At 43.5% G+C, this 70961-nt stretch overlaps 10 non-coding genes across 10 annotated transcripts; all 10 read right to left on the reverse strand.

The window, feature by feature from the left end:
* Positions 1–3252: 3252 nt before the first annotated feature.
* Positions 3253–3326, reverse strand: TRNAI-AAU (transfer RNA isoleucine (anticodon AAU)). Its single transcript has one exon. It is a non-coding gene; the product is annotated as a tRNA-Ile (tRNA).
* Positions 3327–10585: 7259 nt separating this feature from the next.
* TRNAI-AAU (transfer RNA isoleucine (anticodon AAU)) lies at positions 10586–10659 on the reverse strand. The gene has a single exon. It is a non-coding gene; the product is annotated as a tRNA-Ile (tRNA).
* A 3591-nt stretch (positions 10660–14250) lies between these two features.
* On the reverse strand, positions 14251–14324 carry TRNAI-AAU (transfer RNA isoleucine (anticodon AAU)). Its single transcript has one exon. It is a non-coding gene; the product is annotated as a tRNA-Ile (tRNA).
* Positions 14325–25250: 10926 nt separating this feature from the next.
* Positions 25251–25324, reverse strand: TRNAI-AAU (transfer RNA isoleucine (anticodon AAU)). The gene has a single exon. It is a non-coding gene; the product is annotated as a tRNA-Ile (tRNA).
* Positions 25325–28916: 3592 nt separating this feature from the next.
* Positions 28917–28990, reverse strand: TRNAI-AAU (transfer RNA isoleucine (anticodon AAU)). The gene has a single exon. It is a non-coding gene; the product is annotated as a tRNA-Ile (tRNA).
* A 7260-nt stretch (positions 28991–36250) lies between these two features.
* On the reverse strand, positions 36251–36324 carry TRNAI-AAU (transfer RNA isoleucine (anticodon AAU)). The gene has a single exon. It is a non-coding gene; the product is annotated as a tRNA-Ile (tRNA).
* A 7259-nt stretch (positions 36325–43583) lies between these two features.
* TRNAI-AAU (transfer RNA isoleucine (anticodon AAU)) lies at positions 43584–43657 on the reverse strand. Its single transcript has one exon. It is a non-coding gene; the product is annotated as a tRNA-Ile (tRNA).
* A 3592-nt stretch (positions 43658–47249) lies between these two features.
* Positions 47250–47323, reverse strand: TRNAI-AAU (transfer RNA isoleucine (anticodon AAU)). The gene has a single exon. It is a non-coding gene; the product is annotated as a tRNA-Ile (tRNA).
* Positions 47324–54577: 7254 nt separating this feature from the next.
* TRNAI-AAU (transfer RNA isoleucine (anticodon AAU)) lies at positions 54578–54651 on the reverse strand. The gene has a single exon. It is a non-coding gene; the product is annotated as a tRNA-Ile (tRNA).
* A 9124-nt stretch (positions 54652–63775) lies between these two features.
* On the reverse strand, positions 63776–63849 carry TRNAI-AAU (transfer RNA isoleucine (anticodon AAU)). The gene has a single exon. It is a non-coding gene; the product is annotated as a tRNA-Ile (tRNA).
* Positions 63850–70961: the final 7112 nt, after the last annotated feature.

Genomic DNA, 70961 nt, shown 5'->3' on the forward strand with positions numbered 1-70961 from the left:
GTTGGAGGTAAGAGAGTTTTTTTTAGGTCTGGCCGTTCCTTCTGCTTCAAATTACTTGAGCTCATGTCAACAAAGTAACAACAAAACATAGCCAACGGTTCGTTGCTCAAGCCTTCCGTACTGCGCCTTCCCATGTCTCTCCTGCCGACCACAATGCAGGAAATCTGAGTTTGCATTTGCACGAAGAGACGTACAACACAAGAAGGCGCGCTTTTGTGCGCCGGGCACCACCCGGCCTGTGCATTCCTCACTGTCGTGAGATCAGTTTACTCAGCAGAGCATGACGCTGCAATTGGTTAGTAGGGCAGGCCTAACCAGAATAGTATATTTGGGGTCATGTATTTGATTGCATTTTTAAAACAGTAACAGAACTTAACTGCAATGTTTAAATAGGTCTAGACATATTTAAACAGTGTCAATTTAATAGCAGAATTGTGGACAATTCAGAGGGGAGGCACATATGTTTTTTTTTCCCATTGGGTGGATGCGGCATTAAAGAGTTTGAAGACCACTGGTCTAAGTGGACACTAATATACCTGGATGCTCCTGAATCCTCGCAACAGATGCCAGCAAACCAGGCTGGAGAGCTACTGTGTTGGACTGATCCTGTCGATTCAAGTGGTCTTTCCTAGAGAGTTGGAGGTCATGGAAATAGATGGAGTTGATGGTAATCTACAGGGCTTTGAAGTTTTCCCATCATCATCTGTCTCAAACAAATGTGCTAGTAAAGACAGAGAATAAGGTAGCTGTCTTTTACATTAACCAACAGTGAAGCATGCATTCAAAATCCTTCAATGCAATCGCAGAACAATTGGGTTATTGGGCAGAGATCAACCTGTTGCACACGTCGGCAGTACACATCAAGGGCACCGACAATGTGATGGCAGACAGCTGGAGGTTTCCAAATTTGCTGGAGTTGACGTTATCCAGGTCGTTGTTTTGAGAGATATGCCGAGAGTTTGTGAAACCCTTTCTGGATCTCTTTTCAAACAAGGACAATGCTCATCTTTGTCGATTCTGATCCAGGCTTCCGGAACAAGGAGCCTAGATAGTGGACGTATTGGTGATAAAGTGGCTGAGAAGTCTCCTTTATACATTCCCCCACTTTTTATTGATCCAGATGGTTCTCTTCAAGTCTCAGCAGGGGGGAGGGAACCTTATTCTTGTGGGCCCTTATTGGCCAGAGATGTCATGGTTTCCTCTTCTGAACCCCTGGCTCTTCTACCTCCTTGGGTACTGCTCAAGTGTGTCTCTCTCAGAACGTCGTCCCTGACCTTCTTGCTCCAACTCACTCTATCGCTTTGGAGGTTGAGAAGTCTGGACTGCTAGCAAAGGGTCTTTCCTCTTCCTTAGTGGAGTTAATTCAGCACTCCAGCAGGCCTTCTACTTCGAAGTCTTACTCAAAGAACTGGAAGTCTTTTGAGACGTGATGTTCTGCTCATGATCTTTTGGCACCTACCTGTAGTTTGTCTGCTATTTTGCATTTTCTTCTGAATGGGTTTCACTTGAATCTCTTTCCACTCTGAAAGCTCATTGCTTTGGGATAAAGGTTTTTAGGGACTTTTCTGTACCTTCGTCGATGTTACAATCTTTGGTGTCTAGACTGTTCTGATCTTTTGTCAATTGTAAGACCAGTTGAAAAATCCCTTTTCTCCAACTCAGAATCTTCCTACTCTTTTATAGGCTTTGCAATTTTATCTCTTTGAGGATCTGGATACTGTAGACATAAAGATTGTTTCCTATAAAGTTATTTTCCTATTTCCTATCACCTTGCTGAGAACAATTATGGAGCTGGGAGCCTTAAAATGCTGTCCTCTCTTCATTTGATACTTTGGAAGATATGGTAACTTTAAGGCCTAGCCTTACCTTTGCTGCAAAGGTTAAGTCTATTTTTGATAGATCTTAGGAAATAATTCTTCCTTCTTTCATTCCCTCTCCTTCCTCTCCGTAGGAACATTTGCTGAATACACTTGATGTTTAAAGAGCTCTTTTCTTTCATGTCACCAGGCCTCTGCAGTTCAGGAAAACCGACTCCTTGTTTGTGACTTTTGGACAGCCTGGAAAAGACAAGAAGGTGACTTTTATGACTCTGAGTAGGTGGATTAAGTTGTCAATTTTTCTGGCTTTGCAAGGCTTTTTAGAATATCTTCCAGTTCAGGGATGGTCTACGAGAGGAATGGCCACCTCCTGGGTTGAATTCCAGTGAGTAACAATCTAGGAAATTCCTAGGGTGGCTACTTGGTCCTCAGAGCATACATTTGTCAAGCATTATGGCTTAATAATTTTTCTGTTTTGCATTTGAGTACCAATGTTTTGAACTCTGCATTACCCTTAGTCCATCTTGTCTTTGTCACAAACATTACATCCTGCCCACCTTCCCATCAGTCCTTTGTCAAGGGCTTGGCACCCAGGTTGGGTGCATGGGGCTAGCATTTAAGGATCCTCCTGTTCTTTCTTCCTGTTGGAAGGTGACATCACCTTACTTTGTAATGACTGTCACAAGGACGCAATGGTCTAAGGCTAATGAAGATTACCAATAAGTAACCAACGCATCACCACTCTTTCTGAATGTGCGTGGCTCATTCCGCAGCACTAGTTCTTTGTATGATTCCTGGATTTTCAGAAGCCCTTTGATGGCAGCACCCCCACACTGAAAATTGTTTCAGCACCACTGTACAAGGGTCAGTTGTCATGCTCATCTGCGGTGTAAATTTGCATTGAAGTAGTCTAACTCCCCAGGCCTTGTCTTTTGCTCAATTTGCCTTTGTGAGTTTTCTCTCAATCACTGTCGACTTCCTTTGATCTTTCTTTCTTCTTTCACTTCAACTTCGCCTTCAGTGTATCTTTCGGCCCTCTTAAGAGACACACCCCCTTGTAGCCACTTCTATACTTCTGTCACCTAATTATTTTCCTATCCTTTCCCCTGTAACGTTGCTGATCCTAGCTATAGCATCACTATCCAGAATCTGTTCACCTGAGTTATGTTCCTCTTATCCCCACGCATCTAATAATCAGCTCTTGGTCTCCCTCCACCTCTCACGAGACATAGTCTGAGGCAGTGTCTCCATCTTGGAGAGACAATCCCTTGCACTTGTGTTGTTCTACTGGCGCTGCCGGCTTGAGCTTTGGTCAGCAGTGGCAAAAGAAGGACTAATGGAAAGTGAACGTATACTGGAGCAACAGAGTGTATGGATTTATAAGAGCTTGATTAAATGAGAAAAAAAGAGTTTAGTTGAGAGAAAAAATGCAACCTGGCCCGTACGGGGATCGAACCCGCGACCTTGGCATTATTAGCACCACGCTCTAACCAACTGAACTAACCGGCCATGAGTACTAAAGATATCCTTTTTCCATGTAATGCAGATAGATAGAAGAGTTGGTCACACTATCGCAATTCCTTCATATTTTTCTCCTTCCGCCCCCTGTCTGGATTACAATAACAAGAGCTGTGGAGTGCTGCACGCCAGCCTCAGTGCCTCTTCTTTCACTCAATCTCACTGTGTGCTGTGATATCTTTGTAACATCGCTTGTTGCCGGAAAAAAAGGAAAGGATGGATAGTATTTTTATTCTTTTACAACCAAACCCAAAATGCATCGGCTTGCTTGCTCATTAAGTTTACAAGGCCAGCTGCTTTTGAGATATTATAATTATAGTGGTTATTCGGCGTTGGAGGTAAGAGAGTTTTTTTTAGGTCTGGCCGTTCCTTCTGCTTTAAATTACTTGAGCTCATGTCAACAAAGTAACAACAAAACATAGCCAACGGTTCGTTGCTCAAGCCTTCCCTACTGCGCCTTCCCATGTCTCTCCTGCCGACCACAGTGCAGGAAATCTGAGTTTGCATTTGCGCGAAGAGACGTACAACACAAGAAGGCGCGCTTTTGTGCGCCGGGCACCACCCGGCCTGTGCATTCCTCACTGTCGTGAGATCAGTTTACTCAGCAGAGCATGACGCTGCAATTGGTTAGTAGGGCAGGCCTGACCAGAATAGTATATTTGGGGTCATGTATTTGATTGCATTTTTAAAACAGTAACAGAACTTAACTGCAATGTTTAAATAGGTCTAGACATATTTAAACAGTGTCAATTTAATAGAAGAATGGTGGACAATTCAGAGAGGAGGCACCAATGTTTTTTTTTCCCATTGGGTGGATGCGGCATTAAAGAGTTTGAAGACCACTGGTCTAAGTGGACACTAATACACCTGGATTCTCCTGAATTCCTCGCAACAGATGCCAGCAAACCTGACTGGAGAGCTACTGTGTTGGACTGATCCTGTCGATTCAAGTGGTCTTTCCTAGAGAGTCGGAGGTCATGGAAATAGATGGAGTTGATGGTAATCTTCAGGGCTTTGAAGTTTTCCCATCATCATCTGTCTCAAAAAAATGTGCTAGTAAAGACAGAGAATAAGGTAGCTGTCTTTTACATTAACCAACAGTGAAGCATGCATTCAAAATCCCTCAATGCAATAGCAGAACAATTGGGTTATTGGGCAGAGATCAAACTGTTGCACACGTCGGCAGTACACATCAAGGGCACCGACAATGTGATGGCAGACAGCTGGAGGTTTCCAAATTTGCTGGAGTTGACGTTATCCAGGTCGTTGTTTTGAGAGATATGCAGAGAGTTTGTGAAACCCTTTCTGGATCTCTTTTCAAACAAGGACAATGCTCATCTTTGTCGATTCTGATCCAGGCTTCCGGAACAAGGAGCCTAGGTAGTGGACGTATTGGTGATAAAGTGGCTGAGAAGTCTCCTTTATACATTCCCCCACTTTTTATTGATCCAGATGGTTCTCTTCAAGCCTCAGCAGGGGGGAGGGAACATTATTCTTGTGGGCCCTTATTGGCCAGAGATGTCATGGTTTCCTCTTCTGAACCCCTGGCTCTTCTACCTCCTTGGGTACTGCTCAAGTGTGTCTCTCTCAGAACGTCGTCCCTGACCTTCTTGCTCCAACTCACTCTATCGCTTTGGAGGTTGAGAAGTCTGGACTGCTAGCAAAGAGTCTTTCCTCTTCCTTAGTGGAGTTAATTCAGCACTCCAGCAGGCCTTCTACTTCGAAGTCTTACTCAAAGAACTGGAAGTCTTTTGAGACGTGATGTTCTGCTCATGATCTTTTGGCACCTACCTGTAGTTTGTCTGCTATTTTGCATTTTCTTCTGAATGGGTTTCACTTGAATCTCTTTCCACTCTGAAAGCTCATTGCTTTGCGATAAAGGTTTTTAGGGACTTTTCTGTACCTTCGTCGATGTTACAGTCTTTGGTGTCTAGACTGTTCTGATCTTTTGTCAATTGTAAGACCAGTTGAAAAATCCCTTTTCTCCAACTCAGAATCTTCCTACTCTTTTATAGGCTTTGCAATTTTATCTCTTTGAGGATCTGGATACTGTAGACATAAAGATTGTTTCCTATAAAGTTATTTTCCTATTTCCTATCACCTTGCTGAGAACAATTGGGGAGCTGGGAGCCTTAAAATGCTGTCCTCTCTTCATTTGATACTTTGGAAGATGGGGTAACTTTAAGGCCTAGCCTTACCTTTGCTGCAAAGGTTAAGTCTATTTTTGATAGATCTTAGGAAATAATTCTTCCTTCTTTCATTCCCTCTCCTTCCTCTCCGGAGGAACATTTGCTGAATACACTTGATGTTTAAAGAGCTCTTTTCATTCATGTCACCAGGCCTCTGCAGTTCAGGAAAACCGACTCCTTGTTTGTGACTTTTGGACAGGCTGGAAAAGACAAGAAGGTGACTTTTATGACTCTGAGTAGGTGGATTAAGTTGTCAATTTTTCTGGCTTTGCAAGGCTTTTTAGAATATCTTCCAGTTCAGGGATGGTCTACGAGAGGAATGGCCACCTCCTGGGTTGAATTCCAGTGAGTAACAATCTAGGAAATTCCTAGGGTGGCTACTTGGTCCTCAGAGCATACATTTGTCAAGCATTATGGCTTAATAATTTTTCTGTTTTGCATTTGTGTACCAATGTTTTGAACTCTGCATTACCCTTAGTCCATCTTGTCTTTGTCACAAACATTACATCCTGCCCACCTTCCCATCAGTCCTTTGGCAAGGGCTTGGCACCCAGGTTGGGTGCATGGGGCTAGCATTTAAGGATCCTCCTGTTCTTTCTTCCTGTTGGATGGTGACATCACCTTACGTTGTAATGACTGTCACAAGGACGCAATGGACTAAGGCTAATGAAGATTACCAATAAGTAACCAACGCATCACCATTCTTTCTGAATGTGCGTGGCTCATTCCGCAGGACTTGTTCTTTGTATGATTCCTGGATTTTCAGAAGCCCTTTGATGGCAGCACCCCCACACTGAAAATTGTTTCAGCACCACTGTACAAGGGTCAGTTGTCATGCTCATCTGCGGCGTAAAGTTGCATTGAAGTAGTCTAACTCCCCAGGCCTTGTCTTTTGCTCAATTTGCCTTTGTGAGTTTTCTCTCAATCACTGTCGACTTCCTTTGATCTTTCTTTCTTCTTTTACTTCACCTTCGCCTTCAGTGTATCTTTCGGCCCTCTTAAGAGACACACCCCCTTGTAGCCACTTCTATACTTCTGTCACCTAATTATTTTCTTATCCTTTCCCCTGTAACGTTGCTGATCCTAGCTATAGCATCACTATCCAGAATCTGTTCACCTGAGTTATGTTCCTCTTATCCCCACGCATCTAATAATCAGCTCTTGGTCTCCCTCCACCTCTCACGAGACATAGTCTGAGGCAGTGTCTCCATCTTGGAGAGACAATCCCTTGCACTTGTGTTGTTCTACTGGCGCTGCCGGCTTGAGCTTTGGTCAGCAGTGGCAAAAGAAGGACTAATGGAAAGTGAACGTATACTGGAGCAACAGAGTGTATGGATTTATAAGAGCTTGATTAAATGAGAAAAAAAGAGTTTAGTTGAGAGAAAAAATGCAACCTGGCCCGTACGGGGATCGAACCCGCCACCTGGGCATTATTAGCACCACGCTCTAACCAACTGAACTAATCGGCCATGAGTACTAGAGATATCCTTTTTCCATGTAATGCAGATAGATAGAAGAGTTGGTTCACTATCGCAATTCCTTCATATTTTTCTCCTTCCGCCCCCTGTCTGGATTACAATAACAAGAGCTGTGGAGTGCTGCACGCCAGCCTCAGTGCCTCTTCTTTCACTCAATCTCACTGTGTGCTGTGATATCTTTGTAACATCGCTTGTTGCCGGAAAAAAAGAAAAGGATGGATAGTATTTTTATTCTTTTACAACCAAACCCAAAATGCATCGGCTTGCTTGCTCATTAAGTTTACAAGGCCAGCTGCTTTTGAGATATTATAATTATAGTGGTTATTCGGCGTTGGAGGTAAGAGAGTTTTTTTTAGGTCTGGCCGTTCCTTCTGCTTTAAATTACTTGAGCTCATGTCAACAAAGTAACAACAAAACATAGCCAACGGTTCGTTGCTCAAGCCTTCCCTACTGCGCCTTCCCATGTCTCTCCTGCCGACCACAGTGCAGGAAATCTGAGTTTGCATTTGCACGAAGAGACGTACAACACAAGAAGGCGCGCTTTTGTGCGCCGGGCACCACCCGGCCTGTGCATTCCTCACTGTCGTGAGATCAGTTTACTCAGCAGAGCATGACGCTGCAATTGGTTAGTAGGGCAGGCCTAACCAGAATAGTATATTTGGGGTCATGTATTTGATTGCATTTTTAAAACAGTAACAGAACTTAACTGCAATGTTTAAATAGGTCTAGACATATTTAAACAGTGTCAATTTAATAGCAGAATTGTGGACAATTCAGAGGGGAGGCACATATGTTTTTTTTTCCCATTGGGTGGATGCGGCATTAAAGAGTTTGAAGACCACTGGTCTAAGTGGACACTAATATACCTGGATGCTCCTGAATCCTCGCAACAGATGCCAGCAAACCAGGCTGGAGAGCTACTGTGTTGGACTGATCCTGTCGATTCAAGTGGTCTTTCCTAGAGAGTCGGAGGTCATGGAAATAGATGGAGTTGATGGTAATCTACAGGGCTTTGAAGTTTTCCCATCATCATCTGTCTCAAAAAAATGTGCTAGTAAAGACAGAGAATAAGGTAGCTGTCTTTTACATTAACCAACAGTGAAGCATGCATTCAAAATCCTTCAATGCAATCGCAGAATAATTGGGTTATTGGGCAGAGATCAACCTGTTGCACACGTCGGCAGTACACATCAAGGGCACCGACAATGTGATGGCAGACAGCTGGAGGTTTCCAAATTTGCTGGAGTTGACGTTATCCAGGTCGTTGTTTTGAGAGATATGCCGAGAGTTTGTGAAACCCTTTCTGGATCTCTTTTCAAACAAGGACAATGCTCATCTTTGTCGATTCTGATCCAGGCTTCCGGAACAAGGAGCCTAGATAGTGGACGTATTGGTGATAAAGTGGCTGAGAAGTCTCCTTTATACATTCCCCCACTTTTTATTGATCCAGATGGTTCTCTTCAAGTCTCAGCAGGGGGGAGGGAACCTTATTCTTGTGGGCCCTTATTGGCCAGAGATGTCATGGTTTCCTCTTCTGAACCCCTGGCTCTTCTACCTCCTTGGGTACTGCTCAAGTGTGTCTCTCTCAGAACGTCGTCCCTGACCTTCTTGCTCCAACTCACTCTATCGCTTTGGAGGTTGAGAAGTCTGGACTGCTAGCAAAGGGTCTTTCCTCTTCCTTAGTGGAGTTAATTCAGCACTCCAGCAGGCCTTCTACTTCGAAGTCTTACTCAAAGAACTGGAAGTCTTTTGAGACGTGATGTTCTGCTCATGATCTTTTGGCACCTACCTGTAGTTTGTCTGCTATTTTGCATTTTCTTCTGAATGGGTTTCACTTGAATCTCTTTCCACTCTGAAAGCTCATTGCTTTGGGATAAAGGTTTTTAGGGACTTTTCTGTACCTTCGTCGATGTTACAATCTTTGGTGTCTAGACTGTTCTGATCTTTTGTCAATTGTAAGACCAGTTGAAAAATCCCTTTTCTCCAACTCAGAATCTTCCTACTCTTTTATAGGCTTTGCAATTTTATCTCTTTGAGGATCTGGATACTGTAGACATAAAGATTGTTTCCTATAAAGTTATTTTCCTATTTCCTATCACCTTGCTGAGAACAATTATGGAGCTGGGAGCCTTAAAATGCTGTCCTCTCTTCATTTGATACTTTGGAAGATATGGTAACTTTAAGGCCTAGCCTTACCTTTGCTGCAAAGGTTAAGTCTATTTTTGATAGATCTTAGGAAATAATTCTTCCTTCTTTCATTCCCTCTCCTTCCTCTCCGTAGGAACATTTGCTGAATACACTTGATGTTTAAAGAGCTCTTTTCTTTCATGTCACTAGGCCTCTGCAGTTCAGGAAAACCGACTCCTTGTTTGTGACTTTTGGACAGCCTGGAAAAGACAAGAAGGTGACTTTTATGACTCTGAGTAGGTGGATTAAGTTGTCAATTTTTCTGGCTTTGCAAGGCTTTTTAGAATATCTTCCAGTTCAGGGATGGTCTACGAGAGGAATGGCCACCTCCTGGGTTGAATTCCAGTGAGTAACAATCTAGGAAATTCCTAGGGTGGCTACTTGGTCCTCAGAGCATACATTTGTCAAGCATTATGGCTTAATAATTTTTCTGTTTTGCATTTGAGTACCAATGTTTTGAACTCTGCATTACCCTTAGTCCATCTTGTCTTTGTCACAAACATTACATCCTGCCCACCTTCCCATCAGTCCTTTGGCAAGGGCTTGGCACCCAGGTTGGGTGCATGGGGCTAGCATTTAAGGATCCTCCTGTTCTTTCTTCCTGTTGGAAGGTGACATCACCTTACTTTGTAATGACTGTCACAAGGACGCAATGGTCTAAGGCTAATGAAGATTACCAATAAGTAACCAACGCATCACCACTCTTTCTGAATGTGCGTGGCTCATTCCGCAGCACTAGTTCTTTGTATGATTCCTGGATTTTCAGAAGCCCTTTGATGGCAGCACCCCCACACTGAAAATTGTTTCAGCACCACTGTACAAGGGTCAGTTGTCATGCTCATCTGCGGTGTAAATTTGCATTGAAGTAGTCTAACTCCCCAGGCCTTGTCTTTTGCTCAATTTGCCTTTGTGAGTTTTCTCTCAATCACTGTCGACTTCCTTTGATCTTTCTTTCTTCTTTCACTTCAACTTCGCCTTCAGTGTATCTTTCGGCCCTCTTAAGAGACACACCCCCTTGTAGCCACTTCTATACTTCTGTCACCTAATTATTTTCCTATCCTTTCCCCTGTAACGTTGCTGATCCTAGCTATAGCATCACTATCCAGAATCTGTTCACCTGAGTTATGTTCCTCTTATCCCCACGCATCTAATAATCAGCTCTTGGTCTCCCTCCACCTCTCATGAGACATAGTCTGAGGCAGTGTCTCCATCTTGGAGAGACAATCCCTTGCACTTGTGTTGTTCTACTGGCGCTGCCGGCTTGAGCTTTGGTCAGCAGTGGCAAAAGAAGGACTAATGGAAAGTGAACGTATACTGGAGCAACAGAGTGTATGGATTTATAAGAGCTTGAGTAAATGAGAAAAAAAGAGTTTAGTTGAGAGAAAATAATGCAACCTGGCCCATACGGGGATCGAACCCGCGACCTTGGCATTATTAGCACCGCGCTCTAACCAACTGAGCTAACCAGCCATGAGTACTAAAGATATCCGTTTTCCATGTAATGCAGATAGATAGGAGAGGTGGTCTCACTATCGCAATTCCTTCATACTTTTCTCCTTCCGCCCCCTGTCTGGATTACAATAACAAGAGCTGTGGAGTGCTGCACGCCAGCCTCAGTGCCTCTTCTTTCACTCAATCTCACTGTGTGCTGTGATATCTTTGTAACATCGCTTGTTGCCGGAAAAAAAGGAAAGGATGGATAGTATTTTTATTCTTTTACAACAAAACCCAAAATGCATCGGCTTGCTTTGTCATTAAGTTTACAAGGCCAGCTGCTTTTGAGATATTATAATTATAGTGGTTATTCGGCGTTGGAGGTAAGAGAGTTTTTTTTAGGTCTGGCCGTTCCTTCTGCTTCAAATTACTTGAGCTCATGTCACAAAGTAACAACAAAACATAGCCAACGGTTCGTTGCTCAAGCCTTCCGTACTGCGCCTTCCCATGTCTCTCCTGCCGACCACAGTGCAGGAAATCTGAGTTTGCATTTGCGCGAAGAGACGTACAACACAAGAAGGCGCGCTTTTGTGCGCCGGGCACCACCCGGCCTGTGCATTCCTCACTGTCGTGAGATCAGTTTACTCAGCAGAGCATGACGCTGCAATTGGTTAGTAGGGCAGGCCTAACCAGAATAGTATATTTGGGGTCATGTATTTGATTGCATTTTTAAAACAGTAACAGAACTTAACTGCAATGTTTAAATAGGTCTAGACATATTTAAACAGTGTCAATTTAATAGCAGAATTGTGGACAATTCAGAGGGGAGGCACCAATGTTTTTTTTTCCCATTGGGTGGATGCGGCATTAAAGAGTTTGAAGACCACTGGTCTAAGTGGACACTAATATACCTGGATGCTCCTGAATCCTCGCAACAGATGCCAGCAAACCAGGCTGGAGAGCTACTGTGTTGGACTGATCCTGTCGATTCAAGTGGTCTTTCCTAGAGAGTCGGAGGTCATGGAAATAGATGGAGTTGATGGTAATCTACAGGGCTTTGAAGTTTTCCCATCATCATCTGTCTCAAAAAAATGTGCTAGTAAAGACAGAGAATAAGGTAGCTGTCTTTTACATTAACCAACAGTGAAGCATGCATTCAAAATCCTTCAATGCAATCGCAGAACAATTGGGTTATTGGGCAGAGATCAACCTGTTTCACACGTCGGCAGTACACATCAAGGGCACCGACAATGTGATGGCAGACAGCTGGAGGTTTCCAAATTTGCTGGAGTTGACGTTATCCAGGTCGTTGTTTTGAGAGATATGCCGAGAGTTTGTGAAACCCTTTCTGGATCTCTTTTCAAACAAGGACAATGCTCATCTTTGTCGATTCTGATCCAGGCTTCCGGAACAAGGAGCCTAGATAGTGGACGTATTGGTGATAAAGTGGCTGAGAAGTCTCCTTTATACATTCCCCCACTTTTTATTGATCCAGATGGTTCTCTTCAAGTCTCAGCAGGGGGGAGGGAACCTTATTCTTGTGGGCCCTTATTGGCCAGAGATGTCATGGTTTCCTCTTCTGAACCCCTGGCTCTTCTACCTCCTTGGGTACTGCTCAAGTGTGTCTCTCTCAGAACGTCGTCCCTGACCTTCTTGCTCCAACTCACTCTATCACTTTGGAGGTTGAGAAGTCTGGACTGCTAGCAAAGGGTCTTTCCTCTTCCTTAGTGGAGTTAATTCAGCACTCCAGCAGGCCTTCTACTTCGAAGTCTTACTCAAAGAACTGGAAGTCTTTTGAGACGTGATGTTCAGCTCATGATCTTTTGGCACCTACCTGTAGTTTGTCTGCTATTTTGCATTTTCTTCTGAATGGGTTTCACTTGAATCTCTTTCCACTCTGAAAGCTCATTGCTTTGCGATAAAGGTTTTTAGGGACTTTTCTGTACCTTCGTCGATGTTACAGTCTTTGGTGTCTAGACTGTTCTGATCTTTTGTCAATTGTAAGACCAGTTGAAAATTCCCTTTTCTCCAACTCAGAATCTTCTTACTCTTTTATAGGCTTTGCAATTTTATCTATTTGAGGATCTGGATACTGTAGACATAAAGATTGTTTCCTATAAAGTTATTTTCCTATTTCCTATCACCTTGCTGAGAACAATTGGGGAGCTGGGAGCCTTAAAATGCTGTCCTCTCTTCATTTGATACTTTGGAAGATATTTTAACTTTAAGGCCTAGCCTTACCTTTGCTGCAAAGGTTAAGTCTATTTTTGATAGATCTTAGGAAATAATTCTTCCTTCTTTCATTCCCTCTCCTTCCTCTCCGGAGGAACATTTTCTGAATACACTTGATGTTTAAAGAGCTCTTTTCATTTATGTCACCAGGCCTCTGCAGTTCAGGAAAACCGACTCCTTGTTTGTGACTTTTGGACAGCCTGGAAAAGACAAGAAGGTGACTTTTATGACTCTGAGTAGGTGGATTAAGTTGTCAATTTTTCTGGCTTTGCAAGGCTTTTTAGAATATCTTCCAGTTCAGGGATGGTCTACGAGAGGAATGGCCACCTCCTGGGTTGAATTCCAGTGAGTAACAATCTAGGAAATTCCTAGGGTGGCTACTTGGTCCTCAGAGCATACATTTGTCAAGCATTATGGCTTAATAATTTTTCTGTTTTGCATTTGAGTACCAATGTTTTGAACTCTGCATTACCCTTAGTCCATCTTGTCTTTGTCACAAACATTACATCCTGCCCACCTTCCCATCAGTCCTTTGGCAAGGGCTTGGCACCCAGGTTGGGTGCATGGGGCTAGCATTTAAGGATCCTCCTGTTCTTTCTTCCTGTTGGAAGGTGACATCACCTTACTTTGTAATGACTGTCACAAGGACGCAATGGACTAAGGCTAATGAAGATTACCAATAAGTAACCAACGCATCACCACTCTTTCTGAATGTGCGTGGCTCATTCCGCAGCACTAGTTCTTTGTATGATTCCTGGATTTTCAGAAGCCCTTTGATGGCAGCACCCCCACACTGAAAATAGTTTCAGCACCACTGTACAAGGGTCAGTTGTCATGCTCATCTGCGGCGTAAATTTGCATTGAAGTAGTCTAACTCCCCAGGCCTTGTCTTTTGCTCAATTTGCCTTTGTGAGTTTTCTCTCAATCACTGTCGACTTCCTTTGATCTTTCTTTCTTCTTTTACTTCACCTTCGCCTTCAGTGTATCTTTCGGCCCTCTTAAGAGACACACCCCCTTGTAGCCACTTCTATACTTCTGTCACCTAATTATTTTCCTATCCTTTCCCCTGTAACATTGCTGATCCTAGCTATAGCATCACTATCCAGAATCTGTTCACCTGAGTTATGTTCCTCTTATCCCCACGCATCTAATAATCAGCTCTTGGTCTCCCTCCACCTCTCACGAGACATAGTCTGAGGCAGTGTCTCCATCTTGGAGAGACAATCCCTTGCACTTGTGTTGTTCTACTGGCGCTGCCGGCTTGAGCTTTGGTCAGCAGTGGCAAAAGAAGGACTAATGGAAAGTGAACGTATACTGGAGCAACAGAGTGTATGGATTTATAAGAGCTTGATTAAATGAGAAAAAAAGAGTTTAGTTGAGAGAAAAAATGCAACCTGGCCCGTACGGGGATCGAACCCGCGACCTTGGCATTATTAGCACCACGCTCTAACCAACTGAACTAACCGGCCATGAGTACTAAAGATATCCTTTTTCCATGTAATGCAGATAGATAGAAGAGTTGGTCACACTATCGCAATTCCTTCATATTTTTCTCCTTCAGCCCCCTGTCTGGATTACAATAACAAGAGCTGTGGAGTGCTGCACGCCAGCCTCAGTGCCTCTTCTTTCACTCAATCTCACTGTGTGCTGTGATATCTTTGTAACATCGCTTGTTGCCGGAAAAAAAGGAAAGGATGGATAGTATTTTTATTCTTTTACAACCAAACCCAAAATGCATCGGCTTGCTTGCTCATTAAGTTTACAAGGCCAGCTGCTTTTGAGATATTATAATTATAGTGGTTATTCGGCGTTGGAGGTAAGAGAGTTTTTTTTAGGTCTGGCCGTTCCTTCTGCTTTAAATTACTTGAGCTCATGTCAACAAAGTAACAACAAAACATAGCCAACGGTTCGTTGCTCAAGCCTTCCCTACTGCGCCTTCCCATGTCTCTCCTGCCGACCACAGTGCAGGAAATCTGAGTTTGCATTTGCGCGAAGAGACGTACAACACAAGAAGGCGCGCTTTTGTGCGCCGGGCACCACCCGGCCTGTGCATTCCTCACTGTCGTGAGATCAGTTTACTCAGCAGAGCATGACGCTGCAATTGGTTAGTAGGGCAGGCCTGACCAGAATAGTATATTTGGGGTCATGTATTTGATTGCATTTTTAAAACAGTAACAGAACTTAACTGCAATGTTTAAATAGGTCTAGACATATTTAAACAGTGTCAATTTAATAGAAGAATTGTGGACAATTCAGAGAGGAGGCACCAATGTTTTTTTTTCCCATTGGGTGGATGCGGCATTAAAGAGTTTGAAGACCACTGGTCTAAGTGGACACTAATACACCTGGATTCTCCTGAATTCCTCGCAACAGATGCCAGCAAACCTGACTGGAGAGCTACTGTGTTGGACTGATCCTGTCGATTCAAGTGGTCTTTCCTAGAGAGTCGGAGGTCATGGAAATAGATGGAGTTGATGGTAATCTTCAGGGCTTTGAAGTTTTCCCATCATCATCTGTCTCAAAAAAATGTGCTAGTAAAGACAGAGAATAAGGTAGCTGTCTTTTACATTAACCAACAGTGAAGCATGCATTCAAAATCCCTCAATGCAATAGCAGAACAATTGGGTTATTGGGCAGAGATCAAACTGTTGCACACGTCGGCAGTACACATCAAGGGCACCGACAATGTGATGGCAGACAGCTGGAGGTTTCCAAATTTGCTGGAGTTGACGTTATCCAGGTCGTTGTTTTGAGAGATATGCAGAGAGTTTGTGAAACCCTTTCTGGATCTCTTTTCAAACAAGGACAATGCTCATCTTTGTCGATTCTGATCCAGGCTTCCGGAACAAGGAGCCTAGGTAGTGGACGTATTGGTGATAAAGTGGCTGAGAAGTCTCCTTTATACATTCCCCCACTTTTTATTGATCCAGATGGTTCTCTTCAAGCCTCAGCAGGGGGGAGGGAACATTATTCTTGTGGGCCCTTATTGGCCAGAGATGTCATGGTTTCCTCTTCTGAACCCCTGGCTCTTCTACCTCCTTGGGTACTGCTCAAGTGTGTCTCTCTCAGAACGTCGTCCCTGACCTTCTTGCTCCAACTCACTCTATCGCTTTGGAGGTTGAGAAGTCTGGACTGCTAGCAAAGAGTCTTTCCTCTTCCTAGTGGAGTTAATTCAGCACTCCAGCAGGCCTTCTACTTCGAAGTCTTACTCAAAGAACTGGAAGTCTTTTGAGACGTGATGTTCTGCTCATGATCTTTTGGCACCTACCTGTAGTTTGTCTGCTATTTTGCATTTTCTTCTGAATGGGTTTCACTTGAATCTCTTTCCACTCTGAAAGCTCATTGCTTTGCGATAAAGGTTTTTAGGGACTTTTCTGTACCTTCGTCGATGTTACAGTCTTTGGTGTCTAGACTGTTCTGATCTTTTGTCAATTGTAAGACCAGTTGAAAAATCCCTTTTCTCCAACTCAGAATCTTCCTACTCTTTTATAGGCTTTGCAATTTTATCTCTTTGAGGATCTGGATACTGTAGACATAAAGATTGTTTCCTATAAAGTTATTTTCCTATTTCCTATCACCTTGCTGAGAACAATTGGGGAGCTGGGAGCCTTAAAATGCTGTCCTCTCTTCATTTGATACTTTGGAAGATGGGGTAACTTTAAGGCCTAGCCTTACCTTTGCTGCAAAGGTTAAGTCTATTTTTGATAGATCTTAGGAAATAATTCTTCCTTCTTTCATTCCCTCTCCTTCCTCTCCGGAGGAACATTTGCTGAATACACTTGATGTTTAAAGAGCTCTTTTCATTCATGTCACCAGGCCTCTGCAGTTCAGGAAAACCGCCTCCTTGTTTGTGACTTTTGGACAGGCTGGAAAAGACAAGAAGGTGACTTTTATGACTCTGAGTAGGTGGATTAAGTTGTCAATTTTTCTGGCTTTGCAAGGCTTTTTAGAATATCTTCCAGTTCAGGGATGGTCTACGAGAGGAATGGCCACCTCCTGGGTTGAATTCCAGTGAGTAACAATCTAGGAAATTCCTAGGGTGGCTACTTGGTCCTCAGAGCATACATTTGTCAAGCATTATGGCTTAATAATTTTTCTGTTTTGCATTTGAGTACCAATGTTTTGAACTCTGCATTACCCTTAGTCCATCTTGTCTTTGTCACAAACATTACATCCTGCCCACCTTCCCATCAGTCCTTTGGCAAGGGCTTGGCACCCAGGTTGGGTGCATGGGGCTAGCATTTAAGGATCCTCCTGTTCTTTCTTCCTGTTGGATGGTGACATCACCTTACGTTGTAATGACTGTCACAAGGACGCAATGGACTAAGGCTAATGAAGATTACCAATAAGTAACCAACGCATCACCATTCTTTCTGAATGTGCGTGGCTCATTCCGCAGGACTTGTTCTTTGTATGATTCCTGGATTTTCAGAAGCCCTTTGATGGCAGCACCCCCACACTGAAAATTGTTTCAGCACCACTGTACAAGGGTCAGTTGTCATGCTCATCTGCGGCGTAAAGTTGCATTGAAGTAGTCTAACTCCCCAGGCCTTGTCTTTTGCTCAATTTGCCTTTGTGAGTTTTCTCTCAATCACTGTCGACTTCCTTTGATCTTTCTTTCTTCTTTTACTTCACCTTCGCCTTCAGTGTATCTTTCGGCCCTCTTAAGAGACACACCCCCTTGTAGCCACTTCTATACTTCTGTCACCTAATTATTTTCTTATCCTTTCCCCTGTAACGTTGCTGATCCTAGCTATAGCATCACTATCCAGAATCTGTTCACCTGAGTTATGTTCCTCTTATCCCCACGCATCTAATAATCAGCTCTTGGTCTCCCTCCACCTCTCACGAGACATAGTCTGAGGCAGTGTCTCCATCTTGGAGAGACAATCCCTTGCACTTGTGTTGTTCTACTGGCGCTGCCGGCTTGAGCTTTGGTCAGCAGTGGCAAAAGAAGGACTAATGGAAAGTGAACGTATACTGGAGCAACAGAGTGTATGGATTTATAAGAGCTTGATTAAATGAGAAAAAAAGAGTTTAGTTGAGAGAAAAAATGCAACCTGGCCCGTACGGGGATCGAACCCGCCACCTTGGCATTATTAGCACCACGCTCTAACCAACTGAACTAATCGGCCATGAGTACTAGAGATATCCTTTTTCCATGTAATGCAGATAGATAGAAGAGTTGGTTCACTATCGCAATTCCTTCATATTTTTCTCCTTCCGCCCCCTGTCTGGATTACAATAACAAGAGCTGTGGAGTGCTGCACGCCAGCCTCAGTGCCTCTTCTTTCACTCAATCTCACTGTGTGCTGTGATATCTTTGTAACATCGCTTGTTGCCGGAAAAAAAGAAAAGGATGGATAGTATTTTTATTCTTTTACAACCAAACCCAAAATGCATCGGCTTGCTTGCTCATTAAGTTTACAAGGCCAGCTGCTTTTGAGATATTATAATTATAGTGGTTATTCGGCGTTGGAGGTAAGAGAGTTTTTTTTAGGTCTGGCCGTTCCTTCTGCTTTAAATTACTTGAGCTCATGTCAACAAAGTAACAACAAAACATAGCCAACGGTTCGTTGCTCAAGCCTTCCCTACTGCGCCTTCCCATGTCTCTCCTGCCGACCACAGTGCAGGAAATCTGAGTTTGCATTTGCGCGAAGAGACGTACAACACAAGAAGGCGCGCTTTTGTGCACCGGGCACCACCCGGCCTGTGCATTCCTCACTGTCGTGAGATCAGTTTACTCAGCAGAGCATGACGCTGCAATTGGTTAGTAGGGCAGGCCTGACCAGAATAGTATATTTGGGGTCATGTATTTGATTGCATTTTTAAAACAGTAACAGAACTTAACTGCAATGTTTAAATAGGTCTAGACATATTTAAACAGTGTCAATTTAATAGAAGAATTGTGGACAATTCAGAGGGGAGGCACCAATGTTTTTTTTTCCCATTGGGTGGATGCGGCATTAAAGAGTTTGAAGACCACTGGTCTAAGTGGACAGTAATACACCTGGATTCTCCTGAATTCCTCGCAACAGATGCCAGCAAACCTGACTGGAGAGCTACTGTGTTGGACTGATCCTGTCGATTCAAGTGGTCTTTCCTAGAGAGTCGGAGGTCATGGAAATAGATGGAGTTGATGGTAATCTTCAGGGCTTTGAAGTTTTCCCATCATCATCTGTCTCAAAAAAATGTGCTAGTAAAGACAGAGAATAAGGGAGCTGTCTTTTACATTAACCAACAGTGAAGCATGCATTCAAAATCCCTCAATGCAATAGCAGAACAATTGGGTTATTGGGCAGAGATCAAACTGTTGCACACGTCGGCAGTACACATCAAGGGCACCGACAATGTGATGGCAGACAGCTGGAGGTTTCCAAATTTGCTGGAGTTGACGTTATCCAGGTCGTTGTTTTGAGAGATATGCAGAGAGTTTGTGAAACCCTTTCTGGATCTCTTTTCAAACAAGGACAATGCTCATCTTTGTCGATTCTGATCCAGGCTTCCGGAACAAGGAGCCTAGGTAGTGGACGTATTGGTGATAAAGTGGCTGAGAAGTCTCCTTTATACATTCCCCCACTTTTTATTGATCCAGATGGTTCTCTTCAAGCCTCAGCAGGGGGGAGGGAACCTTATTCTTGTGGGCCCTTATTGGCCAGAGATGTCATGGTTTCCTCTTCTGAACCCCTGGCTCTTCTACCTCCTTGGGTACTGCTCAAGTGTGTCTCTCTCAGAACGTCGTCCCTGACCTTCTTGCTCCAACTCACTCTATCGCTTTTGAGGTTGAGAAGTCTGGACTGCTAGCAAAGGGTCTTTCCTCTTCCTTAGTGGAGTTAATTCAGCACTCCAGCAGGCCTTCTACTTCGAAGTCTTACTCAAAGAACTGGAAGTCTTTTGAGACGTGATGTTCTGCTCATGATCTTTTGGCACCTACCTGTAGTTTGTCTGCTATTTTGCATTTTCTTCTGAATGGGTTTCACTTGAATCTCTTTCCACTCTGAAAGCTCATTGCTTTGCGATAAAGGTTTTTAGGGACTTTTCTGTACCTTCGTCGATGTTACAGTCTTTGGTGTCTAGACTGTTCTGATCTTTTGTCAATTGTAAGACCAGTTGAAAAATCCCTTTTCTCCAACTCAGAATCTTCCTACTCTTTTATAGGCTTTGCAATTTTATCTCTTTGAGGATCTGGATACTGTAGACATAAAGATTGTTTCCTATAAAGTTATTTTCCTATTTCCTATCACCTTGCTGAGAACAATTGGGGAGCTGGGAGCCTTAAAATGCTGTCCTCTCTTCATTTGATACTTTGGAAGATGGGGTAACTTTAAGGCCTAGCCTTACCTTTGCTGCAAAGGTTAAGTCTATTTTTGATAGATCTTAGGAAATAATTCTTCCTTCTTATATTCCCTCTCCTTCCTCTCGGGAGGAACATTTGCTGAATACACTTGATGTTTAAAGAGCTCTTTTCATTCATGTCACCAGGCCTCTGCATTTCAGGAAAACCGACTCCTTGTTTGTGACTTTTGGACAGCCTGGAAAAGACAAGAAGGTGACTTTTATGACTCTGAGTAGGTGGATTAAGTTGTCAATTTTTCTGGCTTTGCAAGGCTTTTTAGAATATCTTCCAGTTCAGGGATGGTCTACGAGAGGAATGGCCACCTCCTGGGTTGAATTCCAGTGAGTAACAATCTAGGAAATTCCTAGGGTGGCTACTTGGTCCTCAGAGCATACATTTGTCAAGCATTATGGCTTAATAATTTTTCTGTTTTGCATTTGAGTACCAATGTTTTGAACTCTGCATTACCCTTAGTCCATCTTGTCTTTGTCACAAACATTACATCCTGCCCACCTTCCCATCAGTCCTTTGGCAAGGGCTTGGCACCCAGGTTGGGTGCATGGGGCTAGCATTTAAGGATCCTCCTGTTCTTTCTTCCTGTTGGAAGGTGACATCACCTTACGTTGTAATGACTGTCACAAGGACGCAATGGACTAAGGCTAATGAAGATTACCAATAAGTAACCAACGCATCACCATTCTTTCTGAATGTGCGTGGCTCATTCCGCAGGACTTGTTCTTTGTATGATTCCTGGATTTTCAGAAGCCCTTTGATGGCAGCACCCCCACACTGAAAATTGTTTCAGCACCACTGTACAAGGGTCAGTTGTCATGCTCATCAGCGGCGTAAATTTGCATTGAAGTAGTCTAACTCCCCAGGCCTTGTCTTTTGCTCAATTTGCCTTTGTGAGTTTTCTCTCAATCACTGTCGACTTCCTTTGATCTTTCTTTCTTCTTTTACTTCACCTTCGCCTTCAGTGTATCTTTCGGCCCTCTTAAGAGACACACCCCCTTGTAGCCACTTCTATACTTCTGTCACCTAATTATTTTCCTATCCTTTCCCCTGTAATGTTGCTGATCCTAGCTATAGCATCACTATCCAGAATCTGTTCACCTGAGTTATGTTCCTCTTATCCCCACGCATCTAATAATCAGCTCTTGGTCTCCCTCCACCTCTCACGAGACATAGTCTGAGGCAGTGTCTCCATCTTGGAGAGACAATCCCTTGCACTTGTGTTGTTCTACTGGCGCTGCCGGCTTGAGCTTTGGTCAGCAGTGGCAAAAGAAGGACTAATGGAAAGTGAACGTATACTGGAGCAACAGAGTGTATGGATTTATAAGAGCTTGATTAAATGAGAAAAAAAGAGTTTAGTTGAGAGAAAAAATGCAACCTGGCCCGTACGGGGATCGAACCCGCGACCTTGGCATTATTAGCACCACGCTCTAACCAACTGAACTTACCGGCCATGAGTACTAAAGATATCCTTTTTCCATGTAATGCAGATAGATAGAAGAGTTGGTCACACTATCGCAATTCCTTCATATTTTTCTCCTTCCGCCCCCTGTCTGGATTACAATAGCAAGAGCTGTGGAGTGCTGCACGCCAGCCTCAGTGCCTCTTCTTTCACTCAATTTCACTGTGTGCTGTGATATCTTTGTAACATCGCTTGTTGCCGGAAAAAAAGGAAAGGATGGATAGTATTTTTATTCTTTTACAACAAAACCCAAAATGCATCGGCTTGCTTGCTCATTAAGTTTACAAGGCCAGCTGCTTTTGAGATATTATAATTATAGTGGTTATTCGGCGTTGGAGGTAAGAGAGTTTTTTTTAGGTCTGGCCGTTCCTTCTGCTTCAAATTACTTGAGCTCATGTCAACAAAGTAACAACAAAACATAGCCAACGGTTCGTTGCTCAAGCCTTCCCTACTGCGCCTTCCCATGTCTCTCCTGCCGACCACAGTGCAGGAAATCTGAGTTTGCATTTGCGCGAAGAGACGTACAACACAAGAAGGCGCGCTTTTGTGCGACGGGCACCACCCGGCCTGTGCATTCCTCACTGTCGTGAGATCAGTTTACTCAGCAGAGCATGACGCTGCAATTGGTTAGTAGGGCAGGCCTGACCAGAATAGTATATTTGGGGTCATGTATTTGATTGCATTTTTAAAACAGTAACAGAACTTAACTGCAATGTTTAAATAGGTCTAGACATATTTAAACAGTGTCAATTTAGTAGAAGAATTGTGGACAATTCAGAGGGGAGGCACCAATGTTTTTTTTTCCCATTGGGTGGATGCGGCATTAAAGAGTTTGAAGACCACTGGTCTAAGTGGACACTAATACACCTGGATGCTCCTGAATTCCTCGCAACAGATGCCAGCAAACCTGGCTGGAGAGCTACTGTGTTGGACTGATCCTGTCGATTCAAGTGGTCTTTCCTAGAGAGTCGGAGGTCATGGAAATAGATGGAGTTGATGGTAATCTTCAGGGCTTTGAAGTTTTCCCATCATCATCTGTCTCAAAAAAATGTGCTAGTAAAGACAGAGAATAAGGTAGCTGTCTTTTACATTAACCAACAGTGAAGCATGCATTCAAAATCCCTCAATGCAATAGCAGAACAATTGGGTTATTGGGCAGAGATCAACCTGCTGCACACGTCGGCAGTACACATCAAGGGCATCGACAATGTGATGGCAGACAGCTGGAGGTTTCCAAATTTGCTGGAGTTGTAGTTATCCAGGTCGTTGTTTTGAGAGATATGCCGAGAGTTTGTGAAACCCTTTCTGGATCCCTTTTCAAACAAGGACAATGCTCATCTTTGTCGATTCTGATCCAGGCTTCCGGAACAAGGAGCCTAGGTAGTGGACGTATTGGTGATAAAGTGGCTGAGAAGTCTCCTTTATACATTCCCCCACTTTTTATTGATCCAGATGGTTCTCTTCAAGTCTCAGCAGGGGCGAGGGAACTTTATTCTTGTGGGCCCTTATTGGCCAGAGATGTCATGGTTTCCTCTTCTGAACCCCTGGCTCTTCTACCTCCTTGGGTACTGCTCAAGTGTGTGTCTCTCAGAACGCCGTCCCTGACCTTCTTGCTCCAACTCACTCTATCGCTTTGGAGGTTGAGAAGTCTGGACTGCTAGCAAAGGGTCTTTCCTCTTCCTTAGTGGAGTTAATTCAGCACTCCAGCAGGCCTTCTACTTCGAAGTCTTACTCAAAGAACTGGAAGTCTTTTGAGACGTGATGTTCAGCTCATGATCTTTTGGCACCTACCTGTAGTTTGTCTGCTATTTTGCATTTTCTTCTGAATGGGTTTCACTTGAATCTCTTTCCACTCTGAAAGCTCATTGCTTTGCGATAAAGGTGTTTAGGGACTTTTCTGTACCTTCGTCGATGTTACAGTCTTTGGTGTCTAGACTGTTCTGATCTTTTGTCAATTGTAAGACCAGTTGAAAAATCCCTTTTTTTCCAACTCAGAATCTTCTTACTCTTTTATAGGCTTTGGAATTTTATCTATTTGAGGATCTGGATACTGTAGACATAAAGATTGTTTCCTATAAAGTTATTTTCCTATTTCCTATCACCTTGCTGAGAACAATTGGGGAGCTGGGAGCCTTAAAATTCTGTCCTCTCTTCATTTGATACTTTGGAAGATATTTTAACTTTAAGGCCTAGCCTTACCTTTGCTGCAAAGGTTAAGTCTATTTTTGATAGATCTTAGGAAATAATTCTTCCTTCTTTCATTCCCTCTCCTTCCTCTCCGGAGGAACATTTTCTGAATACACTTGATGTTTAAAGAGCTCTTTTCATTTATGTCACCAGGCCTCTGCAGTTCAGGAAAACCGACTCCTTGTTTGTGACTTTTGGACAGCCTGGAAAAGACAAGAAGGTGACTTTTATGACTCTGAGTAGGTGGATTAAGTTGTCAATTTTTCTGGCTTTGCAAGGCTTTTTAGAATATCTTCCAGTTCAGGGATGGTCTACGAGAGGAATGGCCACCTCCTGGGTTGAATTCCAGTGAGTAACAATCTAGGAAATTCCTAGGGTGGCTACTTGGTCCTCAGAGCATACATTTGTCAAGCATTATGGCTTAATAATTTTTCTGTTTTGCATTTGAGTACCAATGTTTTGAACTCTGCATTACCCTTAGTCCATCTTGTCTTTGTCACAAACATTACATCCTGCCCACCTTCCCATCAGTCCTTTGGCAAGGGCTTGGCACCCAGGTTGGGTGCATGGGGCTAGCATTTAAGGATCCTCCTGTTCTTTCTTACTGTTGGAAGGTGACATCACCTTACTTTGTAATGACTGTCACAAGGACGCAATGGACTAAGGCTAATGAAGATTACCAATAAGTAACCAACGCATCACCATTCTTTCTGAATGTGCGTGGCTCATTCCGCAGGACTTGTTCTTTGTATGATTCCTGGATTTTCAGAAGTCCTTTGATGGCAGCACCCCCACACTGAAAATAGTTTCAGCACCACTGTACAAGGGTCAGTTGTCATGCTCATCTGGGGCGTAAATTTGCATTGAAGTAGTCTAACTCCCCAGGCCTTGTCTTTTGCTCAATTTGCCTTTGTGAGTTTTCTCTCAATCACTGTCGACTTCCTTTGATCTTTCTTTCTTCTTTTACTTCACCTTCGCCTTCAGTGTATCTTTCGGCCCTCTTAAGAGACACACCCCCTTGTAGCCACTTCTATACTTCTGTCACCTAATTATTTTCCTATCCTTTCCCCTGTAACGTTGCTGATCCTAGCTATAGCATCACTATCCAGAATCTGTTCACCTGAGTTATGTTCCTCTTATCCCCACGCATCTAATAATCAGCTCTTGGTCTCCCTCCACCTCTCACGAGACATAGTCTGAGGCAGTGTCTCCATCTTGGAGAGACAATCCCTTGCACTTGTGTTGTTCTACTGGCGCTGCCGGCTTGAGCTTTGGTCAGCAGTGGCAAAAGAAGGACTAATGGAAAGTGAACGTATACTGGAGCAACAGAGTGTATGGATTTATAAGAGCTTGATTAAATGAGAAAAAAAGAGTTTAGTTGAGAGAAAAAATGCAACCTGGCCCGTACGGGGATCGAACCCGCGACCTTGGCATTATTAGCACCACGCTCTAACCAACTGAACTAACCGGCCATGAGTACTAAAGATATCCTTTTTCCATGTAATGCAGATAGATAGAAGAGTTGGTCACACTATCGCAATTCCTTCATATTTTTCTCCTTCCGCCCCCTGTCTGGATTACAATAACAAGAGCTGTGGAGTGCTGCATGCCAGCCTCAGTGCCTCTTCTTTCACTCAATCTCACTGTGTGCTGTGATATCTTTGTAACATCGCTTGTTGCCGGAAAAAAAGGAAAGGATGGATAGTATTTTTATTCTTTTACAACCAAACCCAAAATGCATCAGCTTGCTTGCTCATTAAGTTTACAAGGCCAGCTGCTTTTGAGATATTATAATTATAGTGGTTATTCGGCGTTGGAGGTAAGAGAGTTTTTTTTAGGTCTGGCCGTTCCTTCTGCTTCAAATTACTTGAGCTCATGTCAACAAAGTAACAACAAAACATAGCCAACGGTTCGTTGCTCAAGCCTTCCCTACTGCGCCTTCCCATGTCTCTCCTGCCGACCACAGTGCAGGAAATCTGAGTTTGCATTTGCGCGAAGAGACGTACAACACAAGAAGGCGCGCTTTTGTGCGCCGGGCACCACCCGGCCTGTGCATTCCTCACTGTCGTGAGATCAGTTTACTCAGCAGAGCATGACGCTGCAATTGGTTAGTAGGGCAGGCCTGACCAGAATAGTATATTTGGGGTCATGTATTTGATTGCATTTTTAAAACAGTAACAGAACTTAACTGCAATGTTTAAATAGGTCTAGACATATTTAAACAGTGTCAATTTAATAGAAGAATTGTGGACAATTCAGAGGGGAGGCACCAATGTTTTTTTTTCCCATTGGGTGGATGCGGCATTAAAGAGTTTGAAGACCACTGGTCTAAGTGGACACTAATACACCTGGATTCTCCTGAATTCCTCGCAACAGATGCCAGCAAACCTGACTGGAGAGCTACTGTGTTGGACTGATCCTGTCGATTCAAGTGGTCTTTCCTAGAGAGTCGGAGGTCATGGAAATAGATGGAGTTGATGGTAATCTTCAGGGCTTTGAAGTTTTCCCATCATCATCTGTCTCAAAAAAATGTGCTAGTAAAGACAGAGAATAAGGTAGCTGTCTTTTACATTAACCAACAGTGAAGCATGCATTCAAAATCCCTCAATGCAATAGCAGAACAATTGGGTTATTGGGCAGAGATCAAACTGTTGCACACGTCGGCAGTACACATCAAGGGCACCGACAATGTGATGGCAGACAGCTGGAGGTTTCCAAATTTGCTGGAGTTGACGTTATCCAGGTCGTTGTTTTGAGAGATATGCCGAGAGTTTGTGAAACCCTTTCTGGATCTCTTTTCAAACAAGGACAATGCTCATCTTTGTCGATTCTGATCCAGGCTTCCGGAACAAGGAGCCTAGGTAGTGGACGTATTGGTGATAAAGTGGCTGAGAAGTCTCCTTTATACATTCCCCCACTTTTTATTGATCCAGATGGTTCTCTTCAAGTCTCAGCAGGGGGGAGGGAACCTTATTCTTGTGGGCCCTTATTGGCCAGAGATGTCATGGTTTCCTCTTCTGAACCCCTGGCTCTTCTACCTCCTTGGGTACTGCTCAAGTGTGTCTCTCTCAGAACGTCGTCCCTGACCTTCTTGCTCCAACTCACTCTATCGCTTTGGAGGTTGAGAAGTCTGGACTGCTAGCAAAGGGTCTTTCCTCTTCCTTAGTGGAGTTAATTCAGCACTCCAGCAGGCCTTCTACTTTGAAGTCTTACTCAAAGAACTGGAAGTCTTTTGAGACGTGATGTTCTGCTCATGATCTTTTGGCACCTACCTGTAGTTTGTCTGCTATTTTGCATTTTCTTCTGAATGAGTTTCACTTGAATCTCTTTCCACTCTGAAAGCTCATTGCTTTGCGATAAAGGTTTTTAGGGAGTTTTCTGTACCTTCGTCGATGTTACAATCTTTGGTGTCTAGACTGTTCTGATCTTTTGTCAATTGTAAGACCAGTTGAAAAATCCCTTTTCTCCAACTCAGAATCTTCCTACTCTTTCATAGGCTTTGCAATTTTATCTCTTTGAGGATCTGGATACTGTAGACATAAAGATTGTTTCTATAAAGTTATTTTCCTATTTCCTATCACCTTGCTGAGAACAATTGGGGAGCTGGGAGCCTTAAAATGCTGTCCTCTCTTCATTTGATACTTTGGAAGATGGGGTAACTTTAAGGCCTAGCCTTACCTTTGCTGCAAAGGATAAGTCTATTTTTGATAGATCTTAGGAAATAATTCTTCCTTCTTTCATTCCCTCTCCTTCCTCTCCGGAGGAACATTTGCTGAATACACTTGATGTTTAAAGAGCTCTTTTCATTCATGTCACCAGGCCTCTGCAGTTCAGGAAAACCGACTCCTTGTTTGTGACTTTTGGACAGCCTGGAAAAGACAAGAAGGTGACTTTTATGACTCTGAGTAGGTGGATTAAGTTGTCAATTTTTCTGGCTTTGCAAGGCTTTTTAGAATATCTTCCAGTTCAGGGATGGTCTACGAGAGGAATGGCCACCTCCTGGGTTGAATTCCAGTGAGTAACAATCTAGGAAATTCCTAGGGTGGCTACTTGGTCCTCAGAGCATACATTTGTCAAGCATTATGGCTTAATAATCTTTCTGTTTTGCATTTGAGTACCAATGTTTTGAACTCTGCATTACCCTTAGTCCTTCTTGTCTTTGTCACAAACATTACATCCTGCCCACCTTCCCATCAGTCCTTTGGCAAGAGCTTGGCACCCAGGTTGGGTGCATGGGGCTAGCATTTAAGGATCCTCCTGTTCTTTCTTCCTGTTGGAAGGTGACATCACCTTACTTTGGAATGACTGTCACAAGGACGCAATGGACTAAGGCTAATGAAGATTACCAATAAGTAACCAACGCATCACCATTCTTTCTGAATGTGCGTGGCTCATTCCGCAGGACTTGTTCTTTGTATGATTCCTGGATTTTCAGAAGCCCTTTGATGGCAGCACCCCCACACTGAAAATTGTTTCAGCACCACTGTACAAGGGTCAGTTGTCATGCTCATCTGCGGCGTAAATTTGCATTGAAGTAGTCTAACTCCCCAGGCCTTGTCTTTTGCTCAATTTGCCTTTGTGAGTTTTCTCTCAATCACTGTCGACTTCCTTTGATCTTTCTTTCTTCTTTTACTTCACCTTCGCCTTCAGTGTATCTTTCGGCCCTCTTAAGAGACACACCCCCTTGTAGCCACTTCTATACTTCTGTCACCTGATTATTTTCCTATCCTTTCCCCTGTAACGTTGCTGATCCTAGCTATAGCATCACTATCCCGAATCTGTTCACCTGAGTTATGTTCCTCTTATCCCCACGCATCTAATAATCAGCTCTTGGTCTCCCTCCACCTCTCACGAGACATAGTCTGAGGCAGTGTCTCCATCTTGGAGAGACAATCCCTTGCACTTGTGTTGTTCTACTGGCGCTGCCGGCTTGAGCTTTGGTCAGCAGTGGCAAAAGAAGGACTAATGGAAAGTGAACGTATACTGGAGCAACAGAGTGTATGGATTTATAAGAGCTTGATTAAATGAGAAAAAAAGAGTTTAGTTGAGAGAAAACATGCAACCTGGCCCGTACGGGGATCGAACCCGCGACCTTGGCATTATTAGCACCACGCTCTAACCAACTGAGCTAACCGGCCATGAGTATTACAGATATCCTTTTTCCATGTAATGCAGATAGATAGAAGAGTTGGTCTCACTATCGCAATTCCTTCATACTTTTCTCCTCCCCCCCCCTGTCTGGATTACAATAACAAGAGCTGTGGAGTGCTGCACGCCAGCCTCAGTGCCTCTTCTTTCAGTCAATCTCACTGTGTGCTGTGATATCTTTGTAACATCGCTTGTTGCCGGAAAAAAAGGAAAGGATGGATAGTATTTTTATTCTTTTACAACAAAACCCAAAATGCATCGGCTTGCTTGGTCATTAAGTTTACAAGGCCAGCTGCTTTTGAGATATTATAATTATAGTGGTTATTCGGCGTTGGAGGTAAGAGAGTTTTTTTTAGGTCTGGCCGTTCCTTCTGCTTCAAATTACTTGAGCTCATGTCAACAAAGTAACAACAAAACATAGCCAACGGTTCGTTGCTCAAGCCTTCCCTACTGCGCCTTCCCATGTCTCTCCTGCCGACCACAGTGCAGGAAATCTGAGTTTGCATTTGCGTGAAGAGACGTACAACACAAGAAGGCGCGCTTTTGTGCGCCGGGCACCACCCGGCCTGTGCATTCCTCACTGTCGTGAGATCAGTTTACTCAGCAGAGCATGACGCTGCAATTGGTTAGTAGGGCAGGCCTAACCAGAATAGTATATTTGGGGTCATGTATTTGATTGCATTTTTAAAACAGTAACAGAACTTAACTGCAATGTTTAAATAGGTCTAGACATATTTAAACAGTGTCAATTTAATAGCAGAATTGTGGACAATTCAGAGGGGAGGCACCAATGTTTTTTTTTCCCATCGGGTGGATGCGGCATTAAAGAGTTTGAAGACCACTGGTCTAAGTGGACACTAATATACCTGGATGCTCCTGAATCCTCGCAACAGATGCCAGCAAACCTGGCTGGAGATCTACTGTGTTGGACTGATCCTGTCGATTCAAGTGGTCTTTCCTAGAGAGTCGGAGGTCATGGAAATAGATGGAGTTGATGGTAATCTACAGGGCTTTGAAGTTTTCCCATCATCATCTGTCTCAAAAAAATGTGCTAGTAAAGACAGAGAATAAGGTAGCTGTCTTTTACATTAACCAACAGTGAAGCATGCATTCAAAATCCCTCAATGCAATAGCAGAACAATTGGGTTATTGGGCAGAGATCAAACTGTTGCACACGTCGGCAGTACACATCAAGGGCACCGACAATGTGATGGCAGACAGCTGGAGGTTTCCAAATTTGCTGGAGTTGACGTTATCCAGGTCGTTGTTTTGAGAGATATGCCGAGAGTTTGTGAAACCCTTTCTGGATCTCTTTTCAAACAAGGACAATGCTCATCTTTGTCGATTCTGATCCAGGCTTCCGGAACAAGGAGCCTAGGTAGTGGACGTATTGGTGATAAAGTGGCTGAGAAGTCTCCTTTATACATTCCCCCACTTTTTATTGATCCAGATGGTTCTCTTCAAGTCTCAGCAGGGGGGAGGGAACCTTATTCTTGTGGGCCCTTATTGGCCAGAGATGTCATGGTTTCCTCTTCTGAACCCCTGGCTCTTCTACCTCCTTGGGTACTGCTCAAGTGTGTCTCTCTCAGAACGTCGTCCCTGACCTTCTTGCTCCAACTCACTCTATCGCTTTGGAGGTTGAGAAGTCTGGACTGCTAGCAAAGGGTCTTTCCTCTTCCTTAGTGGAGTTAATTCAGCACTCCAGCAGGCCTTCTACTTCGAAGTCTTACTCAAAGAACTGGAAGTCTTTTGAGACGTGATGTTCTGCTCATGATCTTTTGGCACCTACCTGTAGTTTGTCTGCTATTTTGCATTTTCTTCTGAATGGGTTTCACTTGAATCTCTTTCCACTCTGAAAGCTCATTGCTTTGCGATAAAGGTTTTTAGGGACTTTTCTGTACCTTCGTCGATGTTACAGTCTTTGGTGTCTAGACTGTTCTGATCTTTTGTCAATTGTAAGACCAGTTGAAAAATCCCTTTTCTCCAACTCAGAATCTTCCTACTCTTTTATAGGCTTTGCAATTTTATCTCTTTGAGGATCTGGATACTGTAGACATAAAGATTGTTTCCTATAAAGTTATTTTCCTATTTCCTATCACCTTGCTGAGAACAATTGGGGAGCTGGGAGCCTTAAAATGCTGTCCTCTCTTCATTTGATACTTTGGAAGATGGGGTAACTTTAAGGCCTAGCCTTACCTTTGCTGCAAAGGTTAAGTCTATTTTTGATAGATCTTAGGAAATAATTCTTCCTTCTTTCATTCCCTCTCCTTCCTCTCCGGAGGAACATTTGCTGAATACACTTGATGTTTAAAGAGCTCTTTTCATTCATGTCACCAGGCCTCTGCAGTTCAGGAAAACCGACTCCTTGTTTGTGACTTTTGGACAGCCTGGAAAAGACAAGAAGGTGACTTTTATGACTCTGAGTAGGTGGATTAAGTTGTCAATTTTTCTGGCTTTGCAAGGCTTTTTAGAATATCTTCCAGTTCAGGGATGGTCTACGAGAGGAATGGCCACCTCCTGGGTTGAATTCCAGTGAGTAACAATCTAGGAAATTCCTAGGGTGGCTACTTGGTCCTCAGAGCATACATTTGTCAAGCATTATGGCTTAATAATTTTTCTGTTTTGCATTTGAGTACCAATGTTTTGAACTCTGCATTACCCTTAGTCCATCTTGTCTTTGTCACAAACATTACATCCTGCCCACCTTCCCATCAGTCCTTTGGCAAGGGCTTGGCACCCAGGTTGGGTGCATGGGGCTAGCATTTAAGGATCCTCCTGTTCTTTCTTCCTGTTGGAAGGTGACATCACCTTACGTTGTAATGACTGTCACAAGGACGCAATGGACTAAGGCTAATGAAGATTACCAAAAAGTAACCAACGCATCACCATTCTTTCTGAATGTGCGTGGCTCATTCCGCAGGACTTGTTCTTTGTATGATTCCTGGATTTTCAGAAGCCCTTTGATGGCAGCACCCCCACACTGAAAATTGTTTCAGCACCACTGTACAAGGGTCAGTTGTCATGCTCATCTGCGGCGTAAAGTTGCATTGAAGTAGTCTAACTCCCCAGGCCTTGTCTTTTGCTCAATTTGCCTTTGTGAGTTTTCTCTCAATCACTGTCGACTTCCTTTGATCTTTCTTTCTTCTTTTACTTCACCTTCGCCTTCAGTGTATCTTTCGGCCCTCTTAAGAGACACACCCCCTTGTAGCCACTTCTATACTTCTGTCACCTAATTATTTTCTTATCCTTTCCCCTGTAACGTTGCTGATCCTAGCTATAGCATCACTATCCAGAATCTGTTCACCTGAGTTATGTTCCTCTTATCCCCACGCATCTAATAATCAGCTCTTGGTCTCCCTCCACCTCTCACGAGACATAGTCTGAGGCAGTGTCTCCATCTTGGAGAGACAATCCCTTGCACTTGTGTTGTTCTACTGGCGCTGCCGGCTTGAGCTTTGGTCAGCAGTGGCAAAAGAAGGACTAATGGAAAGTGAACGTATACTGGAGCAACAGAGTGTATGGATTTAAAAGAGCTTGATTAAATGAGAAAAAAAGAGTTTAGTTGAGAGAAAAAATGCAACCTGGCCCTTACGGGGATCGAACCCGCAACCTTGGCATTATTAGCACCACACTCTAACCAACTGAGCTAACCAGCCATGAGTACTATAGGTATCCTTTTTCCATGAAATGCAGATAGATAGAAGAGTTGGTCTTACTATCGCAATTCCTTCATACTTTTTTCCTTCCGCCCCCTGTCTGGATTACAATAACAAGAGCTGTGGAGTGCTGCACGCCAGCCTCAGTGCCTCTTCTTTCACTCAATCTCACTGTGTGCTGTGATATCTTTGTAACATCGCTTGTTGCCGGAAAAAAAGGAAAGGATGGATAGTATTTTTATTCTTTTACAACAAAACCCAAAATGCATCGGCTTGCTTGGTCATTAAGTTTACAAGGCCAGCTGCTTTTGAGATATTATAATTATAGTGGTTATTCGGCGTTGGAGGTAAGAGAGTTTTTTTTAGGTCTGGCCGTTCCTTCTGCTTCAAATTACTTGAGCTCATGTCAACAAAGTAACAACAAAACATAGCCAACGGTTCGTTGCTCAAGCCTTCCCTACTGCGCCTTCCCATGTCTCTCCTGCCGACCACAGTGCAGGAAATCTGAGTTTGCATTTGCGCGAAGAGACGTACAACACAAGAAGGCGCGCTTTTGTGCGACGGGCACCACCCGGCCTGTGCATTCCTCACTGTCGTGAGATCAGTTTACTCAGCAGAGCATGACGCTGCAATTGGTTAGTAGGGCAGGCCTGACCAGAATAGTATATTTGGGGTCATGTATTTGATTGCATTTTTAAAACAGTAACAGAACTTAACTGCAATGTTTAAATAGGTCTAGACATATTTAAACAGTGTCAATTTAATAGAAGAATTGTGGACAATTCAGAGGGGAGGCACCAATGTTTTTTTTTCCCATTGGGTGGATGCGGCATTAAAGAGTTTGAAGACCACTGGTCTAAGTGGACACTAATACACCTGGATGCTCCTGAATTCCTCGCAACAGATGCCAGCAAACCTGGCTGGAGAGCTACTGTGTTGGACTGATCCTGTCGATTCAAGAGGTCTTTCCTAGAGAGTCGGAGGTCATGGAAATAGATGGAGTTGATGGTAATCTTCAGGGCTTTGAAGTTTTCCCATCATCATCTGTCTCAAAAAAATGTGCTAGTAAAGACAGAGAATAAGGTAGCTGTCTTTTACATTAACCAACAGTGAAGCATGCATTCAAAAACCCTCAATGCAATAGCAGAACAATTGGGTTATTGGGCAGAGATCAACCTGTTGCACACGTCGGCAGTACACATCAAGGGCACCGACAATGTGATGGCAGACAGCTGGAGGTTTCCAAATTTGCTGGAGTTGAAGTTATCCAGGTCGTTGTTTTGAGAGATATGCCGAGAGTTTGTGAAACCCTTTCTGGATCTCTTTTCAAACAAGGACAATGCTCATCTTTGTCGATTCTGATCCAGGCTTCCGGAACAAGGAGCCTAGGTAGTGGACGTATTGGTGATAAAGTGGCTGAGAAGTCTCCTTTATACATTCCCCCACTTTTTATTGATCCAGATGGTTCTCTTCAAGTCTCAGCAGGGGCGAGGGAACTTTATTCTTGTGGGCCCTTATTGGCCAGAGATGTCATGGTTTCCTCTTCTGAACCCCTGGCTCTTCTACCTCCTTGGGTACTGCTCAAGTGTGTCTCTCTCAGAACGTCGTCCCTGACCTTCTTGCTCCAACTCACTCTATCGCTTTGGAGGTTGAGAAGTCTGGACTGCTAGCAAAGGGTCTTTCCTCTTCCTTAGTGGAGTTAATTCAGCACTCCAGCAGGCCTTCTACTTCGAAGTCTTACTCAAAGAACTGGAAGTCTTTTGAGACGTGATGTTCAGCTCATGATCTTTTGGCACCTACCTGTAGTTTGTCTGCTATTTTGCATTTTCTTCTGAATGGGTTTCACTTGAATCTCTTTCCACTCTGAAAGCTCATTGCTTTGCGATAAAGGTATTTAGGGACTTTTCTGTACCTTCGTCGATGTTACAGTCTTTGGTGTCTAGACTGTTCTGATCTTTTGTCAATTGTAAGACCAGTTGAAAAATCCCTTTTTTTCCAACTCAGAATCTTCTTACTCTTTTATAGGCTTTGCAATTTTATCTATTTGAGGATCTGGATACTGTAGACATAAAGATTGTTTCCTATAAAGTTATTTTCCTATTTCCTATCACCTTGCTGAGAACAATTGGGGAGCTGGGAGCCTTAAAATTCTGTCCTCTCTTCATTTGATACTTTGGAAGATATTTTAACTTTAAGGCCTAGCCTTACCTTTGCTGCAAAGGTTAAGTCTATTTTTGATAGATCTTAGGAAATAATTCTTCCTTCTTTCATTCCCTCTCCTTCCTCTCCGGAGGAACATTTTCTGAATACACTTGATGTTTAAAGAGCTCTTTTCATTTATGTCACCAGGCCTCTGCAGTTCAGGAAAACCGACTCCTTGTTTGTGACTTTTGGACAGCCTGGAAAAGACAAGAAGGTGACTTTTATGACTCTGAGTAGGTGGATTAAGTTGTCAATTTTTCTGGCTTTGCAAGGCTTTTTAGAATATCTTCCAGTTCAGGGATGGTCTACGAGAGGAATGGCCACCTCCTGGGTTGAATTCCAGTGAGTAACAATCTAGGAAATTCCTAGGGTGGCTACTTGGTCATCAGAGCATACATTTGTCAAGCATTATGGCTTAATAATTTTTCTGTTTTGCATTTGAGTACCAATGTTTTGAACTCTGCATTACCCTTAGTCCATCTTGTCTTTGTCACAAACATTACATCCTGCCCACCTTCCCATCAGTCCTTTGGCAAGGGCTTGGCACCCAGGTTGGGTGCATGGGGCTAGCATTTAAGGATCCTCCTGTTCTTTCTTACTGTTGGAAGGTGACATCACCTTACTTTGTAATGACTGTCACAAGGACGCAATGGACTAAGGCTAATGAAGATTACCAATAAGTAACCAACGCATCACCATTCTTTCTGAATGTGCGTGGCTCATTCCGCAGGACTTGTTCTTTGTATGATTCCTGGATTTTCAGAAGCCCTTTGATGGCAGCACCCCCACACTGAAAATAGTTTCAGCACCACTGTACAAGGGTCAGTTGTCATGCTCATCTGGGGCGTAAATTTGCATTGAAGTAGTCTAACTCCCCAGGCCTTGTCTTTTGCTCAATTTGCCTTTGTGAGTTTTCTCTCAATCACTGTCGACTTCCTTTGATCTTTCTTTCTTCTTTTACTTCACCTTCGCCTTCAGTGTATCTTTCGGCCCTCTTAAGAGACACACCCCCTTGTAGCCACTTCTATACTTCTGTCACCTAATTATTTTCCTATCCTTTCCCCTGTAACGTTGCTGATCCTAGCTATAGCATCACTATCCAGAATCTGTTCACCTGAGTTATGTTCCTCTTATCCCCACGCATCTAATAATCAGCTCTTGGTCTCCCTCCACCTCTCACGAGACATAGTCTGAGGCAGTGTCTCCATCTTGGAGAGACAATCCCTTGCACTTGTGTTGTTCTACTGGCGCTGCCGGCTTGAGCTTTGGTCAGCAGTGGCAAAAGAAGGACTAATGGAAAGTGAACGTATACTGGAGCAACAGAGTGTATGGATTTATAAGAGCTTGATTAAATGAGAAAAAAAGAGTTTAGTTGAGAGAAAAAATGCAACCTGGCCCGTACGGGGATCGAACCCGCGACCTTGGCATTATTAGCACCACGCTCTAACCAACTGAACTAACCAGCCATGAGTACTAAAGATATCCTTTTTCCATGTAATGCAGATAGATAGAAGAGTTGGTCACACTATCGCAATTCCTTCATATTTTTCTCCTTCCGCCCCCTGTCTGGATTACAATAACAAGAGCTGTGGAGTGCTGCACGCCAGCCTCAGTGCCTCTTCTTTCACTCAATCTCACTGTGTGCTGTGATATCTTTGTAACATCGCTTGTTGCCGGAAAAAAAGGAAAGGATGGATAGTATTTTTATTCTTTTACAACCAAACCCAAAATGCATCGGCTTGCTTGCTCATTAAGTTTACAAGGCCAGCTGCTTTTGAGATATTATAATTATAGTGGTTATTCGGCGTTGGAGGTAAGAGAGTTTTTTTTAGGTCTGGCCGTTCCTTCTGCTTCAAATTACTTGAGCTCATGTCAACAAAGTAACAACAAAACATAGCCAACGGTTCGTTGCTCAAGCCTTCCCTACTGCGCCTTCCCATGTCTCTCCTGCCGACCACAGTGCAGGAAATCTGAGTTTGCATTTGCGCGAAGAGACGTACAACACAAGAAGGCGCGCTTTTGTGCGCCGGGCACCACCCGGCCTGTGCATTCCTCACTGTCGTGAGATCAGTTTACTCAGCAGAGCATGACGCTGCAATTGGTTAGTCGGGCAGGCCTGACCAGAATAGTATATTTGGGGTCATGTATTTGATTGCATTTTTAAAACAGTAACAGAACTTAACTGCAATGTTTAAATAGGTCTAGACATATTTAAACAGTGTCAATTTAATAGAAGAATTGTGGACAATTCAGAGGGGAGGCACCAATGTTTTTTTTTCCCATTGGGTGGATGCGGCATTAAAGAGTTTGAAGACCACTGGTCTAAGTGGACACTAATACACCTGGATTCTCCTGAATTCCTCGCAACAGATGCCAGCAAACCTGACTGGAGAGCTACTGTGTTGGACTGATCCTGTCGATTCAAGTGGTCTTTCCTAGAGAGTCGGAGGTCATGGAAATAGATGGAGTTGATGGTAATCTTCAGGGCTTTGAAGTTTTCCCATCATCATCTGTCTCAAAAAAATGTGCTAGTAAAGACAGAGAATAAGGTAGCTGTCTTTTACATTAACCAACAGTGAAGCATGCATTCAAAATCCCTCAATGCAATAGCAGAACAATTGGGTTATTGGGCAGAGATCAAACTGTTGCACACGTCGGCAGTACACATCAAGGGCACCGACAATGTGATGGCAGACAGCTGGAGGTTTCCAAATTTGCTGGAGTTGACGTTATCCAGGTCGTTGTTTTGAGAGATATGCCGAGAGTTTGTGAAACCCTTTCTGGATCTCTTTTCAAACAAGGACAATGCTCATCTTTGTCGATTCTGATCCAGGCTTCCGGAACAAGGAGCCTAGGTAGTGGACGTATTGGTGATAAAGTGGCTGAGAAGTCTCCTTTATACATTCCCCCACTTTTTATTGATCCAGATGGTTCTCTTCAAGTCTCAGCAGGGGGGAGGGAACCTTATTCTTGTGGGCCCTTATTGGCCAGAGATGTCATGGTTTCCTCTTCTGAACCCCTGGCTCTTCTACCTCCTTGGGTACTGCTCAAGTGTGTCTCTCTCAGAACGTCGTCCCTGACCTTCTTGCTCCAACTCACTCTATCGCTTTGGAGGTTGAGAAGTCTGGACTGCTAGCAAAGGGTCTTTCCTCTTCCTTAGTGGAGTTAATTCAGCACTCCAGCAGGCCTTCTACTTCGAAGTCTTACTCAAAGAACTGGAAGTCTTTTGAGACGTGATGTTCTGCTCATGATCTTTTGGCACCTACCTGTAGTTTGTCTGCTATTTTGCATTTTCTTCTGAATGGGTTTCACTTGAATCTCTTTCCACTCTGAAAGCTCATTGCTTTGCGATAAAGGTTTTTAGGGACTTTTCTGTACCTTCGTCGATGTTACAGTCTTTGGTGTCTAGACTGTTCTGATCTTTTGTCAATTGTAAGACCAGTTGAAAAATCCCTTTTCTCCAACTCAGAATCTTCCTACTCTTTTATAGGCTTTGCAATTTTATCTCTTTGAGGATCTGGATACTGTAGACATAAAGATTGTTTCCTATAAAGTTATTTTCCTATTTCCTATCACCTTGCTGAGAACAATTGGGGAGCTGGGAGCCTTAAAATGCTGTCCTCTCTTCATTTGATACTTTGGAAGATGGGGTAACTTTAAGGCCTAGCCTTACCTTTGCTGCAAAGGTTAAGTCTATTTTTGATAGATCTTAGGAAATAATTCTTCCTTCTTTCATTCCCTCTCCTTCCTCTCCGGAGGAACATTTGCTGAATACACTTGATGTTTAAAGAGCTCTTTTCATTCATGTCACCAGGCCTCTGCAGTTCAGGAAAACCGACTCCTTGTTTGTGACTTTTGGACAGCCTGGAAAAGACAAGAAGGTGACTTTTATGACTCTGAGTAGGTGGATTAAGTTGTCAATTTTTCTGGCTTTGCAAGGCTTTTTAGAATATCTTCCAGTTCAGGGATGGTCTACGAGAGGAATGGCCACCTCCTGGGTTGAATTCCAGTGAGTAACAATCTAGGAAATTCCTAGGGTGGCTACTTGGTCCTCAGAGCATACATTTGTCAAGCATTATGGCTTAATAATTTTTCTGTTTTGCATTTGAGTACCAATGTTTTGAACTCTGCATTACCCTTAGTCCATCTTGTCTTTGTCACAAACATTACATCCTGCCCACCTTCCCATCAGTCCTTTGGCAAGGGCTTGGCACCCAGGTTGGGTGCATGGGGCTAGCATTTAAGGATCCTCCTGTTCTTTCTTCCTGTTGGAAGGTGACATCACCTTACGTTGTAATGACTGTCACAAGGACGCAATGGACTAAGGCTAATGAAGATTACCAATAAGTAACCAACGCATCACCATTCTTTCTGAATGTGCGTGGCTCATTCCGCAGGACTTGTTCTTTGTATGATTCCTGGATTTTCAGAAGCCCTTTGATGGCAGCACCCCCACACTGAAAATTGTTTCAGCACCACTGTACAAGGGTCAGTTGTCATGCTCATCTGCGGCGTAAAGTTGCATTGAAGTAGTCTAACTCCCCAGGCCTTGTCTTTTGCTCAATTTGCCTTTGTGAGTTTTCTCTCAATCACTGTCGACTTCCTTTGATCTTTCTTTCTTCTTTTACTTCAACTTCGCCTTCAGTGTATCTTTCGGCCCTCTTAAGAGACACACCCCCTTGTAGCCACTTCTATACTTCTGTCACCTAATTATTTTCTTATCCTTTCCCCTGTAACGTTGCTGATCCTAGCTATAGCATCACTATCCAGAATCTGTTCACCTGAGTTATGTTCCTCTTATCCCCACGCATCTAATAATCAGCTCTTGGTCTCCCTCCACCTCTCACGAGACATAGTCTGAGGCAGTGTCTCCATCTTGGAGAGACAATCCCTTGCACTTGTGTTGTTCTACTGGCGCTGCCGGCTTGAGCTTTGGTCAGCAGTGGCAAAAGAAGGACTAATGGAAAGTGAACGTATACTGGAGCAACAGAGTGTATGGATTTAAAAGAGCTTGATTAAATGAGAAAAAAAGAGTTTAGTTGAGAGAAAAAATGCAACCTGGCCCTTACGGGGATCGAACCCGCGACCTTGGCATTATTAGCACCACACTCTAACCAACTGAGCTAACCAGCCATGAGTACTATAGGTATCCTTTTTCCATGAAATGCAGATAGATAGAAGAGTTGGTCTTACTATCGCAATTCCTTCATACTTTTTTCCTTCCGCCCCCTGTCTGGATTACAATAACAAGAGCTGTGGAGTGCTGCACGCCAGCCTCAGTGCCTCTTCTTTCACTCAATCTCACTGTGTGCTGTGATATCTTTGTAACATCGCTTGTTGCCGGAAAAAAAGGAAAGGATGGATAGTATTTTTATTCTTTTACAACAAAACCCAAAATGCATCGGCTTGCTTGGTCATTAAGTTTACAAGGCCAGCTGCTTTTGAGATATTATAATTATAGTGGTTATTCGGCGTTGGAGGTAAGAGAGTTTTTTTTAGGTCTGGCCGTTCCTTCTGCTTCAAATTACTTGAGCTCATGTCAACAAAGTAACAACAAAACATAGCCAACGGTTCGTTGCTCAAGCCTTCCCTACTGCGCCTTCCCATGTCTCTCCTGCCGACCACAGTGCAGGAAATCTGAGTTTGCATTTGCGCGAAGAGACGTACAACACAAGAAGGCGCGCTTTTGTGCGACGGGCACCACCCGGCCTGTGCATTCCTCACTGTCGTGAGATCAGTTTACTCAGCAGAGCATGACGCTGCAATTGGTTAGTAGGGCAGGCCTGACCAGAATAGTATATTTGGGGTCATGTATTTGATTGCATTTTTAAAACAGTAACAGAACTTAACTGCAATGTTTAAATAGGTCTAGACATATTTAAACAGTGTCAATTTAATAGAAGAATTGTGGACAATTCAGAGGGGAGGCACCAATGTTTTTTTTTCCCATTGGGTGGATGCGGCATTAAAGAGTTTGAAGACCACTGGTCTAAGTGGACACTAATACACCTGGATGCTCCTGAATTCCTCGCAACAGATGCCAGCAAACCTGGCTGGAGAGCTACTGTGTTGGACTGATCCTGTCGATTCAAGAGGTCTTTCCTAGAGAGTCGGAGGTCATGGAAATAGATGGAGTTGATGGTAATCTTCAGGGCTTTGAAGTTTTCCCATCATCATCTGTCTCAAAAAAATGTGCTAGTAAAGACAGAGAATAAGGTAGCTGTCTTTTACATTAACCAACAGTGAAGCATGCATTCAAAAACCCTCAATGCAATAGCAGAACAATTGGGTTATTGGGCAGAGATCAACCTGTTGCACACGTCGGCAGTACACATCAAGGGCACCGACAATGTGATGGCAGACAGCTGGAGGTTTCCAAATTTGCTGGAGTTGAAGTTATCCAGGTCGTTGTTTTGAGAGATATGCCGAGAGTTTGTGAAACCCTTTCTGGATCTCTTTTCAAACAAGGACAATGCTCATCTTTGTCGATTCTGATCCAGGCTTCCGGAACAAGGAGCCTAGGTAGTGGACGTATTGGTGATAAAGTGGCTGAGAAGTCTCCTTTATACATTCCCCCACTTTTTATTGATCCAGATGGTTCTCTTCAAGTCTCAGCAGGGGCGAGGGAACTTTATTCTTGTGGGCCCTTATTGGCCAGAGATGTCATGGTTTCCTCTTCTGAACCCCTGGCTCTTCTACCTCCTTGGGTACTGCTCAAGTGTGTCTCTCTCAGAACGTCGTCCCTGACCTTCTTGCTCCAACTCACTCTATCGCTTTGGAGGTTGAGAAGTCTGGACTGCTAGCAAAGGGTCTTTCCTCTTCCTTAGTGGAGTTAATTCAGCACTCCAGCAGGCCTTCTACTTCGAAGTCTTACTCAAAGAACTGGAAGTCTTTTGAGACGTGATGTTCTGCTCATGATCTTTTGGCACCTACCTGTAGTTTGTCTGCTATTTTGCATTTTCTTCTGAATGAGTTTCACTTGAATCTCTTTCCACTCTGAAAGCTCATTGCTTTGCGATAAAGGTTTTTAGGGACTTTTCTGTACCTTCGTCGATGTTACAATCTTTGGTGTCTAGACTGTTCTGATCTTTTGACAATTGTAAGACCAGTTGAAAAATCCCTTTTCTCCAACTCAGAATCTTCCTACTCTTTCATAGGCTTTGCAATTTTATCTCTTTGAGGATCTGGATACTGTAGACATAAAGATTGTTTCTATAAAGTTATTTTCCTATTTCCTATCACCTTGCTGAGAACAATTGGGGAGCTGGGAGCCTTAAAATGCTGTCCTCTCTTCATTTGATACTTTGGAAGATGGGGTAACTTTAAGGCCTAGCCTTACCTTTGCTGCAAAGGTTAAGTCTATTTTTGATAGATCTTAGGAAATAATTCTTCCTTCTTTCATTCCCTCTCCTTCCTCTCCGGAGGAACATTTGCTGAATACACTTGATGTTTAAAGAGCTCTTTTCATTCATGTCACCAGGCCTCTGCAGTTCAGGAAAACCGACTCCTTGTTTGTGACTTTTGGACAGCCTGGAAAAGACAAGAAGGTGACTTTTATGACTCTGAGTAGGTGGATTAAGTTGTCAATTTTTCTGGCTTTGCAAGGCTTTTTAGAATATCTTCCAGTTCAGGGATGGTCTACGAGAGGAATGGCCACCTCCTGGGTTGAATTCCAGTGAGTAACAATCTAGGAAATTCCTAGGGTGGCTACTTGGTCCTCAGAGCATACATTTGTCAAGCATTATGGCTTAATAATCTTTCTGTTTTGCATTTGAGTACCAATGTTTTGAACTCTGCATTACCCTTAGTCCATCTTGTCTTTGTCACAAACATTACATCCTGCCCACCTTCCCATCAGTCCTTTGGCAAGAGCTTGGCACCCAGGTTGGGTGCATGGGGCTAGCATTTAAGGATCCTCCTGTTCTTTCTTCCTGTTGGAAGGTGACATCACCTTACTTTGTAATGACTGTCACAAGGACGCAATGGACTAAGGCTAATGAAGATTACCAATAAGTAACCAACGCATCACCATTCTTTCTGAATGTGCGTGGCTCATTCCGCAGGACTTGTTCTTTGTATGATTCCTGGATTTTCAGAAGCCCTTTGATGGCAGCACCCCCACACTGAAAATTGTTTCAGCACCACTGTACAAGGGTCAGTTGTCATGCTCATCTGCGGCGTAAATTTGCATTGAAGTAGTCTAACTCCCCAGGCCTTGTCTTTTGCTCAATTTGCCTTTGTGAGTTTTCTCTCAATCACTGTCGACTTCCTTTGATCTTTCTTTCTTCTTTTACTTCACCTTCGCCTTCAGTGTATCTTTCGGCCCTCTTAAGAGACACACCCCCTTGTAGCCACTTCTATACTTCTGTCACCTGATTATTTTCCTATCCTTTCCCCTGAAACGTTGCTGATCCTAGCTATAGCATCACTATCCCGAATCTGTTCACCTGAGTTATGTTCCTCTTATCCCCACGCATCTAATAATCAGCTCTTGGTCTCCCTCCACCTCTCACGAGACATAGTCTGAGGCAGTGTCTCCATCTTGGAGAGACAATCCCTTGCACTTGTGTTGTTCTACTGGCGCTGCCGGCTTGAGCTTTGGTCAGCAGTGGCAAAAGAAGGACTAATGGAAAGTGAACGTATACTGGAGCAACAGAGTGTATGGATTTATAAGAGCTTGATTAAATGATAAAAAAAGAGTTTAGTTGAGAGAAAAAATGCAACCTGGCCCGTACGGGGATCGAACCCACGACCTTGGCATTATTAGCACCACGCTCTAACCAACTGAGCTAACCGGCCATGAGTATTACAGATATCCTTTTTCCATGTAATGCAGATAGATAGAAGAGTTGGTCTCACTATCGCAATTCCTTCATACTTTTCTCCTTCCCCCCCCTGTCTGGATTACAATAACAAGAGCTGTGGAGTGCTGCACGCCAGCCTCAGTGCCTCTTCTTTCAGTCAATCTCACTGTGTGCTGTGATATCTTTGTAACATCGCTTGTTGCCGGAAAAAAAGGAAAGGATGGATAGTATTTTTATTCTTTTACAACAAAACCCAAAATGCATCGGCTTGCTTGGTCATTAAGTTTACAAGGCCAGCTGCTTTTGAGATATTATAATTATAGTGGTTATTCGGCGTTGGAGGTAAGAGAGTTTTTTTTAGGTCTGGCCGTTCCTTCTGCTTCAAATTACTTGAGCTCATGTCAACAAAGTAACAACAAAACATAGCCAACGGTTCGTTGCTCAAGCCTTCCCTACTGCGCCTTCCCATGTCTCTCCTGCCGACCACAGTGCAGGAAATCTGAGTTTGCATTTGCGTGAAGAGACGTACAACACAAGAAGGCGCGCTTTTGTGCGCCGGGCACCACCCGGCCTGTGCATTCCTCACTGTCGTGAGATCAGTTTACTCAGCAGAGCATGATGCTGCAATTGGTTAGTAGGGCAGGCCTAACCAGAATAGTATATTTGGGGTCATGTATTTGATTGCATTTTTAAAACAGTAACAGAACTTAACTGCAATGTTTAAATAGGTCTAGACATATTTAAACAGTGTCAATTTAATAGCAGAATTGTGGACAATTCAGAGGGGAGGCACCAATGTTTTTTTTTCCCATCGGGTGGATGCGGCATTAAAGAGTTTGAAGACCACTGGTCTAAGTGGACACTAATATACCTGGATGCTCCTGAATCCTCGCAACAGATGCCAGCAAACCTGGCTGGAGATCTACTGTGTTGGACTGATCCTGTCGATTCAAGTGGTCTTTCCTAGAGAGTCGGAGGTCATGGAAATAGATGGAGTTGATGGTAATCTACAGGGCTTTGAAGTTTTCCCATCATCATCTGTCTCAAAAAAATGTGCTAGTAAAGACAGAGAATAAGGTAGCTGTCTTTTACATTAACCAACAGTGAAGCATGCATTCAAAATCCTTCAATGCAATAGCAGAACAATTGGTTTATTGGGCAGAGATCAACCTGTTGCACACGTCGGCAGTACACAACAAGGGTACCGACAATGTGATGGCAGACAGCTGGAGGTTTCCAAATTTGCTGGAGTTGAGGTTATCCAGGTCGTTGTTTTGAGAGATATGCCGAGAGTTTGTGAAACCCTTTCTGGATCTCTTTTCAAACAAGGACAATGCTCATCTTTGTCGATTCTGATCCAGGCTTCCGGAACAAGGAGCCTAGGTAGTGGACGTATTGGTGATAAAGTGGCTGAGAAGTCTCCTTTATACATTCCCCCACTTTTTATTGATCCAGATGGTTCTCTTCAAGTCTCAGCAGGGGGGAGGGAACCTTATTCTTGTGGGCCCTTATTGGCCAGAGATGTCATGGTTTCCTCTTCTGAACCCCTGGCTCTTCTACCTCCTTGGGTACTGCTCAAGTGTGTCTCTCTCAGAACGTCGTCCCTAACCTTCTTGCTCCAACTCACTCTATCGCTTTGGAGGTTGAGAAGTCTGGACTGCTAGCAAAGGGTCTTTCCTCTTCCTTAGTGGAGTTAATTCAGCACTCCAGAAGGCCTTCTACTTCGAAGTCTTACTCAAAGAACTGGAAGTCTTTTGAGACGTGATGTTCTGCTCATGATCTTTTGGCACCTACCTGTAGTTTGTTTGCTATTTAGCATTTTCTTCTGAATGGGTTTCACTTGAATCTCTTTCCACTCTGAAAGCTCATTGCTTTGCGATAAAGGTTTTTAGGGACTTTTATGTACCTTCGTCGATGTTACAGTCTTTGGTGTCTAGACTGTTCTGATCTTTTGTCAATTGTAAGACCAGTTGAAAAACCCCATTTCTCCAACTCAGAATCTTCCTACTCTTTTATAGGTTTTGCAATTTTATCTCTTTGAGGATCTGGATACTGTAGACATAAAGATTGTTTCCTATAAAGTTATTTTCCTATTTCCTATCACCTTGCTGAGAACAATTGGGGAGCTGGGAGCCTTAAAATGCTGTCCTCTCTTCATTTGATACTTTGGAAGATGGGGTAACTTTAAGGCCTAGCCTTACCTTTGCTGCAAAGGTTAAGTCTATTTTTGATAGATCTTAGGAAATAATTCTTCCTTCTTTCATTCCCTCTCCTTCCTCTCCGGAGGAACATTTGCTGAATACACTTGATGTTTAAAGAGCTCTTTTCATTCATGTCACCAGGCCTCTGCAGTTCAGGAAAACCGACTCCTTGTTTGTGACTTTTGGACAGCCTGGAAAAGACAAGAAGGTGACTTTTATGACTCTGAGTAGGTGGATTAAGTTGTCAATTTTTCTGGCTTTGCAAGGCTTTTTAGAAAATCTTCCAAGTCAGGGATGGTCTACGAGAGGAATGGCCACCTCCTGGGTTGAATTCCAGTTAGTAACAATCTAGGAAATTCCTAGGGTGGTTACTTGGGCCTCAGGGCATACATTTGTCAAGCATTATCGCTTAATAAATTTTCTGTTTTGCATTTAAGTACCAATGTTTTGAACTCTGCATTACCCTAAGTCCATCTTGTCCTTGTCACAAACATTACATCCTGCCCACCTTCCCATCAGTCCTTTGGCAAGGGCTTGGCACCCAGGTTGGGTGCATGGCGCTAGCATTTAAGAATCCTCCTGTTCTTTCATCCTCTTGGAGGGTGACATCACTTTACTTTGTAATGACTGTCACAAGGACGCAATGGACTAAGGCCAATGAAGATTACCAATAAGTAACCAACGCATCAACACTCTTTCAGAATGTGCGTGGCTCATTCTGCAGGACTTGTTCTTTGTATGACTCCTGGATTTTCAGAAGCCCTTTGATGGCAGCACCCCCACACTGAAAATTGTTTCAGCACCACTGGACAAGGGTCAGTTGTCATGCTCATCTGCGGCGTAAATTTGCATTGAAGTAGTCTAACTCCCCAGGTCCTGTCTTTTGCTCAATTTGCCTTTGTGAGTTTTCTCTCAATCACTGTTGATTTCCTTTGATCTTTCTTTCTTCTTTCACTTCACCTTCGCCTTCAGTGTATCTTTCGGCCCTGTTAAGAGACACGCCCCCTTGTAGCCACTTCTATACTTCTGTCACCTAATTATTTTCCTATCCTTTCCCCTGTAACGTTGCTGATCCTAGCTATAGCATGACTATCCAGAATCTGTTCACCTGAGTTATGTTCCTCTTATCTCCACGCATCTAATAATCAGCTCTTGGTCTCCCTCCACCTCTCACGTGACATAGTCTGAGCCAGTGTCTCCATCTTGGAGAGACAATCTCTTGCACTTCTGTTGTTCTACTGGCGCTGCCGGCTTGAGCTTTGGTCAGAAGTGGCAAAAGAAGGACTAATGGAAAGTGAACGTGTACTGGAGCAACAGAGTGTATGGATTTACAAGCGTTTGATTAAATGAGAAAAAAAGAGTTTACTTGAGAGAAAAAACGTACCTTGGCCCGTACGGGGATTGAACCCGCGACCTTGGCGTTATTAGCACCACGCTCTAACCAACTGAGCTAACCGGCCGTGAATGACAGAGTTATCCGTTTTCCATGACATGCAGATACACAGAAGAGTCGGTCTCACTATCGCAATTCCTTCATACTTTTCTCCTTCTGTCCCCTGTCTGGATTGCAATAACAAGAGCTGTTGAGTGCTGCACGCCAGCCTCAACGCCTCTTCTTTCAGTCAATGTCACTGTGTGCTGTGATATCTTTGTAACATTGGTTGTTGCCGGAAGAAAAGGAAAGGATGGATAGGATTTGTATTCTTTTACAACAAAACCCAAAATGCATCGGCTTGCTTGCTCATAAAGTTTACAAGGCCAGCTGCTTTTGAGATATTCTAATTATAGTGGTTATTCGGCGTTGGAGGTAAGAGAGTTGTTTTTAGGTCTGGCCGTTCCTTCTGCTTTAAATTACTCTAGCTCATGTCAACAAAGTAACAACAAAACATAGCCAACGGTTTGTTGCTCAAGCCTTCCCTACTGCACCTTCCCATGTCTCTCCTGCCGACCACAGTGCAGGAAATTTGAGTTTGCATTTGCGCAAAGAGACGTACAACACAAGAAGGCGCGCTTTCGTGCGCCGGGCACCACCCGGCCTGTGCATTCCTCACTGCTGTGAGATCAGTTTACTCAGCAGAGCATGACGCTGCAATTGGTTAGTAAGGCCTGCCTGACCAGAATAGTATATTTGGGGTCATGTATTTGATTGCATTTTTAAAACAGTAACAGAACTTAACTGCAATGTTTAAATAGGTCTAGACATATTTAAACAGTGTCAATTTGATAGAAGAATTCTGGAAAATTCAGAGGGGAGGCACCAATGTTTTTTTTTTTCCCTTTGGGGTGATGTGGCATTAAAGAGTTTGAAGACCACTGGTCTAAGTGGACACTAATACACCTGGATCCTCCTGAATTCCTCGCAACAGATGCCAGCAAACCTGGCTGGAGAGCTACTGTGTTGGACTGATCCTGTCGATTCAAGTGGTCTTTCCTAGAGAGACGGAGGTCATGGAAGTAGATGGAGTTGATGGTAAGCTTCAGGGCTTTGAAATTTTCCCATCATCATCTGTCTCAGAAAAATGTGCTAGTAAAGACAGAGAATAAGGTAGCGGTCTTTTACATTAACCAGCAGTGAAGCATGCATTCAAAATCCCTCAATGCAATAGCAGAACAATTGGGTTATTGGGCAGAGATCAACCTGTTGCACACGTCGGCAGTACACATCAAGGGCACCGACAATGTGATGGCAGACAGCTGGAGGTTTCCAAATTTGCTGGAGTTGACGTTATCCAGGTCGTTGTTTTGAGAGATATGCCGAGAGTTTGTGAAACCCTTTCTGGATCTCTTTTCACACAAGAACAATGCTCATCTTTGTCGATTCTGATCCAGGTTTCCGGAACAAGGAGCCTAGGTAGTGGACGTATTGGTGATAAAGTGGCTGAGAAGTCTCCTTTATACATTCCCCCCCTTTTTATTGATCCAGATGGTTCTCTTCAAGTCTCAGCAGGGGGGAGGGAACTTGATTCTTGTTGGCCCTGATTGGCCAGAGATGTCATGGTTTCCTCTTCTGAACCCCTGGCTCTTCTACCTCCTTGGGTACTGCTCAAGTGTGTCTCTTCTCAGAACGTCATCCCTGACCTTCTTGCTCCAACTCACTCTATCGCTTTGGAGGTTGAGAAGTCTGGACTGCTAGCAAAGGGTCTTTCCTCTTCCTTAGTGGAGTTAATTCAGCACTCCAGCAGGCCTTCTACTTCGAAGTCTTACTCAAAGAACTGGAAGTCCTTTCAGACGTGATGTTCTGCTCATGATCTTTTGGCACCTACCTGTAGTTTGTCTGCTATTTTGCATTTTCTTCTGAATGGGTTTCACTTGAATCTCTTTCCACTCTGAAAGCTCATTGGTTTGCGATAAAGGCTTTTAGGGACTTTTCTGAACTTTCATCAATGTTACACTCTTTGGTGTCTAGACTGTTATGATCTTTTGTCAATGGTAAGAACAATGAAAAATCCCTTTTCTCCAACTCAGAATCTTCCTACTCTTTTATAGACTTTGCAATTTTATCTCTTTGAGGATCTGGATACTGTAGAATTAAAGATTGTCTCCTATAAAGTTATTTTCCTATTTCCTATCACCTTGCTGAGAACAATTGGGGAGCTGGGAGCCTTAAAATGCTGTCCTCTCTTCATTTGATACTTTGGAAGATTGGGTAACTTTAAGGCCTAGCCCTACCTTTGCTGCAAAGGTTAAGTCTATTTTTGATAGATCTTAGGAAATAATTCTTCCTTCTTTCATTCCCTCTCCTTCCTCTCCGGAGGCACATTTGTTGAATACACTTGATGTTTAAAGAGCTCTTTTCATTTATGTCACTAGGCCTCTGCAGTTCAGGAAAACCGACTCCTTCTTTGTGACTTTTGGACAGCCTGGAAAAGACAAGAAGGTGACTTTTATGACTCTGAGTAGGTGGATTAAGTTGTCAATTTTTCTGGCTTTGCAAGGCTTTTTAGAAAATCTTCCAGGTCAGGGATGGTCTACGAGAGGAATGGCCACCTCCTGGGTTGAATTCCAGTGAGTAACAATCTAGGAAATTCCTAGGGTGGTTACTTGGGCCTCAGGGCATACATTTGTCAAGCATTATCGCTTAATAAATTTTCTGTTTTGCATTTGAGTACCAATGTTTTGAACTCTGCATTACCCTAAGTCCATCTTGTCCTTGTCACAAACATTACATCCTGCCCACCTTCCCATCAGTCCTTTGGCAAGGGCTTGGCACCCAGTTTGGGTGCATGGCGCTAGCATTTAAGAATCCTCCTGTTCTTTCTTCCTCTTGGAGGGTGACATCACTTTACTTTGTAATGACTGTCACAAGGACGCAATGGACTAAGGCTAATGAAGATTACCAATAAGTAACCAACGCATCACCACTCTTTCTGAATGTGCGTGGCTCATTCTGCAGGACTTGTTCTTTGTATGATTCCTGGATTTTCAGAAGCCCTTTGATGGCAGCACCCCCACACTGAAAATTGTTTCAGCACCACTGGACAAGGGTCAGTTGTCATGCTCATCTGCGGCGTAAATTTGCATTGAAGTAGTCTAACTCCCCAGGTCCTGTCTTTTGCTCAATTTGCCTTTGTGAGTTTTCTCTCAATCACTGTTGATTTCTTTTGATCTTTCTTTCTTCTTTCACTTCACCTTCGCCTTCAGTGTATCTTTCGGCCCTGTTAAGAGACACGCCCCCTTGTAGCCACTTCTATACTTCTGTCACCTAATTATTTTCCTATCCTTTCCCCTGTAACGTTGCTGATCCTAGCTATAGCATGACTATCCAGAATCTGTTCACCTGAGTTATGTTCGTCTTATCCCCACGCATCTAATAATCAGCTCTTGGTCTCCCTCCACCTCTCACGTGACATAGTCTGAGCCAGTGTCTCCATCTTGGAGAGACAATCTCTTGCACTTCTGTTGTTCTACTGGCGCTGCCGGCTTGAGTTTGGTCAGAAGTGGCAAAAGAAGGACTAATGGAAAGTGAACGTGTACTGGAGCAACAGAGTGTATGGATTTACAAGCGTTTGATTAAATGAGAAAAAAAGAGTTTACTTGAGATAAAAAACTTAACTTGGCCCGTACGGGGATCGAACCAGCGACGTTGGCATTATTAGCACCATGCTCTAACCAACTGAGCTAACCGCCCATGAATGACAGAGTTATCTTTTTTCCATGACATGCAGATACACAGAAGAGTCGGTCTCACTATCGCAATTCCTTCATACTTTTCTCCTTCCGTCCCCTGTCTGGATTGCAATAACAAGAGCTATTGAGTGTTACACGCCAGCCTCAGCGCCTCTTCTTTCAGTCAACGTCACTGTGTGCTGTGATATCTTTGTAACATTGGTTGTTGCCGGAAGAAAAGGAAAGGATGGATAGAATTTGTATTCTTTTACAACAAAACCCAAAATGCATCGGCTTGCTTGCTCATTAAGTTTACAAGGCCAGCTGCTTTTGAGATATTCTAATTATAGTGGTTATTCAGCGTTGGAGGTAAGAGAGTTGTTTTTAGGTCTGGCCGTTCCTTCTGCTTTAAATTACTCTAGCTCATGTCAACAAAGTAACAACAAAACATAGCCAACGGTTTGTTGCTCAAGCCTTCCCTACTGCACCTTCCCATGTCTCTCCTGCCGACCAAAGTGCAGGAAATTTGAGTTTCCATTTGCGCAAAGAGACGTACAACACAAGAAGGCGCGCTTTCGTGCGCCGGGCACCACCCGGCCTGTGCATTCCTCACTGCCGTGAGATCAGTTTACTCAGCAGAGCATGACGCTGCAATTGGTTAGTAAGGCCTGCCTGACCAGAATAGTATATTTGGGGTCATGTATTTGATTGCATTTTTAAAACAGTAACAGAACTTAACTGCAATGTTTAAATAGGTCTAGACATATTTAAACAGTGTCAATTTGATAGAAGAATTCTGGAAAATTCAGAGGGGAGGCACCAATGTTTTTTTTTCCCTTTAGGTGGATGTGGCATTAAAGAGTTTGAAGACCACTGGTCTAAGTGGACACTAATACACCTGGATCCTCCTGAATTCTTCGCAACAGATGCCAGCAAACCTGGCTGGAGAGCTACTGTGTTGGACTGATCCTGTCGATTCAAGTCGTCTTTCCTAGAGAGTCGGAGGTCATGGAAGTAGATGGAGTTGATGGTAAGCTTCAGTGCTTTGAAGTTTTCCCATCATCATCTGTCTCAGAAAAATGTGCTAGTAAAGACAGAGAATAAGGTAGCGGTCTTTTACATGAACCAGCAGTGAAGCATGCATTCAAAATCCCTCAATGCAATAGCAGAACAATTGGGCTATTGGGCAGAGATCAACCTGTTGCATATGTCGGCAGTACACATCAAGGGCACCGACAATGTGATGGCAGACAGCTGGAGGTTTCCAAATTTGCTGGAGTTGACGTTATCCAGGTCGTTGTTTTGAGAGATATGCCGAGAGTTTGTGAAACCCTTTCTGGATCTCTTTTCAAACAAGGACAATGCTCATCTTTGTCGATTCTGATCCAGGTTTCCGGAACAAGGAGCCTAGGTGGTGGACGTATTGGTGATAAAGTGGCTGAGAAGTCTCCTTTATACATTCCCCCCCCTTTTTATTGATCCAGATGGTTCTCTTCAAGTCTCAGCAGGGGGAGGGAACTTGTTGACCCTGATTGGCCAGAGATGTCATGGTTTCCTCTTCTGAACCCCTGGCTCTTCTACCTCCTTGGGTACTGCTCAAGTGTGTCTCTTCTCAGAACGTCGTCCCTGACCTTCTTGCTCCAACTCACTCTATCGCTTTGGAGGTTGAGAAGTCTGGACTGCTAGCAAAGGGTCTTTCCTCTTCCTTAGTGGAGTTAATTCAGCACTCCAGCAGGCCTTCTACTTCGAAGTCTTACTCAAAGAACTAGAAGTCCTTTCAGACGTGATGTTCTGCTCATGATCTTTTGGCACCTACCTGTAGTTTGTCTGCTATTTTGCATTTTCTTCTGAATGGGTTTCACTTGAATCTCTTTCCACTCTGAAAGCTCATTGGTTTGCGATAAAGGCTTTTAGGGACTTTTCTGAACTTTCATCGATGTTACACTCTTTGGTGTCTAGACTGTTATGATCTTTTGTCAATGGTAAGAACAATGAAAAATCCCTTTTCTCCAACTCATAATCTTCCTACTCTTTTATAGGCTTTGCAATTTTATCTCTTTGAGGATCTGGATACTGTACAATTAAAGATTGTCTCCTATAAAGTTATTTTCCTATTTGCTATCACCTTGCTGAGAACAATTGGGGAGCTGGGAGCCTTAAAATGCTGTCCTCTCTTCATTTGATACTTTGGAAGATGGGGTAACTTTAAGGCCTAGCCCTACCTTTGCTGCAAAGGTTAAGTCTATTTTTGATAGATCTTAGGAAATAATTCTTCCTTCTTTCATTCCCTCTCCTTCTTCTCCGGAAGAACATTTGTTGAATACACTTGATGTTTAAAGAGCTCTTTTCATTTATGTCACCAGGCCTCTGCAGTTCAGGAAAACCGACTCCTTGTTTGTGACTTTTGGACAGCCTCGAAAAGACAAGAAGGTGACTTTTATGACTCTGAGTAGGTGGATTAAGTTGTCAATTTTTCTGGCTTTGCAAGGCTTTTTAGAAAATCTTCCAGGTCAGGGATGGTCTACGAGAGGAATGGCCACCTCCTGGGTTGAATTCCAGTGAGTAACAATCTAGGAAATTCCTAGGGTGGTTACTTGGGCCTCAATGCATACATTTGTGAAGCATTATCGCTTAATAAATTTTCTGTTTTGCATTTGAGTACCAATGTTTTGAACTCTGCATTACCCTAAGTCCATCTTGTCCTTGTCACAAACATTACATCCTGCCCACCTTCCCATCAGTCCTTTGGCAAGGGCTTGGCACCCAGGTTGGGTGCATGGCGCTAGCATTTAAGAATCCTCCTGTTCTTTCTTCCTCTTGGAGGGTGACATCACTTTACTTTGTAATGACTGTCACAAGGACGCAATGGACTAAGGCTAATGAAGATTACCAATAAGTAACCAACGCATCACCACTCTTTCTGAATGTGCGTGGCTCATTCTGCAGGACTTGTTCTTTGTATGATTCCTGGATTTTCAGAAGCCCTTTGATGGCAGCACCCCCACACTGAAAATTGTTTCAGCACCACTGGACAAGGGTCAGTTGTCATGCTCATCTGCGGCGTAAATTTGCATTGAAGTAGTCTAACTCCCCAGGTCATGTCTTTTGCTCAATTTGCCTTTGTGAGTTTTCTCTCAATCACTGTTGATTTCCTTTGATCTTTCTTTCTTCTTTCACTTCACCTTCGCCTTCAGTGTATCTTTCGGCCCTGTTAAGAGACACGCCCCCTTGTAGCCACTTCTATACTTCTGTCACCTAATTATTTTCCTATCCCTTCCCCTGTAACGTTGCTGATCCTAGCTATAGCATGACTATCCAGAATCTGTTCACCTGAGTTATGTTCCTCTTATCCCCACGCATCTAATAATCAGCTCTTGGTCTCCCTCCACCTCTCACGTGACATAGTCTGAGCCAGTGTCTCCATCTTGGAGAGACAATCTCTTGCACTTCTGATGTTCTACTGGCGCTGCCGGCTTGAGCTTTGGGCAGAAGTGGCAAAAGAAGGACTAATGGAAAGTGAACGTGTACTGGAGCAACAGAGTGTATGGATTTACAAGCGTTTGATTAAATGAGAAAAAAAGAGTTTACTTGAGAGAAAAAACTTACCTTGGCCCGTACGGGGATCGAACCCGCGACCTTGGCGTTATTAGCACCATGCTCTAACCAACTGAGCTAACCGGCCATGAATGACAAGAGTTATCCTTTTTCCATGACATGCAGATACACAGAAGAGTCGGTCTCACTATCGCAATTCCTTCATACTTTTCTCCTTCTGTCCCCTGTCTGGATTGCAATAACAAAAGCTGTTGAGTGCTGCACGCCAGCCTCAGCGCCTCTTCTTTCAGTCAATGTCACTGTGTGCTGAGATATCTTTGTAACATTGGTTGTTGCCGGAAGAAAAGGAAAGGATGGAAAGGATTTCTATTCTTTTACAACAAAACCCAAAATGCATTGGCTTGCTTGCTCATTAAGTTTACAAGGCCAGCTGCTTTTGAGATATTCTAATTATAGTGGTTATTCGGCGTTGGAGGTAAGAGAGTTGTTTTTAGGTCTGGCCGTTCCTTCTGCTTTAAATTACTCTAGCTCATGTCAACAAAGTAACAACAAAACATAGCCAACGGTTTGTTGCTCAAGCCTTCCCTACTGCACCTTCCCATGTCTCTCCTGCCGACCACAGTGCAGGAAATTTGAGTTTGCATTTGCGCAAAGAGACATACAACACAAGAAGGCGCGCTTTCGTGCGCCGGGCACCACCGGGCCTGTGCATTCCTCACTGCCGTGAGATCAGTTTACTCAGCAGAGCATGACGCTGCAATTGGTTAGTAAGGCCTGCCTCACCAGAATAGGTGGATGAAGTTGTCAATTTTTCTGGCGTTGCAAGGCTTTTTAGAAAATCTTCCAGGTCAGGGATGGTCTACGAGAGGAATGGCCACCTCCTGGGTTGAATTCCAGTGAGTAACAATCTAGGAAATTCCTAGGGTGGTTACTTGGGCCTCAGGGCATACATTTGTCAAGCATTATCGCTTAATAAATTTTCTGTTTTGCATTTGAGTACCAATGTTTTGAACTCTGCATTACCCTAAGTCCATCTTGTCCTTGTCACAAACATTACATCCTGCCCACCTTCCCATCAGTCCTTTGGCAAGGGCTTGGCACCCAGGTTGGGTGCAAGGCGCTAGCATTTAAGAATCCTCCTGTTCTTTCTTCCTCTTGGAGGGTGACATCACTTTACTTTGTAATGACTGTCACAAGGACGCAATGGACTAAGGCTAATGAAGATAACAATAAGTAACCAACGCATCACCACTCTTTCTGAATGTGCGTGGCTCATTCTGCAGGACTTGTTCTTTGTATGATTCCTGGATTTTCAGAAGCCCTTTGATGGCAGCACCCCCACACTGAAAATTGTTTCAGCACCACTGGACAAGGGTCAGTTGTCATGCTCATCTGCGGCATAAATTTGCATTGAAGTAGTCTAACTCCCCAGGTCATGTCTTTTGCTCAATTTGCCTTTGTGAGTTTTCTCTCAATCACTGCTGATTTCCTTTGATCTTTCTTTCTTCTTTCATTTCACCTTCGCCTTCAGTGTATCTTTCGGCCCTGTTAAGAGACACGCCCCCTTGTAGCCACTTCTATACTTCTGTCACCTAATTATTTTCCTATCCTTTCCCCTGTAACGTTGCTGATCCTAGCTATAGCATGACTATCCAGAATCTGTTCACCTGAGTTATGTTCCTCTTATCCCCACGCATCTAATAATCAGCTCTTGGTCTCCCTCCACCTCTCACGTGACATAGTCTGAGCCAGTGTCTCCATCTTGGAGAGACAATCTCTTGCACTTCTGTTGTTCTACTGGCGCTGCCGGCTTGAGCTTTGGTCAGAAGTGGCAAAAGAAGGACTAATGGAAAGTGAACGTGTACTGGAGCAACAGAGTGTATGGATTTACAAGCGTTTGATTAAATGAGAAAAAAAGAGTTTACTTGAGATAAAAAACTTAACTTGGCCCATACGGGGATCGAACCCGCGACCTTGGCATTATTAGCACCACGCTCTAAGCAACTGAGCTAACCGCCCATGAGTGACAGAGTTATCCTTTTTCCATGACATGCAGATACACAGAAGAGTCGGTCTCACTATCGCAATTCCTTCATACTTTTCTCCTTCCGTCCCCTGTCTGGATTGCAATAACAAGAGCTGTTGAGTGTTGCACGCCAGCCTCAGCGCCTCTTCTTTCAGTCAACGTCACTGTGTGCTGTGATATCTTTGTAACATTGGTTGTTGCCGGAAGAAAAGGAAAGGATGGATAGAATTTGTATTCTTTTACAACAAAACCCAAAATGCATCGGCTTGCTTGCTCATTAAGTTTACAAGGCCAGCTGCTTTTGAGATATTCTAATTATAGTGGTTATTCGGCGTTGGAGGTAAGAGAGTTGTTTTTAGGTCTGGCCGTTCCTTCTGCTTTAAATTACTCTAGCTCATGTCAACAAAGTAACAACAAAACATAGCCAACGGTTTGTTGCTCAAGCCTTCCCTACTGCACCTTCCCATGTCTCTCCTGCCGACCAAAGTGCAGGAAATTTGAGTTTGCATTTGCGCAAAGAGACGTACAACACAAGAAGGCGCGCTTTCGTGCGCCGGGCACAACCCGGCCTGTGCATTCCTCACTGCCGTGACATAAGTTTACTCAGCAGAGCATGACGCTGCAATTGGTTAGTAAGGCCTGCCTGACCAGAATAGTATATTTGGGGTCATGTATTTGATTGCATTTTTAAAACAGTAACAGAACTTAATTGCAATGTTTAAATAGGTCTAGACATATTTAAACAGTGTCAATTTGATAGAAGAATTCTGGAAAATTCAGAGGGGAGGCACCAATGTTTTTTTTTCCCTTTGGGTGGATGTGGCATTAAAGAGTTTGAAGACCACTGGTCTAAGTGGACACTAATACACCTGGATCCTCCTGAATTCCTCGCAACAGATGCCAGCAAACCTGGCTGGAGAGCTACTGTGTTGGACTGATCCTGTCGATTCAAGTGGTCTTTCCTAGAGAGTCGGAGGTCATGGAAGTAGATGGAGTTGATGGTAAGCTTCAGTGCTTTGAAGTTTTCCCATCATCATCTGTCTCAGAAAAATGTGCTAGTAAAGACAGAGAATAAGGTAGCGGTCTTTTACATGAACCAGCAGTGAAGCATGCATTTAAAATCCCTCAATGCAATAGCAGAACAATTGGGCTATTGGGCAGAGATCAACCTGTCGCATACGTCGGCAGTACACATCAAGGGCACCGACAATGTGATGGCAGACAGCTGGAGGTTTCCAAATTTGCTGGAGTTGACGTTATCCAGGTCGTTGTTTTGAGAGATATGCCGAGAGTTTGTGAAACCCTTTCTGGATCTCTTTTAAACAAGGACAATGCTCATCTTTGTCGATTCTGATCCAGGTTTCCGGAACAAGGAGCCTAGGTGGTGGACGTATTGGTGATAAAGTGGCTGAGAAGTCTCCTTTATACATTCCCCCACCTTTTTATTGATCCAGATGGTTCTCTTCAAGTCTCAGCAGGGGGAGGGAACTTGTTGACCCTGATTGGCCAGAGATGTCATGGTTTCCTCTTCTGAACCCCTGGCTCTTCTACCTCCTTGGGTACTGCTCAAGTGTGTCTCTTCTCAGAACGTCGTCCCTGACCTTCTTGCTCCAACTCACTCTATCGCTTTGGAGGTTGAGAAGTCTGGACTGCTAGCAAAGGGTCTTTCCTCTTCCTTAGTGGAGTTACTTCAGCACTCCAGCAGGCCTTCTACTTCGAAGTCTTACTCAAAGAACTGGAAGTCCTTTCAGACGTGATGTTCTGCTCATGATCTTTTGGCACTTTCCTGTAGTTTGTCTGCTATTTTGCATTTTCTTCTGATTGGGTTTCACTTGAATCTCTTTCCACTCTGAAAGCTCATTGGTTTGCGATAAAGGCTTTGAGGGACTTTTCTGAACTTTCATCGATGTTACACTCTTTGGTGTCTAGACTGTTATGATCTTTTGTCAATGGTAAGAACAATGAAAAATCCCTTTTCTCCAACTCAGAATCTTCCTACTCTTTTATAGGCTTTGCAATTTTATCTCTTTGAGGATCTGGATACTGTACAATTAAAGATTGTCTCCTATAAAGTTATTTTCCTATTTGCTATCACCTTGCTGAGAACAATTGGGGAGCTGGGAGCTTTAAAATGCTGTCCTCTCTTCATTTGATACTTTGGAAGATGGGGTAACTTTAAGGCCTAGCCCTACCTTTGCTGCAAAGGTTAAGTCTATTTTTGATAGATCTTAGGAAATAATTCTTCCTTCTTTCATTCCCTCTCCTTCCTCTCCGGAAGAAAATTTGTTGAATACACTTGATGTTTAAAGAGCTCTTTTCATTTATGTCACCAGGCCTCTGCAGTTCAGGAAAACCGACTCCTTGTTTGTGACTTTTGGACAGCCTGGAAAAGACAAGAAGGTGACTTTTATGACTCTGAGTAGGTGGATTAAGTCTTCAATTTTTCTGGCTTTGCAAGGCTTTTTAGAAAATCTTCCAGGTCAGGGATGGTCTACGAGAGGAATGGCCACCTCCTGGGTTGAATTCCAGTGAGTAACAATCTAGGAAATTCCTAGGGTGTTTACTTGGGCCTCAATGCATACATTTGTGAAGCATTATCGCTTAATAAATTTTCTGTTTTGCATTTGAGTACCAATGTTTTGAACTCTGCATTACCCTAAGTCCATCTTGTCCTTGTCACAAACATTACATCCTGCCCACCTTCCCATCAGTCCTTTGGCAAGGGCTTGGCACCCAGGTTGGGTGCATGGCGCTAGCATTTAAGAATCCTCCTGTTCTTTCTTCCTCTTGGAGGGTGACATCACTTTACTTTGTAATGACTGTCACAAGGACGCAATGGACTAAGGCTAATGAAGATTACCAATAAGTAACCAACGCATCACCACTCTTTCTGAATGTGCGTGGCTCATTCTGCAGGACTTGTTCTTTGTATGATTCCTGGATTTTCAGAAGCCCTTTGATGGCAGCACCCCCAAACTGAAAATTATTTCAGCACCACTGGACAAGGGTCAGTTGTCATGCTCATCTGCGGCGTAAATTTGCATTGAAGTAGTCTAACTCCCCAGGTCCTGTCTTTTGCTCAATTTGCCTTTGTGAGTTTTCTCTCAATCACTGTTGATTTCCTTTGATCTTTCTTTCTTCTTTCTCTTCACCTTCGCCTTCAGTGTATCTTTCGGCCCTGTTAAGAGACACGCCCCCTTGTAGCCACTTCTATACTTCTGTCACCTAATTATTTTCCTATCCTTTCCCCTGTAACGTTGCTGATCCTAGCTATCGCATGACTATCCAGAATCTGTTCACCTGAGTTATGTTCCTCTTATCCCCACGCATCTAATAATCAGCTCTTGGTCTCCCTCCACCTCTCACGTGACATAGTCTGAGCCAGTGTCTCCATCTTGGAGAGACAATCTCTTGCACTTCTGTTGTTCTACTGACGCTGCCGGCTTGAGCTTTGGTCAGAAGTGGAAAGTGAACGTGTACTGGAGAAACAGAGTGTATGGATTTACAAGCGTTTGATTAAATGAGAAAAAAGAGTTTACTTGAGAGAAAAAACGTAACTTGGCCCGTACAGGGATCCAACCCGCGACCTTGGCGTTATTAGCACCACGCTCTAACCAACTGAGCAAACCGGCCATGAATGAAAAAATTGTCCTTTTTCCATGACATGCAGATACACAGAAGAGTCGGTCTCACTATCGCAATTCCTTCATACTTTTCTCCTTCTGTCCCCTGTCTGGATTGCAATAACAAGAGCTGTTGAGTGCTGCACGCCAGCCTCAGCGCCTCTTCTTTCAGTCAATGTCACTGTGTGCTGTGATATCTTTGTAACATTGGTTGTTGCCGGAAGAAAAGGAAAGGATGAATAGGATTTGTATTCTTTTACAACAAAACCCAAAATGCATCGGCTTGCTTGCTCATTAAGTTTACAAGGCAAGCTGCTTTTGAGATATTCTAATTATAGTGGTTATTCGGCGTTGGAGATAAGGGAGTTGTTTTTAGGTCTGGCCGTTCCTTCTGCTTTAAATTACTCTAGCTCATGTCAACAAAGTAACAACAAAACATAGCCAACGGTTTGTTGCTCAAGCCTTCCCTACTGCACCTTCCCATGTCTCTCCTGCCGACCACAGTGCAGGAAATTTGAGTTTGCATTTGCGCAAAGAGACGTACAACACAAGAAGGCGCGCTTTCGTGCGCCGGGCACCACCCGGCCTGTGCATTCCTCACTGCCGTGAGATCAGTTTACTCAGCAGAGCATGACGCTGCAATTGGTTAGTAAGGCCTGCCTGACCAGAATAGTATATTTGGGGTCATGTATTTGATTGCATTTTTAAATCAGTAACAGAACTTAACTGCAATGTTTAAATAGGTCTAGACATATTTAAACAGTGTCAATTTGATAGAAGAATTCTGGAAAATTCAGAGGGGAGGCACCAATGTTTTTTTTTTCCTTTGGGTGGATGTGGCATTAAAGAGTTTGAAGACCACTGGTCTAAGTGGACACTAATACACCTGGATCCTCCTGAATTCCTCGCAACAGATGCCAGCAAACCTGGCTGGAGAGCTACTGTGTTGGACTGATCCTGTTGATTCAAGTGGTCTTTCCTAGAGAGTCGGAGGTCATGGAAGTTGATGGAGTTGATGGTAAGCTTCAGGGCTTTGAAGTTTTCCCATCATCATCTGTCTCAGAAAAATGTGCTAGTAAAGACAGAGAATAAGGTAGCGGTCTTTTACATTAACCAGCAGTGAAGCATGCATTCAAAATCCCTCAATGCAATAGCAGAACAATTGGGCTATTGGGCAGAGATCAATCTGTTGCATACGTCAGCAGTACACATCAAGGGCACCGACAATGTGATGGCAGACAGCTGGAGGTTTCCAAATTTGCTGGAGTTGACGTTATCCAGGTTGTTGTTTTGAGAGATATGCCGAGAGTTTGTGAAACCCTTTCTGGATCTCTTTTCAAACAAGGACAATGCTCATCTTTGTTGATTCTGATCCAGGTTTTCGGAACAAGGAGCCTAGGTGGTGGACGTATTGGTGATAAAGTGGCTGAGAAGTCTCCTTTATACATTCCCCCCCTTTTTATTGATCCAGATGGTTCTCTTCAAGTCTCAGCAGGGGGAGGGAACTTGATTCTTGTTGACCCTGATTGGCCAGAGATGTCATGGTTTCCTCTTCTGAACCCCTGGCTCTTCTACCTCCTTGGGTACTGCTCAAGTGTGTCTCTTCTCAGAACGTCGTCCCTGACCTTCTTGCTCCAACTCACTCTATCGCTTTGGAGGTTGAGAAGTCTGGACTGCTAGCAAAGGGTCTTTCCTCTTCCTTAGTGGAGTTAATTCAGCACTCCAGCAGGCCTTCTACTTCGAAGTCTTACTCAAAGAACTGGAAGTCCTTTCAGACGTGATGTTCTGCTCATGATCTTTTGGCACCTACCTTTAGTTTGTCTGCTATTTTGCATTTTCTTCTGAATGGGTTTCACTTGAATCTCTTTCCACTCTGAAAGCTCATTGGTTTGCGATAAAGGCTTTTAGGGACTTTTCTGAACTTTCATCGATGTTACACTCTTTGGTGTCTAGACTGTTATGATCTTTTGTCAATGGTAAGAACAATTAAAAATCCCTTTTCTCCAACTCAGAATCTTCCTACTCTTTTATAGGCTTTGCAATTTTATCTCTTTGAGGATCTGGATACTGTACAATTAAAGATTGTCTCCTATAAAGTTATTTTCCTATTTGCTATCACCTTGCTGAGAACAATTGGGGAGCTGGGAGCCTTAAAATGCTGTCCTCTCTTCATTTGATACTTTGGAAGATGGGATAACTTTAAGGCCTAGCCCTACCTTTGCTGCAAAGGTTAAGTCTATTTTTGATAGATCTTAGGAAATAATTCTTCCTTCTTTCATTCCCTCTCCTTCCTCTCCGGAAGAACATTTGTTGAATACACTTGATGTTTAAAGAGCTCTTTTCATTTATGTCACCAGGCCTCTGCAGTTCAGGAAAACCGACTCCTTGTTTGTGACTTTTGGACAGCCTCGAAAAGACAAGAAGGTGAATTTTATGACTCTGAGTAGGTGGATTAAGTTGTCAATTTTTCTGGCTTTGCAAGGCTTTTTAGAAAATCTTCCAGGTCAGGGATGGTCTACGAGAGGAATGGCCACCTCCTGGGTTGAATTCCAGTGAGTAACAATCTAGGAAATTCCTAGGGTGGTTACTTGGGCCTCAATGCACACATTTGTGAAGCAATATCGCTTAATACATTTTCTGTTTTGCATTTGAGTACCAATGTTTTGAACCCTGCATTACCCTAAGTCCATCTTGTCCTTGTCACAAACATTACATCCTGCCCACCTTCCCATCAGTCCTTTGGCAGGGGCTTGGCACCCAGGTTGGGTGCATGGCGCTAGCATTTAAGAATCCTCCTGTTCTTTCTTCCTCTTGGAGGGTGACATCACTTTACTTTGTAATGACTGTCACAAGGATGCAATGTACTAAGGCTAATGAAGATTACCAATAAGTAACCAACGCATCACCACTCTTTCTGAATGTGCGTGGCTCATTCTGCAGGACTTGTTCTTTGTATGATTCCTGGATTTTCAGAAGCCCTTTGATGGCAGCACCCCCACACTGAAAATTGTTTCAGCACCACTGGACAAGGGTCAGTTGTCATGCTCATCTGCGGTATAAATTTGCATTGAAGTAGTCTAACTCCCCAGGTCATGTCTTTTGCTCAATTTGCCTTTGTGAGTTTTCTCTCAATCATTGTTGATTTCCTTTGATCTTTCTTTCTTCTTTCACTTCACCTTCGCTTTCAGTGTATCTTTCGGCCCTTTTAAGAGACACGCCCCCTTGTAGCCACTTCTATACTTCTGTCACCTAATTATTTTCCTATCCTTTCCCCTGTAACGTTGCTGATCCTAGCTATAGCATGACTATCCAGAATCTGTTCACCTGAGTTATGTTCCTCTTATCCCCACGCATCTAATAATCAGCTCTTGGTCTCCCTCCACCTCTCACGTGACATAGTCTGAGCCAGTGTCTCCATCTTGGAGAGACAATCTCTTGCACTTCTGTTGTTCTACTGGCGCTGCCGGCTTGAGCTTTGGTCAGAAGTGGCAAAAGAAGGACTAATGGAAAGTGAACGTGTACTGGAGCAACAGAGTGTATGGATTTACAAGCGTTTGATTAAATGAGAAAAAAAGAGTTTACTTGAGATAAAAAACTTAACTTGGCCCGTACGGGGATCTAACCCGCGACCTTGGCATTATTAGCACCACGCTCTAACCAACTGAGCTAACCGGCCATGAATGACAGAGTTATCCTTTTTCCATGACATGCAGATAGACAGAAGAGTCGGTCTCACTATCGCAATTCCTTCATACTTTTCTCCTTCCGTCCCCTGTCTGGATTGCAATTACAAGAGCTGTTGAGTGTTGCACGCCAGCCTCAGCGCCTCTTCTTTCAGTCAACGTCACTGTGTGCTGTGATATCTTTGTAACATTGGTTGTTGCCGGAAGAAAAGGAAAGGATGGATAGAATTTGTATTCTTTTACAACAAAACCCAAAATGCATCGGCTTGCTTGCTCATTAAGTTTACAAGGCCAGCTGCTTTTGAGATATTCTAATTATAGTGGTTATTCGGCGTTGGAGGTAAGAGAGTTGTTTTTAGGTCTGGCCGTTCCTTCTGCTTTAAATTACTCTAGCTCATGTCAACAAAGTAACAACAAAACATAGCCAACGGTTTGTTGCTCAAGCCTTCCCTACTGCACCTTCCCATGTCTCTCCTGCCGACCAAAGTGCAGGAAATTTGAGTTTGCATTTGCGCAAAGAGACGTACAACACAAGAAGGCGCGCTTTCGTGTGCCGGGCACCACCCGGCCTGTGCATTCCTCACTGCCGTGAGATCAGTTTACTCAGCAGAGCATGATGCTGCAATTGGTTAGTAAGGCCTGCCTGACCAGAATAGTATATTTGGGGTCATGTATTTGATTGCATTTTTAAAACAGTAACAGAACTTAACTGCAATGTTTAAATAGGTCTAGACATATTTAAACAGTGTCAATTTGATAGAAGAATTCTGGAAAATTCAGAGGGGAGGCACCAATGTTTTTTTTTCCCTTTGGGTGGATGTGGCATTAAAGAGTTTGAAGACCACTGGTCTAAGTGGACACTAATACACCTGGATCCTCCTGAATTCCTCGCAACAGATGCCAGCAAACCTGCCTGGAGAGCTACTGTGTTGGACTGATCCTGTCGATTCAAGTGGTCTTTCCTAGAGAGTCGGAGGTCATGGAAGTAGATGGAGTTGATGGTAAGCTTCAGGGCTTTGAAGTTTTCCCATCATCATCTGTCTCAGAAAAATGTGCTAGTAAAGACAGAGAATAAGGTAGCGGTCTTTTACATGAACCAGCAGTGAAGCATGCATTTAAAATCCCTCAATGCAATAGCAGAACAATTGGGCTATTGGGCAGAGATCAACCTGTTGCATACGTCGGCAGTACACATCAAGGGCACCGACAATGTGATGGAAGACAGCTGGAGGTTTCCAAATTTGCTGGAGTTGACGTTATCCAGGTCGTTGTTTTGAGAGATATGGCGAGAGTTTGTGAAACCCTTTCTGGATCTCTTTTCAAACAAGGACAATGCTCATCTTTGTCGATTCTGATCCAGGTTTCCGGAACAAGGAGCCTAGGTGGTGGACGTATTGGTGATAAAGTGGCTGAGAAGTCTCCTTTATACATTCCCCCCCCTTTTTATTGATCCAGATGGTTCTCTTCAAGTCTCAGCAGGGGGAGGGAACTTGATTCTTGTTGACCCTGATTGGCCAGAGATGTCATGGTTTCCTCTTCTGAACCCCTGGCTCTTCTACCTCCTTGGGTACTGCTCAAGTGTGTCTCTTCTCAGAACGTCGTCCCTGACCTTCTTTCTCCAACTCACTCTATCGCTTTGGAGGTTGAGAAGTCTGGACTGCTAGCAAAGGGTCTTTCCTCTTCCTTAGTGGAGTTAATTCAGGACTCCAGCAGGCCTTCTACTTCGAAGTCTTACTCAAAGAACTGGAAGTCCTTTCAGACGTGATGTTCTGCTCATGATCTTTTGGCACCTACCTGTAGTTTGTCTGCTATTTTGCATTTTCTTCTGAATGGGTTTCACTTGAATCTCTTTCCACTCTGAAAGCTCATTGGTTTGCGATAAAGGCTTTTAGGGACTTTTCTGAACTTTCATCGATGTTACACTTTTTGGTGTCTAGACTGTTATGATCTTTTGTCAATGGTAAGAACAATGAAAAATCCCTTTTCTCCAACTCAGAATCTTCCTACTCTTTTATAGGCTTTGCAATTTTATCTCTTTGAGGATCTGGATACTGTAGAATTAAAGATTGTCTCCTATAAAGTTATTTTCCTATTTGCTATCACCTTGCTGAGAACAATTGGGGAGCTGGGAGCCTTAAAATGCTGTCCTCTCTTCATTTGATACTTTGGAAGATGGGGTAACTTTAAGGGCTAGCCCTACCTTTGCTGCAAAGGTTAAGTCTATTTTTGATAGATCTTAGGAAATAATTCTTCCTTCTTTCATTCCCTCTCCTTCCTCTCCGGAGGAACATTTGCTGAATACACTTGATGTTTAAAGAGCTCTTTTCATTTATGTCACCAGGCCTCTGCAGTTCAGGAAAACCGACTCCTTGTTTGTGACTTTTGGACAGCCTGGAAAAGACAAGAAGGTGACTTTTATGACTCTGAGTAGGTGGATTAAGTTGTCAGTTTTTCTGGCTTTGCAAGGGTTTTCAGAAAATCTTCCAGGTCAGGGATGGTCTACGAGAGAAATGGCCACCTCCTGGGTTGAATTCCAGTGAGTAACAATCTAGGAAATTCCTAGGGTGGTTACTTGGGCCTCAGGGCATACATTTGTCAAGCATTATCGCTTAATAAATTTTCTGTTTTGCATTTGAGTACCAATGTTTTGAACTCTGCATTACCCTAAGTCCATCTTGTCCTTGTCACAAACATTACATCCTGCCCACCTTCCCATCAGTCCTTTGGCAAGGGCTTGGCACCCAGGTTGGGTGCATGGCGCTAGCATTTAAGAATCCTCCTGTTCTTTCTTCCTCTTGGAGGGTGACATCACTTTACTTTGTAATGACTGTCACAAGGACGCAATGGACTAAGGCTAATGAAGATTACCAATAAGTAACCAACGCATCACCACTCTTTCTGAATGTGCGTGGCTCATTCTGCAGGACTTGTTCTTTGTATGATTCCTGGATTTTCAGAAGCCCTTTGATGGCAGCACCCCCACACTGAAAATTGTTTCAGCACCACTGGACAAGGGTCAGTTGTCATGCTCATCTGCGGCATAAATTTGCATTGAAGTAGTCTAACTCCCCAGGTCATGTCTTTTGCTCAATTTGCCTTTGTGAGTTTTCTGTCAATCATTGTTGATTTCCTTTGATCTTTCTTTCTTCTTTCACTTCACCTTCGCCTTCAGTGTATCTTTCTGCCCTGTTAAGAGACACGCCCCCTTGTAGCCACTTCTATACTTCTGTCACCTAATTATTTTCCTATCCTTTCCCCTGTAACGTTGCTGATCCTAGCTATAGCATGACTATCCAGAATCTGTTCACCTGAGTTATGTTCCTCTTATCCCCACGCATCTAATAATCAGCTCTTGGTCTCCCTCCACCTCTCACGTGACATAGTCTGAGCCAGTGTCTCCATCTTGGAGAGACAATCTCTTGCACTTCTGTTGTTCTACTGGCGCTGCCGGCTTGAGCTTTGGTCAGAAGTGGCAAAAGAAGGACTAATGGAAAGTGAACGTGTACTGGAGCAACAGAGTGTATGGATTTACAAGCATTTGATTAAATGAGAAAAAAAGAGTTTACTTGAGAGAAAAAACTTAACTTGGCCCGTATGGGGATCGAACCCACGACCTTGGCTTTATTAGCACCTTGTTCTAACCAACTGAGCTAACCGGCCATGAATAACAGAGTTGTCCTTTTTCCATGACATGCAGATACACAGAAGAGTCGGTCTCACTATCGCAATTCCTTCATACTTTTCTCCTTCCGTCCCCTGTCTGGATTGCAATAACAAGAGCTGTTGAGTGCTGCACGCCAGCCTCAGCGCCTCTTCTTTCAGTAAATGTCACTGTGTGCTGTGATATCTTTGTAACATTGGTTGTTGCCGGAAGAAAAGGAAAGGATGGATAGAATTTGTATTCTTTTACAACAAAACCCAAAATGCATCGGCTTGCTTGCTCATTAAGTTTACAAGGCCAGCTGCTTTTGAGATATTCTAATTATAGTGGTTATTCGGCGTTGAAGGTAGGAGAGTTGTTTTTAGGTCTGGCTGTTCCTTCTGCTTTAAATTACTCTAGCTCATTTCAACAAAGTAACAACAAAACATAGCCAACGGTTTGTTGCTCAAGCCTTCCCTACTGCACCTTCCCATGTCTCTCCTGCCGACCACAGTGCAGGAAATTTGAGTTTGCATTTGCGCAAAGAGACATACAACACAAGAAGGCGCGCTTTCGTGCGCTGGGCACCACCCGGCCTGTGCATTCCTCACTGCCGTGAAATCAGTTTACTCAGCAGAGCACGACGCTGCAATTGGTTAATTACGCCTGCCTGACCAGAATAGTATATTTGGGGTCATGTATTTGATTGCATTTTTAAAACAGTAACAGAACTTAACTGCAATGTTTAAATAGGTCTAGACATATTTAAAAAGTGTCAATTTGATAGAAGAATTATGGAAAATTCAGAGGGGAGGCACCAATGTTTTTTTTTCCCTTTGGGTGGATGTGGCATTAAAGAGTTTGAAGACCACTGGTCTAAGTGGACACTAATACACCTGGATCCTCCTGAATTCCTCGCAACAGATGCCATCAAACCTGGCTGGAGAGCTACTGTGTTGGACTGATCCTGTTGATTCAAGTGGTCTTTCCTAGAGAGTCGGAGGTCATGGAAGTAGATGGAGTTGATGGTAACCTTCAGGGCTTTGAAGTTTTCCCATCATCATCTGTCTCAGAAAAATGTGCTAGTAAAGACAGAGAATAAGGTAGCGGTCTTTTACATTAACCAGCAGTGAAGCATGCATTCAAAATCCCTCAATGCAATAGCAGAACAATTGGGCTATTGGGCAGAGATCAACCTGTTGCATACGTCGGCAGTACACATCAAGGGCACCGACAATGTGATGGCAGACAGCTGGAGGTTTCCAAATTTGCTGGAGTTGACGTTATCCAGGTCGTTGTTTTGAGAGATATGCCGAGAGTTTGTGAAACCCTTTCTGGATCTCTTTTCAAACAAGGACAATGCTCATCTTTGTCGATTCTGATCCAGGTTTCCGGAACAAGGAGCCTAGGTGGTGGACGTATTGGTGATAAAGTGGCTGAGAAGTCTCCTTTATACATTCCCCCCCTTTTTATTGATCCAGATGGTTCTCTTCAAGTCTCAGCAGGGGGAGGGAACTTGATTCTTGTTGACCCTGATTGGCCAGAGATGTCATGGTTTCCTCTTCTGAACCCCTGGCTCTTCTACCTCCTTGGGTACTGCTCGAGTGTGTCCCTTCTCAGAACGTCGTCCCTGACCTTCTTGCTCCAACTCACTCTATCGCTTTGGAGGTTGAGAAGTCTGGACTGCTAGCAGAGGGTCTTTCCTCTTCCTTAGTGGAGTTAATTCAGCACTCCAGCAGGCCTTCTACTTCGAAGTCTTACTCAAAGAACTGGAAGTCCTTTCAGACGTGATGTTCTGCTCATGATCTTTTGGCACCTACCTGTAGTTTGTCTGCTATTTTGCATTTTCTTCTGAATGGTTTTCACTTGAATCTCTTTCCACTCTGAAAGCTCATTGGTTTGCGATAAAGGCTTTTAGGGACTTTTCTGAACTTTCATCGATGTTACACTCTTTGGTGTCTAGACTGTTATGATCTTTTGTCAATGGTAAGAACAATGAAAAATCCCTTTTCTCCAACTCAGAATCTTCCTACTCTTTTATAGGCTTTGCAATTTTATCTCTTTGAGGATCTGGATACTGTACAATTAAAGATTGTCTCCTATAAAGTTATTTTCCTATTTGCTATCACCTTGCTGAGAACAATTGGGGAGCTGGGAGCCTTAAAATGCTGTCCTCTCTTCATTTGATACTTTGGAAGATGGGGTAACTTTAAGGCCTAGCCCTACCTTTGCTGCAAAGGTTAAGTCTATTTTTGATAGATCTTAGGAAATAATTCTTCCTTCTTTTATTCCCTCTCCTTCCTCTCCGGAGGAACATTTGTTGAATACACTTGATGTTTAAAGAGCTCTTTTCATTTATGTCACCAGGCCTCTGCAGTTCAGGAAAACCGACTCCTTGTTTGTGACTTTTGGACAGCCTGGAAAAGACAAGAAGGTGACTTTTATGACTCTGAGTAGGTGGATTAAGTTGTCAATTTTTCTGGCTTTGCAAGGCTTTTTAGAATATCTTCCAGTTCAGGGATGGTCTTCGAGAGGAATGGGCACCTCCTGGGTTGAATTCCAGTGAGTAACAATCTAGGAAATTCCTAGGGTGGCTACTTGGTCCTCAGAGCATTCATTTGTCAAGCATTATGGCTTAATAATTTTTCTGTTTTGCATTTGAGTACCAATGTTTTGAACTCTGCATTACCCTTACTCCATCTTGTCCTTGTCACAAACATTACATCCTGCCCACCTTCCCATCAGTCCTTTGGCAAGGGCTTGGCACCCAGGTTGGGTGCATGGCGCTAGCATTTAAGAATCCTCCTGTTCTTTCTTCCTCTTGGAGGGTGACATCACTTTACTTTGTAATGACTGTCACAAGGACGCAATGGACTAAGGCTAATGAAGATTACCAATAAGTAACCAACGCATCACCACTCTTTTTGAATGTGCGTGGCTCATTCTGCAGGACTTGTTCTTTGTATGATTCCTGGATTTTCAGAAGCCCTTTGATGGCAGCACCCCCACACTGAAAATTGTTTCAGCACCACTGGACAAGGGTCAGTTGTCATGCTCATCTGCGGCATAAATTTGCATTGAAGTAGTCTAACTCCCCAGGTCATGTCTTTTGCTCAATTTGCTTTTGTGAGTTTTCTCTCAATCATTGTTGATTTCCTTTGATCTTTCTTTCTTCTTTCACTTCACCTTCGCCTTCAGTGTATCTTTCGGCCCTGTTAAGAGACACGCCCCCTTGTAGCCACTTCTATACTTCTGTCACCTAATTATTTTCCTATCCTTTCCCCTGTAACGTTGCTGATCCTAGCTATAGCATGACTATCCAGAATCTGTTCACCTGAGTTATGTTCCTCTTATCCCCAAACATCTAATAATCAGCTCTTGGTCTCCCTCCACCTCTCACGTGACATAGTCTGAGCCAGTGTCTCCATCTTGGAGACACAATCTCTTGCACTTCTGTTGTTCTAC

The sequence above is a fragment of the Pleurodeles waltl genome, chromosome 12 (genome assembly GCF_031143425.1).
Source record: "Pleurodeles waltl isolate 20211129_DDA chromosome 12, aPleWal1.hap1.20221129, whole genome shotgun sequence".
NCBI classification, from domain to species: domain Eukaryota; kingdom Metazoa; phylum Chordata; class Amphibia; order Caudata; family Salamandridae; genus Pleurodeles; species Pleurodeles waltl.